At 38.0% G+C, this 72089-nt stretch overlaps 3 protein-coding genes across 3 annotated transcripts; 1 reads left to right on the top strand and 2 right to left on the bottom strand.

Annotated features, from left to right (window-relative positions):
- Nucleotides 1-16245: 16245 nt before the first annotated feature.
- On the bottom strand, nt 16246-25920 carry smn1 (survival of motor neuron 1, telomeric). The gene is made up of 8 exons (XM_038268177.1): nt 25778-25920; nt 25326-25397; nt 25093-25212; nt 23460-23651; nt 22431-22610; nt 21914-21991; nt 19281-19388; nt 16246-16439 (listed from the first exon to the last, which is right to left on the bottom strand). The coding sequence occupies exons 1-8, from the start codon at nt 25823-25825 to the stop codon at nt 16383-16385; spliced, it is 855 nt and encodes a 284-aa protein (XP_038124105.1). The 5' UTR covers nt 25826-25920; the 3' UTR covers nt 16246-16382.
- LOC119771934 (heat shock protein family B (small) member 11) lies at nt 25905-30730 on the top strand. Its single transcript, XM_038268179.1, has 5 exons — nt 25905-26100; nt 26217-26323; nt 28130-28198; nt 28280-28323; nt 28427-30730. The coding sequence occupies exons 1-5, from the start codon at nt 26021-26023 to the stop codon at nt 28514-28516; spliced, it is 390 nt and encodes a 129-aa protein (XP_038124107.1). The 5' UTR covers nt 25905-26020; the 3' UTR covers nt 28517-30730.
- A 3906-nt stretch (nt 30731-34636) lies between these two features.
- lzts1 (leucine zipper, putative tumor suppressor 1) lies at nt 34637-48027 on the bottom strand. The gene is made up of 9 exons (XM_038268180.1): nt 47677-48027; nt 43305-43639; nt 43087-43215; nt 38219-38360; nt 37749-38140; nt 37492-37665; nt 37196-37327; nt 36462-36656; nt 34637-35650 (listed from the first exon to the last, which is right to left on the bottom strand). Exons 2-9 carry the CDS (start codon nt 43533-43535, stop codon nt 35129-35131), a joined length of 1917 nt encoding a protein of 638 aa, XP_038124108.1. The 5' UTR covers nt 43536-43639; nt 47677-48027; the 3' UTR covers nt 34637-35128.
- Nucleotides 48028-72089: the final 24062 nt, after the last annotated feature.

Genomic DNA, 72089 nt, shown 5'->3' with positions numbered 1-72089 from the left:
CCTCACATGGAGAGAAAAGACAAATAGGAGAAATTTATTGATACAATTACTTTGTCTTTGGCGCTCAGACCTCTGCAGGAAACATAGCCCTTAATTTGATAGATATGCATGAACAGGAGCAAAGACCAGGGCTGTGTCCCACCAGGCCTGAAACTGGTGGTGGAGTGGAGATAGATGAAGTTGGTCAGTCTGCAGACTGCTGGTTAGAGAGACAGTCTGCTGAGCTTTAAGGGGAGATCCAGTGGACTGCGTGGGCTGTTACTAGAGCTTCACTCAGGGACCTGGATGTTGGAAGTCCAGTTTGGATAACACAGGTTGAGAGAACCTGTCCATGATGAGCAAGCATGGAGCGACAGTGGAGAGGAAAAACTCCCCGTTGGGAAGAAACCTCTGACAAAACCAGGCTCAACATGGCGGTCTTCTGCCGGACCGGTTAAGATGAGATAGGGAACGCAGTAAGAGTCCGGGAGGAAGGACCCCCTGATGAAGCTTTAGCTACGATGGTGGAGGAGGGGCTGGAGGTGGGTTGAATCGTTGTCATCTGAATTAAGTCACAGCCATCCGCCGCCCGCGCACAGGAGCAGACAGGTGCGTATTGGAGGACGTTTAAGATGAACTTTGGATGCCGATTGGCTTTTGTTAAGGTGTGGTTCAAAGCTGATTGGCTGTGTCGCAGGTGGATGAAGGAAAGCAATGGGTTTCTTCAGTTGAACTTCCGCCTAGGCTCCATTTCAGAATATTAATGCAACTCTCTTTGCAGGAAGCGTTGCAAACCCATGGGCAGAGAGTTTATTACGTTCCCTCTCTCTAAATAAAGGTTTTGGAATTTGTTTCTGTATATACATAACCATTAATGTCTTTTACTGGAATATATGAGAAACTAGTATAAAGTAGCTCATAGCTGTGAAGTATGAAGAAGTATAACACTTCTCAAGCAAATAATTACAATCAAATATCTGAAAATATAGTAGTAGTATTCAGCTCTGACACATCCCCTATAAAACAGTGGAATCTGCACTCAGAGGTTGTCTAATATAGTCCTATATAGTAATATAAAAACATTTTTTTTGTTCATTATTGCTTGTAACTCAACAAACCTGGACTTTTTGGAAAAAAGCCACACTGTAAGCAATTGCTGTAAATTTACAGCAAATTTTCAACACTAAAATACTGTTTTCTTGTTTAACAGTTCAGTACTGTAAAAGGCAATGCATTGTGGGCTTCTTAACTTGGAGCAACAGGACAGAGGCCGTAAACGGTATGCGGCTGTTTTAAATAACGGGATACTACAGTATTTTCTTAAAAAATTTCCAGAAGACGACTAGAGAACACACAACGTGCTACCATCTGTCTTCATCACAACGATTCCAGCCTTGCATCTAAAAAATGTAACGGTACGTAAATCAAAATCTTTTTTTCTTTGCCTCTGTGTTTCCTATTTTATTTATATTGCCAAGAATGTTTGATATAGGCTAACGCTCAGGAGTTTGTCTAGCTAGGCTATATGTAAGCTATCAGTGATGCTTAGATTTGAATAGGGTAGTCAATATTCTACTATATTCTACTCTACTTCTCTACTATTTTGTTTTTGTTAAATCTTGGTTAACTATAATATACAGTAGCCGGACGACAGCTTACACACAGGCATGCACACCCCCCCACACACACACGCACACACACAGGGTATTGGACCTCATTAGAATCCCATTTGCTGTCACTTTACTCCACTCTGATCTTAGACTATTTTTACGATTTTAGGCGCTTCATTGGTATAAATCCAGAGAGAAGGACAAAGGCCAAAAGGGGGAAGGTTGTCTCCAAGAAGAAAAGTGTGATCCTCCAGAAGAAGTTTTCCACAGTCAACACACAGGTCTCCTCCACACATGCTCCTGAAGAAACTCCTTGACTTCGAATAGGACTTCACATAGATCAGTGAGTTTTCCTTAATCTTGCTGTCTGTCCATGTGTTGTTTTGACAATCTGGCATTGCCACATTAAGCCACAACAATTTATTCGTTTTATAAGCATTAGCTTGGAGAGTATATTGCACATTCCTGATTGTATAATATTTGTTTGTTATTGTTTGACAGTGGCTCCACTAGAATAATACTGCAGAAGAACAGTGGCTAACAAACGGAAAATCTTTCCTGGATCCACAAGATTTGAATCAGGGTGGTTCACACCCACCCAGATTCCCGGGAATACTACTACCTCACAGGACTACTTTAAGAAGTAAAGTACAGTTTCTTCCCTAAATGTTCTCTTTTATCCATATTACTGTAATGATGTATAAATCCACATGTTCTAACTGTACTGTAATAGATTTGAAATGGCCTTGATGCACTTTTTCAAAATGTTCTTACGTTTGTTTTCCACATGTTGTCAATTCTGCATACAGTATTCTGCATTTTCACAGACATCAGAAAATACATTGCAGATTACATAATATACATCTTTTAAGTGGAGTTTAGAGGAAAATTGTAATCTATCTCACAGGGCTATTTTAAGAGGAAAAACACATGCTGGTTTGCTGAATGTTTTTACTCATGATAAAAAAGGTCTTAATGTTCCTACTTTGAAGTAGTCTTAATAATGTTTAAACTCTTATTTCCTCTGTATTTGTTGTGTTGGTGTGTAAAAGACAATGTTAAATAATATTGACATTGGCTCAAAGTCAGCTAGTCAGCTGTCTCTGTTTGCTACTCGAAATATCTTCTCAGCATCACCCACCACGGTTTATTTTCTGGGGAGGTTTTTCTCAATTTTTTGAAAGTAGCAATATTCAGTATTATATTGCCTTTTGAAATAAATTATTTTGATTCTTTTTGATTTGATTGCTTATTTTGCACAATATTCATAATAATGCTTGAGCAACTGTCTGTTGAATAATGAAGCTCTTATATTGATTGCATGTATTCAAGGTTGATATTTTAGGAAACTGCTAAACTGAATTGTTGTATTGTGTATCTACTGTGCCTCTACAGTAAACTTAAACAGAATATTATTGTAATTTCCAAATAATATAAATATGATGCATTTATTTTTTTATGTATTAGACAGTGAAATCATTAAACAGTGAGAAAACAGACTACTACTGTAAAGTCAATTTACGGTATGAAAACCCTAAAATTACAGTATATCGCTGGTGTCCTAGCTGCCAGCTCTTTACCGTAACTCATAGAAATACAGAAATATACCGTATTTCTGGTTTACGGTCTACTACTGTAAAATCAATTTACGGATGAATACCTTAAAAATAACGGTATATTGCTGGCGTCTCTGCTGCCAGCTCTTTACTGTTATTTTACAGGACAATTACTTACAGTGCATATTAAATTATTTTTGCAGCGTGCCACACACCATGTAGAAAAACTAGTTGACAAGACTTAGACTTAGACTTCTTTATTTGTCATTTTGTATGCACAGGGTGCATACAGAACGAAATTGCGTTACATACAGCTTATGAACGTTGCATTGATATTTCACAATGGCACGAGTTATAGAAAAATACAAAAAGTGCAGCAGTGGTCAAAGTGTGAACAGTGCAGAGGATAAGAGACAGTGTGCAAGTTGCAGTGGTTCAGTGCAAAATGGCATTTGTGCAAAAAATGCGTTATTGAAAAATACAATGAGATGAACAATTTAAAGGGCTAAAAGTTAAAAGTTCAGCAGCATTTGATGCCCGATAATGTGCAATAGGTGCAGAGTTCGGATTGTGGATCAAAGGTTCAACAGTCTGATGGCAGTGGGGAAGAAGCTGTTGCACAACCTGGTGGATCTGCAGCGGATGCTGCGGAACCTCTTTCCAGAGGGCAGCAGGGAGAACAGTCCATGGTGGGGGTGTGAGGGGTCTTTGATGATATTACGGGCTCGGGACACACAGCGCTGTGATGAAATGTCCTTAATGGAGGGAAGAGGAGCCCCAATGATTCCTTCCGCTGTCCTCACCACCCTCCTCACATTCTTCCAGTCAGAAGCTCTGCAGCCTCCACACCACAGAGAGAGACAGCTGGTCAGAACGCTCTCTATGGTGCTTCTGTAGAAGGTTGTGAGGATGGGCGGGGGCAGGCGGGCTCTCCTCATCCTCCGCAGAAAGTACAAGCGCTTCTGTGCCCTCTTCACTAGAGATGAAGTGTTTACAGTCCAGGTGAGGTTGTCCGTGATGTGCACCCCCAGGAACTTTGTGCTGCTGACCACCTCCACAGCTGAGCTGTTGATGAGCAGTGGAGCATGGTGGGGGCGGTTTTTCCTGAAGTCGACGATGATCTCCTTCGTCTTCTCCACGTTCAGGATCAGACTGTTTTCACTGCACCAGTCCACCAGCTGCTCCACCTCCTCTCTGTAGTCCCGGTCGTTGTCGTCCCTGATGAGGCCCACCACCGTGGTGTCGTCCGCAAACTTCACGATGTGATTGGTGGTGAACCTGGGGACGCAGTCATATGTCATCAGGGTGAACAGCAGGGGGCTCAGGACGCAGCCCTGAGGGGAGCCCGTGCTGAGGGTGATGACATCAGAGGTGTTCTGACCGACCCGGACTGACTGAGGTCTGTTGGTGAGGAAGTCCAGCAGCCAGTTTCGAAGGGGTGTGTTGAAGCCCAGATGTTCCAGCTTTCCCACCAGGTGCTGTGGGATGATGGTGTTAAACGCTGAACTGAAGTCCAGGAACAGCATCCGCACGTGGGTGTTCTTCTCCTCCAGGTGGGCCAGGCTCAGGTGAAGAGCAGAGGAGATGGCGTCCTCAGTGGAGCGGTTTCGCCGGTAGGCAAACTGGAACGGGTCGAGTGTTGGGGGGAGACTGGAGACGATGTGTTCCTTTACCAGCCTTTCAAAGCACTTCATCATGATGGGAGTCAGTGCGACGGGCCGGTAGTCGTTGTAGCAGGTGACTTGAGGTTTCTTTGGCACTGGGATGATGGAGGCAGACTTGAAGCATGCTGGCACTGTGGCTTGCTCCAGCGAGGTGTTAAAAATGTCCGTGAGGACACCAGCTAGCTGACCTGCACACTCCTTGAGCACCCGCCCAGGTATGTTGTCGGGACCTGGGGCCTTCCGCGGGTTGACCCTCCTCAGAGTCTTCCACACGTCGGCTGTGTCAAGGCAGAGAACCTCCTCTTCCTGATGTGGGACAGCCTTCACTGCTGGAGTGCGATTTAGTGCCTCAAACCTCCCAAAGAAGTTATTTAGTCCGTTTAGGAAGTCAGCATCAACTTCATCCACCGGGGCAGGGGGCGTGTTGTAGTCTGTGATCGCCCGTATGCCTTGCCACATGCTCCTGGTGTTGTTGGCGTCGTGGAACAGATGCTGGATTTTCTGGTTATGGTTCCGCTTTGCTAACCTGATGGCACGGTTCAGGGTGGCTCTAGCTGTCCTCAGTGCCTCCTTGTCACCAGACTTGAAGGCTGAGTTCCGTGCTTTTAGCGCGTGGCGGACCTCCTCAGTCATCCAGGGCCGTTGGTTGGCTCGGGTGGTGATGGTCTTTGTTGTGCTGACGTCCTCGATGCAGTGGTTGATGTAGGCTGAAACAGTCATGGCGTACTCATCAACATTGATCTTGTTGTCATATGTTGCTGCTGATTTGAACATGTCCCATTCAGAGCATTCAAAGCAGTCCTGGAGTGCATCCATGGCCCCCTCCGTCCAGACCCTCACCTGCTTCACTGTAGGTTTTGCTCTGATCAGCAGGGGTCTGTATGCAGGAATTAGCATCATCAAGTAGATGACAAATGAGACTGAAAATGAACTTGTTAAAGAAAAATACTGTATGAGGCAAAACTAATAAATATGATCACTATACATCACCCAGAACCTCACAATAACACATAGCAATGGCAGGGTCATGCTGTGGGGGATACTTTAACTTCAGAAGGGATGGATGGTGCAGAATATGTGGGGAAAAAACCTGTTAAGGGTATGAAGAGAGTTGAGACTGGGGTAGATTTTTAACGGTGGGTCATCAACATCAGGCATACTGTCAGGGCTGTAAGTATATTGCATCAAACTTCTATTATGTAAAAAAATAACTTTCTGGTCTCGAAATGTGCATACTTCAAATGACCTCCAACTGCAATGTGGTAAAGGGAGGTTTATATGTAAAATAAATTAGGTTTGAGACGCTCATCATGATTATAATCTGAGATTAATAAATAAAATAAAGATTTTATGTAGTCCATGCTTTGGGACAACATAATATATTTTATTTTAAAATCAATGTGTCCTGTGAATTAAATAATTTTACGAAAAAGCTTTTAAAAGTCTTTTTGAAAACCTCACTCAATTTAAAATAAGTATCTGGAGGATAGTGGCTAATAAACAGGAACATGTGCACTGTGTGGATGTGTTGGCCTGGCTTAGGGGTGAACTTATATTTCATTAAAATATATAGAGATATTACACATATTAGGATACAAATATTTCTGAGAATACAGACATTTTTGGTGGTAAATGCATAGTTCCTATTTCAGATCTATATTTTATAACAATTAAACTGAATAAATACATGAAATGCTCACAATGTGCTCTGAGTACATATTTAAAGGGCTAATGTCTGTTTTATATGAACTTTAATGTGACTAGCTGCAAAGCTTGTTTCTCTGGCTGACTGCCTTTATGTATTGTTTAATTGTTTGCTGGTCGATATGTTTTGGGAGCAAAATGTAGGAATAGAGTGTGCTTGGGCCTGTTTTTGTTTGTCCTTGTTTGTTGATTGTTAGTAGGGTAGCGTGTAGCTGTACTATTTGCCTTGGTGTGAGTCGTGCGGAGTTAGTAAACCATTTATCATACAGTGGTGCAGTCAGTAGTCCTGTTGCCTTGCAGGCAGAAGGCTCTTCGTTTGACACTTGCCAAGGGTCTTTATAAATGGAACTTGCATTTTCTCCATCTGCATGAGTGAGCTCTCTCTGGATATCCCAGCTTCCTCTTAACAGTGCAAAAACACTCAATCCAATCTCTCCAAAGTGTTATATTGAGCACTTCCTTTATTCAAAGATTGTTTGAACAATCCATGGAGTTTAGAAATGACATTATCCAGTGTAATCCAAAAGGTTTTTTTACATCACAAAGTTCTCCCCAAAAAAAAGTTAAAAGGGAATGCAATCAGAAATGTGCTATTGTGACTGCCATCCATTTACAAAAGCAATCATTACGCTTAAAAACTATCATAGGATAAAACATGAAGAATGGATCCAAAAACAACTTGATTTCTGAACTAATGGAAAATATTGTTTACTGGACTGAAGAGAAAAGGTGCAATTTGGTTTGCTGTCAGTGTACTCAAAACAACATTGTCTCTGATTGCCTTGTATTCTGCCGCGACAGATAGATAATATGCACTTGTATGAAGACATCAACAATTCATACAGGCGTTAGAGTGAAAACATCTTTAGCAGTGAGGGACTCATTCCTGCAAGACAATACCAATTGACACCCCACTCGGTAAACTACTCTGCCTGCCATCCAGCTTTGTCATTAGGGATGTTTACTGTTGTAAAACAAAGAATGTGACCAAGAAGGCACTTGGGAAAAGCTATACAAAGCTAAAGTGGGCAAGCATTCTGCTTCCAAATTTCGCCTCTGAGACTAAACTCTGAGTGTTTTATAACTCTGAGGGTTTTTATAAATAAATGGGTGGCAAAAATTTTGCAAAATTTGTCACTTAAAACCCGCTGTTTTCAATTTATTTTTTGGTGATTCTTAAGCACAAAGTGATGCATATTCTGAGATGCAGAAACAGTCAAATGTAACTGACTTTTTAAGTGTAAAAAACTAGAAGTGGTGTGTGCATTAGTACTTATAGTCTGAAAGTGTTTTTTTATGTTTGTATCAAATCTGCTCTGCATAGAAATCTTTGCTCATTCTTCTTTTAAGAATATCTCAGGCTCAGATATAATGGATGGAGAGTATCTGAGGAACTTAAAAGATCCCGCATCTAACTCTCAATTTAATTAAACAACCATAATACATTATTACGCTTTGATTTAAACTATTCCATTGCAGTTCTGTTATATTTTTGCAATGTTGAACCTATGGAAGGTCATCCTCCTCCTTTCATCATTTCGTCAGCCCATTTTTAGCTGCATCAGTCTTTCTATCAGCACAGACCAGCTTTCCGACCTCGGCTTATAGAGCATCCGTACAGCATGATGATGTCATCACTGGGTTTTATCATCAGATAGGTGTGTTTAGGTTTATGTGTAGTATTAGTTTGACATCACAATTTTATTTTCGTCTAATGTCAAAGGAACACCTACTTCCACATCTTTCTTCCCTCTTCCTATTCTCACATGAAGGCCAAGTTTTTGGGCTGCATGGTTAAACTGTCATATCGTTAGATTCCCCTATGAGCTATGGATACACATAGTTCCTCCAGAGTTATCATCATTACTCCTTCTGCATGTCTTAAATTTTAGTTTGGGGACCAAATTCTTGGTATGTTTTAAGGTTTTTTCCACTTATCAATTATGCACTACTTTATGTTGTTCTCATACATAAAATCATGAGAAAATACATTAAAGTTTGAGAATGTGACAAAATGTAAACCTTTCAAAATAAAAAAGGCAAATACTTTTGCGAGGCGCTGGTGTCACAAAGCTGGGGCAAAATAACCGAAAATGATCTTATTTTGTCACTTACTTGTAAATATGTTTCTTTTTTATTTTTCACACATAATTTCCATCATTAAAAAAAAAAAATTGTTTGAGGCTAAGGCTTCCTTCATACCAATGATCTATCCTATTTGTGCTGTTGTAAACCTGGTGGCATTAGCCATATTCTGTTTTAACAGATTTATTTATGAGCATCTGCAGCAGAGCTTAAAGATCCAACAGCAATGTGAATCATAACTAGCAGAGGCACCAGAATGTCTCTGAATCTGCTGTGAATGGGACACACAGCTTAACTAGTGATCACAGATCATTCTTGCTGACCCAGAGGTCAGCCCACAAAGACAGTGGCAAAGATCAGATTCTGTTGCAGGGGTTGACAATGCAAGGCTGATGCAAAGTCCAGAAAGAAGGCACTGATCCTTTCTGATACCATAGCTCACATCCCACAATCCTTTAGAGAAGATGTGCTTTGTATTTTCTTGTACATCTAACAAAACTCTTCCCCTTGTTCTTCTTTTTTTCATACACTGAAACATCCTGTTTGGATATTGCAGCGTCTCACCACAAAAGCGCCTTTAATATCTATGTTATGCTTTAACCTATCCCTGATCAACAACTGCACGTCTATTCAACTCTAGAAAGAGAAATCTGAGATTCCCACAAGGCAGAAATAACAAAGCCTCAGGCATTTTGACCTGTAAGCAGTGAGTTGGAAAATGTTCACTCTTGTGTTTTCACTCTCTGCAAAGTAAATGCTTGAACATGTGCATAGTCAATAAACATGAGACAAATCCATAATGATGTTTGATTTTATTCAGATTTTCAAATGAATACCAGACTGACTTTATTCTACAGTCTGCTTAATGTAGTAAAACATTTCTCTTATCTGCAACAGGCAAAAAAGGCAGCTTTAAAGCCATGTTTCATACACTTAACTCAGCAGACTGTTTTGAATAATATTCCCATCAAACACTTCAAACTTAGCAGCAGCATACTTGATAACAATTATTTTTAATTGTGCAAATTTGTTCTTTCCTTTGTCAACAAGCAGTGTATTTTCTCAGATTGACAAGGTTATATTTTCAAAGACAATGTGGCACTTTGCTGCAGAGGGAAGAGACAGAATAGGCTTTCCTAACCTTGTTGACACCGTTGCTCATGACATTTTAATTAATAAAAGACAGAGGGCAAACTTGTCTGGTACCATGCTAAATTGGTTCAGATCTTCATTGCTGGACAGGGACTATAATAAGAATAATTTGGCAACTGTAAATAGAAAGGACCAAGATCAACTCTACTGCTCCTCAAGACTCGATTCTAAAAGTAGTTATATTTAATACCTATATGTTCATCTAAGGGGGCTGCACGGTGAGTTATTGGGTAGTGCTGCAGCCTCGCAGCAAGAAGGTTCTAGGTTCGATTCCTGACCCAGGGTCTTTCAGCATGGAGTTTGCATGTTCTCCCAGTGAATGCGTGGGCTTTCTCTCATGATTGTTAGGTTAATTGGATTCTCTAAATTGTCTTTAGCTGTGAGTGTGTGCATGGTGTGTTGCCTCGCGAAAGTGTGGCGACATGTTCAGGGTGTACCCCGCCTCTCGCCAGTAGACTGCCGGAGATAGGCACAGGCCCCACTATGACCTTGACAAGGATTAAGCAGGAGAAAATGGATGGATGGATGTTCATCTAATCTGAAAATGCAGGGTAAAATAACTATTCTTAACGTATGTTGTCCGATTCATTTATCTGCCAAATTAGGACCATGGTCTCTTATAGTCATGGAAAAACACATCCACCAGATGAGCAGGTATGGCCAGAATTTATGTTTTAATTTTCAGTTACCTCAATTTTTGGTCCCCTAAGAAATAAAAATGCCAGTTTTGACCAAGATCAAGAAAAATGATCATACTGTACCAATCCTTAAATCTTCGTAGTAGAGTCTTCTTCATAAAATGAGAAACTTTAAACTTGGTCTTGGAAAAGAATACATACATAAAAGACTTAATTTCTAAGGTCTTCCAGAAAAATGAAAGGTAGCATTTTAAGTGCTATCAAAAGCACTTTTACAGGTTTTCTTTTGTTTTTAGCCAAATTTCTATGGTTTAAATCAACATAATAATTCAAACATTGGATAAAGTACAGACTTAATTTTCAAATGTTGATTTTCCTTTTTTTTTCTCAACAAAAAAGACTTTCAATCAAACTTGACATTATAGTCATTAACTGTGGGATAAACTTGCTGGTCAATGTTTGTGAAACCTGCCAGTAACTGTCTGTCATTAGTAATGATCACTTATCTTAGTTCTAATATTCAACTTAAGTCCTTATATACAGTATATATACACTCACCGGCCACTTTATTAGGTACCTCATGCTAGTAACGGGTTGGACCCCCTTTTGCCTTCAGAACTGCCTCAATTCTTCGTGGCATAGATTCAGCAAGGTGCTGGAAGCATTCCTCAGGGAGTTTGGTCCATATTGACATGATGGCATCACACAGTTGCCGCAGATTTGTCGGCTGCACATCCATGATGCGAATCTCCCGTTCCACCACATCCCAAAGATGCTCTATTGGATTGAGATCTGGTGACTGTGGAGGCCATTTGAGTACAGTGAACTCATTGTCATGTTCAAGAAACCAATCTGAGATGATTCCAGCTTTATGACATGGCGCATTATCCTGCTGAAAGTAGCCATCAGAAGTTGGGTACATTGTGGTCATAAAGGGATGGACATGGTCAACAACAATACTCAGGTAGGCTTTGGCGTTGCAACGATGCTCAATTGGTACCAAGGGGCCCAAAGAGTGCCAAGAAAATATTCCCCACACCATGACACCACCACCACCAGCCTGAACCATTGATACAAGGCAGGATGGATCCATAGTTTCATGTTGTAGACGCCAAATTCTGACCCTACCATCCAAATGTCGCAGCAGAAATCGAGACTCATCAGACCAGGCAACATTTTTCCCATCTTCTATTGTCCAATTTTGATGAGCTTGTGCAAATTGTAACCTCAGTTTCCTGTTCTTAGCTGAAAGGAGTGGCACCCGGTGTGGTCTTCTGCTGCTGTAGCCCATCTGCCTCAAAGTTCGACGTACTGTGCATTCAGAGATGTTCTTTTGCCCACCTTGGTTGTAACGGGTGGTTATTTGAGTCACTGTTGCCCTTCTATCAGCTTGAACCAGTCTGGCCATTCTCCTCTGACCTCTGGCATCAACAAGGCATTTCCGCCCACAGAACTGCCGCTCACTGGATGTTTTTTCTTTTTCGGACCATTCTCTGTAAACCCTAGAGATGGTTGTGCGTGAAAATCCAAGTACATCAGCAGTTTCTGAAATACTCAGACCAGCCCTTCTGGCACCAACAATCATGCCACGTTCAAAGTCACTCAAATCACCTTTCTTCCCCATACTGATGCTCGGTTTGAACTGCAGGAGATTGTCTTGACCATGTCTACATGCCTAAATGCACTGAGTTGCCGCCATGTGATTGGCTGCTTAGAAATTAAGTGTTAACGACCAGTTGGACAGATGTACCTAATAAAGTGGCCGGTGAGTGTATATATAATTTTGAAACTTATGGCAAAAAAAAAAAAAACCTTAATGGGAGCAAATACTTGTCCATTTTAATGCACTCAAGCTCTGGTACAAACTGCCTAAAAGCCTGAGATGTACAGAAACTGCTGCCTCTTTCAGAGCAAGACTGTAAACATTACTTAATACTGCTGCTGGATAAAAAAAAAAAACATTATCATCTCATTTATTCATGTTTGAGCTACTGTATTTCCATCCCCCTTTTTTGAATGAATAGGAATTAATTTCAGACAATTTCAGACAATAAATGAATCAACCAAATACACACACAAAAAGACTAGTTAACATCAACCAAACCAAACATTCATTTTACATTTCCTTTCTTTTCTGTAAACCACTGAACTAATTTGTCTTTAATCAAAACAATAAAACAAATGACTTGTCTGGCCCAATAACCTCCAAAATATCTAAAGTAATTGCAGAATATCTGTTTGTCTGATGCTTGAGTAAATAGCTAAAGGCCTTGAAGCACATGCAGCAATGTGATCTTATTTGGATGCCTGTATGTTTCCTAGAAGCGACTATGCAAAATGCAGATTATGTTTACACGCTTCATGCCTCATTGGTCAGTAGGGGTTAGACAGGCACAGAAAGGGAGTGATGCCTTCCCTAGCAAGGTCGGACCCTCTTTTAACTCCTTTCTGGGTTTCTCCTGGGCCCTTTGGGCAGCTTAGTTTGCTGCAGAGTCAGGCAGGCAATCGGTTTATGTGTAGGCTTTTGCTGTGGAAGATTTGAACCCCGTCTGTGGGGAAAAGATAACTCTGGCTTATCACTCTCCGTGTACGGTGCATATTCAAGTTGTAAATACCACAAACTACAATTTTTTCTTGTTGGCATCCTTTCTTCTCTAGTTTCTGCACATAACAGCAAAAACAAGAGTGGGCTTCAGCAAAAGGCAAATACAGTCATAAATATGGGCAATCACAGTGGGCTATAAAGCGCAGACGGCAGTCTGTACACAAACAAAGGGGCCGCTTTTCAACCAGAAAGCAATGGCTTTGGAGCAGCTGGAGGAAGATCACATGGGTAAAAAATAAAGACAATCATGCTGTTACATCCAAACACAAAGACCCATTATGTCTCTTTCTTGTGCACACACAAACTCGTACAAGACATGATCGACTGCTCGCCAGCTCTGAACCAGGGCGGCGGGTGTAAGTGGGCAGCAAATTACGTGTGCAGGAAATCTGGAAGGCCTTTCTTTAAGGGAACGACAGCATTTCAGGCGAGTGTTTCTATTCCAGCTGTAATTACATGTGGTTTACTGGATTCTAAATATAATCACAGACTGGATATCTGCACCCGTGCCATTTCCCCCTCTGTTCTTACATTGCTAAAGCTCAAACAATCCAGATTTGAAAGAAGAAGAAAATAAGTGGTTACCCTACATATCAGAGCTTGGAATTTCATTACTTAACCTCAACACCACAAGTAAAAAGAGAAATTCCTCTAGATTTTTTCTTTTTCTACAAACAGGATAAAGCCATCAGGTGTCAACAATAAAGACTGAGATTTCTTTAAAATCCCAATATTCCAAAGATTGCAGAATTATATTTCAAACATAAAGCTGGCTTGTTATGGCATATGAAGCAGTGCTTACCAACACCCTGAGTTACAGACCTATCCAATGTGAGCTGAAAAACATTATGATGGATGTGTTGCTATATGAGGCTGGAAGATGAGGGGACACCTCAGGGAATAAAGGAGATGCTCTGATGCAAGGCGTAAACTGGAACGATTCCCTGAATTTGACTCTGCGGGAAACATAAGAGGAAATAAAGCTGTAGTCGAGTCTGGCTTGCAATCACAAATCAGAGCGGCACGCCAAAAAGAGATGAGTGCATATAGACACGCTCACAGGCAAGTCTTTTCTTTAGTGCACGGATACAAGTTTGCACAAGCATTATTTATTCACAAAGCATATTCATCAACGGACGTTCATTACACTAGTCTGACTTCTGCTGGACAATACTTGCCATTGCAACCAGAACTCATACAGTCTTTTTTTTAAAGCAAATTGAAAAAAAAAAATACAGACAGTGAAAGAAGCGGCTCTGGATTCACACACTACTGTCATGATTTTCTTTTGACCCTTTGGATTTCAGCAGCAGTTTCCTTCTTTCTGTGCAAATATTGGGTTAATAAGGCTCATCCGGATTAAACTTTAACCAAATATATTCTAGTTTGAGCCTAGCAATCAAAGAATGTCGTTAATTTTAAGCTATTGTTAAGATTTTAAAAAAAGTATCCTATTCTTAGCAGATGGTATCGAGCTAAAGCCTGGCACCGATCACTTTTGATAGATGAGCGGGTAGCAGTAGTGGACTGTCGATTGCATTGAGTTATTAAATTTACAAGGATACTCATTCTAAATACTAAAGCGGTGTTTCGGTTAACGCAGACTAATAACTAGAAATTATTCCCAGGAAAGGTCTCCCTAAAAATCTAGAAGTGGTCAGCCAGGGTAGAATGAAAAAAATCAGAAAAAATTAAAAAAATGTATATAGCACCAATTCACAACACGTTACAAAAAGCACTTTGCAGAGACAATTTCATCAGATCCCACAGTAATAAAGGTAGCTTTATATCTAAGGAAAAACAGCTGATTGACTTTTCAGGATACGCTCCTAAATGAACATGCGGTGACAGAATATATTTATTTGCATTTTGTCGATGACTCTAAAGTAATCCTCACAAAGCATGCATGCAGCGATAGTAGAGAGGAAAAACTCCTTTTAGCAGGGAGAAACTTCTAGCACTACCAGGCTCAGTGTTATCAGACCTCTGCAGAGGCCGTCTGAGTTTCAACAAGAGAAGATATACAAGAGGGACATAGAAGCACTGATCTATAAATACTCTCCGTGTTAGAATAGGTAAAGTAAGATATAAGCAGAAATGTGTTAATGATTTACTTTTACCTTAAAGGAAAGCAATATTTTTCAAAGACCTATTTTCTATTGACTTAGATATAAATGGCCTCCAGCAATTAAAAAACAAAACAAAAAAAAGCTAAATTTTTTTGGGGGGGGAATGTTAACAATACATAAGGCTGATTACAAAAAAGGGTGTTTTTAATGAAGAAACCTTCTTTGTCTTGCACTTTAAAAGACTACAACTAAAAGTCGAATCGCTTGACAAGTATAAGCCACAAACAGGTCATAGCTTTTGGGAAAGGGCCATTCTCCACCATATTGCGAGAAAATTGAGTGGAAGGATGAACTGTGCTAGAAAAACGATAGAGGCAGCCTTTTAAGGACTGTCAAGTTTGAGCTGTGACTTGTGTCTAGATTCAGTTCTTCCCTTGTTTGCTGCCTACTTGTGAGGCTTAAACCAAAGATGTCAGAACCCCAACCCAACAATAACTACAAGCCAATTTCAATTATTTATTTGTACTACATTGATAGAATAATCCTGATGACAAATACAGTCAAGGGCATGAACAGCTTTACAGTAAGCTGTAATTTCTGTAAAAATTAGAGTTTAAATTGGTCTTGGATATTCTTGGTGACATAAATATTGCAATAACATGAAGTGCTGTTTTTCCACTGTCTAGGTCTCGTCTGTGTGTGTGTGTGTATCACTGTGACTGTTGGCATTTCAGGCAATGTTATTTGTATCACAGCAGAATGTGCTGCTGTGAGAGTGTCAGATTAAAACTTTACATCGGAAATGCAAGTTCAAATTACTTGTAATTTATTAGCCAATAATTATTGCACTCCAAGCAGTCCTTTGAGATGAAAATATTCCCCCAGACTAGTATCTTGATGAAAATATTGTGCAGCTCTGTGTAAAAAAATCAAATAAAAAGGGTACAGGATTTGTTAGACTTAAACACCTAAAAGAAAAATGTATGATATTTACAATTTCCAGATATTTAAATTGAATGTTGTTCACCTGCAGAATATTTCTTAATCTCATATAAGCTTAACTTTTTTTTAGGATTAAATGTATATAATAAGTCCTAAAATAACAGGCCATTTTCAAAGGAGTTTAAAAATGTTGTCAATACTGTAAACCATCAAATCTTTTAGAAAAAAAGAACAAAACTGGTTTATTCTGACAGCCTTTATTTGATATATTTACAAAGAATACAAAACTTCATCCTCAGACTTCATGAGGAAACGATATAAATCAAAATTGATCTTTCATGGTCCATGGAGGCCCATATCCAGTCACAGAACATTTGTTCATTTGTGGTGCAGTTTTGTCCACTTGTTTGCTTCTTTCCGTCCTTGTTTCAAGCCCTGTTTAAATGAAAGAAAAAAAAAAATGTGTTCAAGGTTTTAAGACACATCTAATGACTGAAGGGATATTTTTTAGTTCCTTGGTGAGGTTATGAGCAGTCAAATAACCTCAATGTTTTGAAATAAGTATACGTACATTTTGATTAAATAAACCCAATGATTACAATTTAACTGAATATATTTTTACTCAAATAGGAATTTGAAACTGCTTTCTTCAAAGTAACATGTCCCTGCTCTAAAAATATCCAAATTCAATTAGTTTTAACTAGGGATGCACGATATTGGGATTTTGGCCGATATCAAATATGGCGATATTTTAAAACTCATGTAGCCGATAACCGATATCGATACCGATGTTAAAGCTGGACAAAAATAAGTAGTCATTGAAAATAGCAGTTTTGTTGTCCATGTCTGACACTTTGAAAAATAATATACTCAAATATATTTTCATATGCTGATATCAAATTGATTTTTAAAAACGCGGTATTGATCTATTTTACTTTAAAAATCTTGTGAAATTTCATCGTTCTGTTACAAACTCTCGTGATATTTTGCAAATTCTTGTGAGATTTTGTTAGTAAAATAGATCGATACCGCGTCAATATATCAACATATAAAAATATGGCAACATTTTGTGAATTTTCGGGGGATTTCGTAGCATAACGATGACATATAGCAATATTTCATTAGTAAAAGAGATTGATCTGGTGTTTTTAAATGGCAATATATCAGCATATGAGGATATTATGATTTTTTAATGTATCAATATTTTTCCCCTTGTCTTTAGAAGTTTTTAAGTCTGTAAAAAAGAAGTTTTTGAGGAAGAAGTAGTATTTTTTTTTATTTTTTATTTTATAGACTTTAGAAACTCAGAAGCTGATCAAATATCGGGTTAAATATCGGTGGGGTGGCCGATTATATCGTGCATCCCTAGTTTTAACCCTTGCTTGGACCTTAGGACCCCAAAAGTATGCTGTTCTCATCTTTTGGTGACATCAAATCAACTAATAACATGAATGCATACCTGAACCAGAGATGCCAAAAACATGCAAATCAGGTCTAAATTCATTGAACTGAATGATTTTAGGAGACGACATGGGGGACAGAAACTTGAATTGCCGTCTGGATTTTATACATTATTTGGAACTGATCAGCTCCAAACTCTTGGCTTGTATATTAGTTTTTATCTATAAAGAACAATGTTATGAAATAACCTTAGTTGATAAGGTTTGGACTGCAAAGATAATCTTGTGGGAAGTGGAAGGAAGTCTAAAGCATACTTCTGTCATTTCAAAACGCCTCCAAAAGGTCAAACTCTTTATTTCCTTAACCTTTAACATTTCACTAGGTAATTACCCACCGCAAGTATCAAGGTATTCCAAAGGTTTGAAATGTTAAGGTTTGAAAAGTAGCTAAAGTTGTCCTTCTTACCTACTCCTATTAATTTTATATCTTTACAGGCACGACAAAGAGCCAAGGTGACATGAATTTTAAGCACCCGTAATTAGGAAAGAAGTGCTCATCGTTATCCAGATGTTGCAGCAAACTGCCTATAAACTGACAGATAGGAGGACCACACTCTTAAATTTACAAATATTAAAAAATCCAGCACACAGAAAAAAAACATGATATTAACAGTGTTGAACTTAAAGGTGTTCCATCAGTATTACTTGTATGCAAGAGGAGAACAATGAGATACACATTAACTGGAACCTTAAACACACATTGGACACATTATGCTGGTGTGCACCATGACAGAATAGACTAACAGACTTCCACTGTAGATGGCTTTATCCGAAGCTTTAATTTAATACATATAAAAGAAGATTTAAATGGTTCTAATAATGTGATCCTATAGAACCTGTCCCTTCCGCTGTGAGACTTTTATTTCATAATAATGGAGGATGTTTTTTAATAAACTTCTGACAACTTACTTTAACTAACACTTGACAAACTACAACCAGCATGCCTGCAGCAAAAAGGTACTTGCTTAAAGTCCCAGCCTGGTTTTTCTGCATGGAGTTTGCATGTCCTACCCGTACATGCATAGTTGTTCAATGGATTCAATCTGTAAATTGCCCTCCACTGAGTGTGTGCATGGTTGTAAGTATTTGTGCTGCAATTTGATGGACTGGTGATTAGGGAGTACCCTGCCTTTGGCCAAAAAACCCAAAGAGCTAAGCAGGACTCAGCCCCCTGTGATTCTCACCCATAAGTGGCTGAATACAGGGGATGGTATCAGCTTGTACACTTGTCTTACTATAAAGTCAAGACCTATAAAAAGAGATGGTTTCCAGTGAAGTACCTACAAGCTACCAGTGAACTTATCAATCATCAATTCTTAATTGCTAATTTGCTAAACAATTCTTTTAACTGTTAAAATTATTTTAACTGTTTGATCTGAGGACAGTTTTCCATCCTTGCAACAATACTAGCAGCAGTAGTGGAGTTTGGAGATGCAATCCACTATCCATCCATCTATCTTTGCGATCCTCTAATTTATCCAGAAGTTCTGCGATCGCGCTTTTTCTCTCCCTCTCAACTTGGTGGTCGGCTGCATATTTAGCCTTCCCTGGAAATACCTTTCCAAATTTTTATTTTTATTTTATTTTACTGACAATCTCTCATTACAAAGCAAAAATGCAGGCAATCCGTCCGCATTGATAAAAAGCAAATGATTCGGTCCATTCTTTGAGCTTGCAACCCCCAGCTCTGGAGCCGTGGGTTGCCGACCCCCGAACTAGACCTTTCACATACAGAAATTAAGCAACATAACTATGTTATTAAATATTTAGAAAAACTGAATTCTAGTGACTGAAGAGTTAACTCTTGAACACATACCAGGTAGTATCCAGTGTGATATCCGCTCATGTACCAGGATATGAGCACACTACCCAAGGCTTCGTCATCCACCATGTCAGGACTCATTGGTGGAGGTGGAGGAATCATCTGAAGAACAAAAAGGATTCAGACAGCAGACACTGCAGCAGGATATATAAGATGACTAATTGTTTATATTTATAGGAGTTTCCAGGGTATGATGCTTAGGCACAATTTAATTTGGGAGATTGTTTCACTGTCTGCATCTTTCCTTCATTTGCATCTTGGCTCTTTAGTTACTTCTCCCATAATAATAATCCTGATCTACATATGAGGAAAAAAATGTATCCCTTGATTCGGAAAGAAAAACCCACAATGGTCACATAAATAACTTGAATTTGGCAAAATAAATAATCACTTAAGATTTAATAAAAATGATTCAATAAAAGTCAGACACTAAACTCATAAAACAGACCTGGACAAAACTGACTGTACCCTTAACTTAATATTTTGTTGCACAACCATTAGATGCAATCACTACAATCAAACGATTCCTGTAACTTTCAGTGAGACATCTGCTCCTCTCAGCAGGTGTTTTGGTGCACTCCTCATGAGCAAACTGCTCCAGTTGTCTCAGGTTTGAAGGTTGCCTTTTCCAGACTGCATGCCTGAGCTCGTTTTAAAGATGCTCAGCAGAAGTTAGGTCAGGGCTCATAGAAGGCCACTTCAGGATAATCCAATGTTTCCTCTTTGACATTCTTGGGTGTTTATATCCAACATTTTAAGGTCATTATCCTTTGCAAGACCCATGACCTGTGGCTGAGACCAATCTCTCCGACACTGGGCAGCATATTTCTCTCTAGAATGCCTTACTTGTATTTTAATTTCTTTGACACCTACAGAGATATAGGACACCCTGTGCCAGATGAAGCTAAACATCCCCAGAGCATAACAGAGCCTCCTCCATGTTTCATAGCGTGGACAGTGTTCTTTTCTTAATATGGTTGAATTTTCCATCTGTCAACATCGAGCTCATGCATCTTGGTAAAAACTTCCATTTTTGAAAATCTCAGTCTGGCCTTTTTATGATTCTTCTTCAAAAATGGTGTCCTCTTTGGTTGTCTCACATTAAATCCAGTTTGACTCAGAAAATGATGGATGGTGCGATCTGATGTTCCTTGAGCTTAAAGTTCAACTTTAAGCTCTTAAGACGTTTTTCTGGGTTCTTTTTGCCATTCATATTTCAGGTCCAGAAATAAATAATATGTTTAACTATTCACAAGATCATCAAGCTGCTTGAATAAGTTGTATTGTCTGTACCTTTAACATGCTTTTCTATATTTTTTCCTTTCTAATCTTTTGCTTCCTCTGGTCCATGTTGAGTGTGGTAAACACCATATCACCAAACAGCACAGTAAATACATGTAGACTGACTAATTACAAGACTGTAGACACCTGTGATGCTAATTAGTGGACACAACTTGATTTAACAAGTCCCTTTGGACACATTTTTATTTTTTTCTAGGTTGTGCCATTGTTTTATTCTTAGGGATATTTTATTTTTCCATTAGTTTATTTTTTAAACACTTCTGTTGAAGATGGTTGAAAAGTAAAGTCTGACTTTCATTAGGCTCAAGTCATTTCTGTGACTACTGTGAGTTTTTTCTTTCGTTAAAAAAGGGGTACCAAAATATTGTTCAAATTGGATCCCTGCTGTACTTTATAGAATGGAAATGTTCCGAAAGCTGTACAAAACAATTTCATTTTATAAACACTCCGTGTATACAAAATAACAATAAAAGTCGCCTAAGTCTAAGTCTAATCTAAGTTTAATTCTTGAAACAGCACCAATTTATTTTCAAGTGGAGCTCCCCCTACAGTACCTATTGAAAATAGCACTGATGTAAAAACTGACTGCCCTCCCTGCACCAAACATCAAACCTTGTCACTGCAAGTTGCTATTTTTGTACGTCAGTGGAGCATTAAGCCTCATGTAAACAACTTTTCAAATTGCTCTCATAAGATGAATTACCATCTCCATGTTTTATAGGGGCGTGCTAAAAATCAATCACTTGGTTAGCACATACGGTAACACAAGTTCATTAGAAAACTACCAGATTGGTGTAATTTTTGCATTTTGTTATTGTTTTTCGAGGCCTTGTCACATAATAAACATGTTCCCCAAATTCAATATTGCACAAGTCCCTGCGAATTCAAGTTTTGTCCTTCTACCCTCATCAGACAAAGGTTTTCTTTGTCTTTTTTATTGGGTCCATCGTTTCATAAATGTCCAAGACCCAAAATTGTTTTCTGATTGTCTGCGAGTAGTGCAGCCAAGGGCATGTGGCTATTGATGCCAATGGCCATATAATGGGCTGGCGTAAAGCTGTTCGTTTTACCACAAGACTGAGAACAGAGCCGCGAGACTCCCAACACATTGGTGACAGAAAGTTTTAAGTATGGTTTTCCAGCTAGAGACAGTAGGGGGAGAAAACAGACCTCTCAATCGTCTCAAAAGCAGAAACCATTGCAAGGACTTGGAAGAGGATTAATTTAGACAAAAATGCTACTTGGGGCTGCTATATACATTGTTTATCGAGTGCATTGTTAAGTGTTAGTGAAACCTAAACTGTTTAATTAAGCTTAAACCTTACAGGGGGACCAAAAGGCATCATAGGAGGCCAGGAGGGAGGTACAGGTCCATGACCAGCAGGTCCATGTCTGTTTTCCCTCTAGAAAAAAAATACATAGACATGCAGTTGTGAAATTTAAAGGGAGTACAGCCATTTAAAAATGCTTCAACATCTATTTAAATTAACATAATCTAAACTAAAATAAGGGCAGACAGGTAGTTCAGTCCTTGTAATCTTAATATACCACATGCAGCTGAAAGAGTTCGATACTAAACATCCAATCAAGGGCTAAGTAAATTTACTGCAATCCAATGCAATACAATAAATGTCAACAGTGTGTTTTATTTATGATCCCTTTTCATTTCCCCTATTGTAAATGATTTAGAGTTTAGCTTTTGTTTTACTTACTCAGCAAAGAGCAAGCTTTCTCTCTGATTTAAAAGTAAATAAACCGATAAAATGAAACAATCTAGAATAAGATAGATTTTGTTGACAGTAAAATAAAGACAACGGTTCTTTAATGAGTGTTAGTCCTTACTTGTCCAAAACCATGCATAGGAGGAGGTCCTGGGGGAAACCCAGGGAAACCTGGAGGCCACATGGAGGGTGGGTGTTTGTGAGGTTTGGACCTCTGGGCTCTACCGGGTGGATGCTGTTTGTGTTGGTTAGGTGTGGTGGACCTATCACTCTCTTCTGTGGAGGATTCTTCCACCTTTTCCTATAAATAAACAATGGATGTTATGACTCTTTTTCTAAATAAATAAAATAAAAAGGAGCTGAATAAAAGTTCATCAAGGTACATATCAAAACACAAACAGTTTCCTGCAGGGCATCAATAGAAAGCTGTGCTTCATACCCTTAATCCTTTGTTATAATAAACCACAGTGTAGCCATTTTTTTCATGTTTGGCCAACAGTAAGCTGCCAGTTATTCTATTAATCACATGATGTCAAATAAAAAAAGACTGATGATGTATTTGTAAAAATAGCTGTGCACATTTTTAAAAGCTGGAAGATATGAGTCAATGAAAATCATCTCAGGAAATATTGTTGGTGTTATTGGGTCAAAATAAACTCAACAATAGCACTGGTCAAAATGATAAATGTACTGTCAAAATAGGAGGCGGGAAAAAAAGGGAGAAAAATCAATTTATCACATCATTAAATTTCAACGTCCAACAACTGTGGGACTCGGGGCCTTGAGCCGATCTGCTCCTCGTCTCTGGGAGGCCCTCCCTCCTGACACCAGAAACACTACAAGTCTCTCTCTTTTCAAAACCTGTTTATAAACAAGTCGGCGCAGACAAGCCTTTTGACTTTGATTGAACTAAATGCATCTATAATCTCAGTTTTTTTCTTTAAGTTTTCTGACCTTGGGTGCCATAAAATGAACCTTTATGTATTACAATTATTATTACCAACAAATTTCACAAAATTAAATGTTTTTTCATACACTATGAGGGAGTGTAGATAAAAAGACAATCAAAGATGTTATAAAACATAATTATCAATTAAATGAACTGATTCAGAATAATAAATCTACACATACAACATTTACAGCAGTTTACCTGAGGTTTTGCCGTCTCATCAGCTTCTGAAATCTCTGACAGCAGGTCGTCCAGATTCTGCTCCTCCTCATTGCCATAACCAGTAAAAACAACTATACAGGTTCCTCTCTGGTGGTTTATGGATGAGATGGTGGCTGCATAGAGCTGGCCGTCCTCTGACCAATAAGCACTGCAAGAGTCCCCAACCTGCCACTGCAAACAGACAGTGCAATTAAAAACAAAGCATGGCAGTAGTTGTAAATAAAAACTTATCACAACTTTGACAAAAGGCTAAACTTGAATTTCTAACAGTGTATTTTACATTTGCAGTGTAGAACTGTAGTAACTTTTTGCCTTATATCAATTTTAAAAACATGTCTTTATTAGGAAAGGAATTAATGTAACGTAGATCTATATGCTTACTTATTTTTATGCCTTGTGTACAATAGACTAAAGCATACAAACATATACCGGACGCATACATAAGAGCAGCAAAGTGTCATAGCCACGTATGTTTGAAAACTGAAATTTGTAAAAGCTGCTGAAGAAAACGCTCCACATCAATGGGTTCAGCAACAGGGCTTGGAGCAAAGATGAGCTTTTGTGACATGGGTAAGTAAATTAAATAGTACTATGTGTGAAAGATATAAACTTATAAGTAATATATGACCATCTGTTTTCTCCCTGGCTCAAACTGGAGCGTATAAGCTTCTGAAATTAGACTCTCATCCTAAATTAGGAATAGCGTTGCCTATCAATGCACTTATTACCCCTTCAATGTAAATCATTAGCTGTTTAAAATGGAAAACTGCCAGACGTGTAACCTACATGTAGCACGTACGTTTTCCGTTCTGCTACCCTTATGCGCCTGGGTTATATCCCCTATATACAGAAAATTTTACCTATTTTTTCCAGCGACTAACTTTCTGTCAACAAATGTTATTCAAAATTCAAGTAGCTCAGTTAAACCTCCAAATCTGTCATATTACGATTTATCCTGATATAGTAACAGAGGCAATATGTTGCGGTTTTTACAACTGTATAGCTCTGTAAAACCTCTGTACACCAACACACCTTCTACACTGGGAATACTGTATGAAATACATTTTATTCATTTATAAAAGCAATTTCACTGCTAGTGTGACTTTCAAGTTTTTTTTAAAACAGTATTTTGTGCTTTGGTGGGTTTTTTAAAGATAAAAATACTAAAATACTTTGTAACAACCTAAGATATACCAATCTAAAATAAATACAATATATGTTCAAAAATAATTAGATGTCAATAAAAATATGGGGATATTTGGCAATTGTGTTTTCTTCCCCACATCCCATGTATGAAATAAACACATAATATATCATTAGCTTCCATGTTCAACAACAGTGGGCTGAATATCCTCCTTAGGTCAACTTATTACCCTACCAGGGTTTCTGATTACTGGCATAGCTGTTGATTGTCTGGACCTTGTTTTTGACATTAAGCTGACCTCTCAGGACTAGCTTTACTTGCTGCAGATATTCGGCTGTTGTTGCTTTTCTTGTGGCTTCCTTTTGGTTGCCATTTGCCCATGTTATTCCAAATTACTCCCTTCTGGGAGTGCACTAACACACACATATACATGGTACCACTTCATTTAGCCATCTACCCAGTCTTTACCTCTTTATCAGGCGGTGCATTAGTACGTTTTCTGCCCTGGTTCTTTTTGTTGTTCTTGCGTTTCTTTCCTGGTTGGTTTTTCTTAGAAACCTGTGGCTCATCATCACCTTTAAGAGCAGTCTAGATCACAGTAAGGGGAGAGGACACAAGCAATGTAACAACAGTCTGTTTACATTTTTTTATTATTATATTATGTTAGCATTGAAGTTCAACCAAATATGCAGTTATTTTACCTTAAAAGATGCCACTGCTTTATCATAAGCTTTTATAAGTGCAGTGTCATCCCAGATGTCTGAATCATCACTCTGAAAAAGAACAATACAATTAAAACTTACGCATAAATGAAGCTAAAGACATTTTATCCTCTCCGGGATTTCAAGATTATTATGTTATTTCATCTTCTGGTGTCAATTCTCACACCTGAAAATAGTGCATTAGTAATCTCTACTGCCTAACTAAACGTTATAAGCGTAATTATATGCAGAAATACATTAAAATTAACTTCAGACTTATCAGAATTGAGTTTTTCTGGTTTACAATTCATTACACTCAGTTTTTCTTTCCTCTTTGTTAAGCTAAACTAAACGTTAGTTTTATATCTCGTCGTCTAAAGTTCCAAATTTACAGCCTCGTGGAAATAATTAATTCGTGCTATAATGTTAAGTTTTAAAATGTTTAAGCTGACCTGCCCAGTTCCTCGGCTAAATAACACATCATTGCACCCATTCGCCATGTCCAGACGCTGGTTTGAAGATGTTAGCTCATGCTAATTTAGCAACGTGCGTCGGAAACTGTTACGTCCAGAATGACGCAGATTGCGTGTATAAAGAGCGACGGGGTGGTTGGCGTGGCAACGGTGAAAGCTTGAGCTGTGTCTTAAATCAAAAAGGAAAACACTAGTGGAACTGCGATTGTTTAGATCATCGCCATGATTGATTCTCCAGGTGCACAAATTGTTTTAGCTTCATCCAGCGACGAGAATCACCCTCCAGGAAACATCACTGACGGGTGAGAGCTATAAATATGTCTTATCAGTGCTTTTAATGTGCACATTTAAGCAGCTAATATATATTTCTTAAGTCGGTGTGTTCTTTACTGTGGCTGCGTTTCGTCTTTTCGTCCAGAAACATTAAAACCTTTTGGATGACCACTGGGATGTTCCCTCAGGAGTTCATCTTTCGTTTTGCTGAAACAACAAACATCTCTGCAGTGACAGTGGATAGCTACAACGGTATGGTCAATGGCGTAACGACACAACAATAGGCCCCTGAGCAACATTATCTGGGTGGGCCCCATATGAAGTACGTCTGCTCTGGATTACCCATAATCCCAAGGCGTAGTGTAAAAAAATAAAATACTCAAATACATCGTTCTTTTAAGATCGTTATTGCGGTTTGTGACATGTTACATGATTGTATTTGTTACCAACCGTCTAATGAACTATATACAGTTAACATAGTAATTGAAAATACCACTGTCTGCTTTCCTACTGGTGTCCTGTTTAAAAAGGTCACCTTCATGTTGAAATCTGGTATCTGTTGGGGTATAGATGAGGTTCAGGCATCAATTTAAGGATTTTGTTTTGGAGGAACAAACACCACTACATCTGCAAAGAGCAGTCCGAATCTAATTGAGTAGGGGGCCCATTGGGTATGGTTATATATAGGCTTATCACCTTATCCAAAAACATGTTTTACCCTCTTTTAACATTTAGTGTGGCCTGTTTTCAACTGAAAGCATGTATTTAAAGTGAATTTTAAAAGTATTCTAACCCCTTGGACTTGCTCCACAGTTTTTTTGCAGTGAGGCACACAAATTGTGACAGAGGCACCTGCCAAGATGGTGACTCTCCAAACATTATTTTATATTTCAGGGATTTTTTTTTTTTAATGATAGACCTGTACAAAGTGATGCATAACTGCGAAGTAGCTACCAACGATATATGGTTTCTGTACAAATATGGTTTGTTATCAACCCCTCTACTATAATTATTTGCAAGTAGTTACCTTCAGAGGCCGCATAATTGCTGTTTGCAATGTAATCTCATTATAAATTGGGTTTTTTGTGGAGGCCTCAGAGGTTTTTTGGAGAATATTAGTGAAAAAAAACAGGAATTGCCGTTTGTACACTTAGTGATCAAGGAAAATAGCCGACACATTTAGGGATTACATAGTTGGGAGCTTAAAACATGTTTAATTTTGTGGGAGCTGGTTACTCTGAGGAGCCACTGGTACTGCTTGAACATTGTGCTCAGGGACCATAAGGGTCACAGAAAAGGTAAACAGAGAGGGTAAAATAAAAAGAAAATGCGAGTTCTAAAGGATTTTAAAATCTTAGGTGAGAAGGAAAATGGAATAAGGAATTCATTTTTTTTTATGTGAAATTAGAAAAGGTATTTATGATCAGATTGACAAATAGTGTTTTTAAAATCTCCAATTAGAAATAGGATTTGAAAATATATTATTAAGTACAAATTACACAATTTCATAGATTAATAAATCCGATTTACATTTCATTATTAATAATTCAAGTCAAAATGAATGATTATAAAAAGTTTTGAAATTTGATTTCTAATTTTATGGTTTAAACGTCAAATTTAACAGTACTGTTTTTCCTTTTCAGTGACTCTTTAGTTCTTCCATACCACGGCCAGGTTGGAATATCTGTAATGAGGGCAGCTTTTAGGTGCCCTCATTAAAGATACTGGACTTTTTATACCCATTAATGAGTTTTTTTCCCCCCAACACAATATTGTGTATTTGTTATTGTATGTCTGCAGTACATAGAATTAATGAAAATATATATATATATATTAATGAAAAAAAAAAAAAAAAAAAAAAAAAATATATATATATATATATATATATATACACATATATATATATATATATATATATATATATATATATATATATCTTGTATGCATTGTTTACTAGCTCAGTTGAGTTGACAAAATGCAAATGCATAATATATCAATTTAACTCACATCATTCTCCATCTTTATTTAATCATTTTTCTTTAATTTGTTCTGTCACAGTCAAGCATCTAAAGATAGAAAAGAATACGTCACCAAGTGCTGCTCAGTTTGAGCCTGTCGTAGAGAAAGGTAAGGTAATATTAATCCTACTTACTGTCTTTTTATATTCAAGTAATTAAATACAAAGTTAGTTTCTTATTTTCTTTGCAGAGTTGGAGCGCACAGAGGGACATCTTCAGTCCAATATTATTTCAGTAAGTAGTTCAGAGAATAGTCTTTTCAAAAGCCTCTAATTGTGTTAAATTATGAATCCCGGAGCTTATTCATCTGTGCGTTTTTTTTTTCTTCTTCTTTTAGCTAAATGGAAGTGCAACCCACCTTCGCTTTATCATCACTGAAGGATATGACCACTTTATAGCAGTTCACAGAGTCAGTGTAAAAAATTAAAAATCTGTTATTTTTATAACCCTTTAAGTTAACATGTATATAATAAATGTATATGTGTAACACCATTGTGCATACATTTAAATGTGAATAGTAATCACCCTAATCTTATTGCATCTTTCGACAAATAATTTAATGTGATGAAATTAGTTTAGTTTGGTCTCTATTTCAAAACTTTTTTACATTTTCTTGTTATGTAACATTATGGACTCACTTGTAAAGCATTCTGTCCTGCATTCCAGTGTCCCTGATAATTTCACAAGCTGATAGTTGGCAAAGCTTTAGATTAAAAGGTTTGGATTGTGTTGAATGGCAGACTTCCTTACAAAAGAATGTCTTTCTCTCTGAGTGAGAGATAGAGCTAATTAACTTATTTTCAGCAGCAGGGCTTTGAATTTGCTTTAGCACTGTCCCCCCCCCCCCACCAACCTGCCTGCCCACCAGCCAGGAGCGATATCCTCCAACGTAAGGTTTATCCTCCCTATGGACCGCAGGAATCATTGGATATGCTGCTGGTGGTGGGCTTGGGAAACCAAATGACTTCATAGAAGCTGAAGCTTTATTTATGCCAACTAATGTACCTAAGTCTTGCTCCTACATCCCTCACACACACACACACACACACACACACACACAAACACACATTATTGCACAGAAACACCTCTCTCTCCTCAGTATCAAACCCCATTGCCGTTTCAACACGTCAGGAGCCAAAGGCTTCGGCGGCATGCGAGGCCCCTTTGGGACTCATCCTCCAATTACTTGCTGACTGCAGAGGAGCTTGGGAAATTTGCAAACCCTGTGTTTGCTAAAGCCCGGTCTGCATACAAGCCTCTGTGTAAACTAATAAAATATGAAATACGTGCCTGAATAACTAGCCCCCTGATATTTTGGAGCAACTAATTGCTCAGGGATACGGCAGGGTTATAGCACATTTGAGTATCTGAGTGTGCAGTGAGTAATGAGGGCAAGGTAGAAACTGATACAGTGTTATTGACTCATTCATTATTTAAGTATAGAGTATTTACTATAATCCTAAAAGTGACTGTTTGGTGTGAAATAGATCAAACTTGTCCTTGGTCCATTATTTGTTTGATGTTTAAGATTATGAATGTTTTATGTTTGCTGTCAGTGAAATGAAAAAAGAAACAAACAAAAAAATAAACCCAACAGAGATCTTTAATTTAAATGCGAAGCAGGTCTGCAGCAGCACCACTCTGTAACTAATGAATTCAGACCTTTTTTGTGCTTAACTGTCAGCCGATCAGGAGAATCACAGCAGGATATGAGAGCATCATTATCATGTCACAGCAGGGCAGGCAGGGCCAAGTTACCACCGAGTGTCCTCTGACGGCTGCCTGTCCCAATCATCCAGGGACATCTGCTAGGCAGAATTTCTGTGAAAAGTGATGCTGATCGTGACCTTATGAAGAAAAAAAAAACACCTCAGCTGAACTGCTTCTAATTTGGGTTTTGAAACATGAAACAAAGAAAAGTGCAAAAATTCAAGTAAGGATCAGCGTGCAGCAAATGGGTCCGTGGAAATTCTGTTGGCTACTTTGAGGGAAAATATCCGCATCCTCACGACTCCTATTTTCTTTCATGCCAAACCAATTTGTGTTATCTCTTCAGTGTATACCCCCCCACCCAACCTCATTCAGTCGTTCGCCCCCCCTCCCTTCTTGTCACAAGCACCAACAATGGGCCTTAATTTGATTTCGGCGTTGATTTGGTCCCATCAGCTCATTTATGACAGAAGCAGAGACGCAGCGAGTTGTTGTGTGAGGAAGGAAACGCTGCCAAAACGCATTTACTACATAATTAGACAGCGAGGGAAACAATATTCTTACTTAAGTTCCAAGAGCAATAGAGAATGTAATGAGGGACAAAGAGTCTTGTCAGAGAGAGGTTTGAGTAAGATGACTTTTAGCATTTGCTTGAAAAGTAGCATTTTTTTTAAACCATAAAACAATTTCCTATATAGAAATGGTCTAGGTCTAGAGGCACTATTTGGTGACTCTCAACCATTGGGACACGGACGACTCCTTGAGATGCGGTTGCAGACAGCATATTTGGAATATTTAGGCCTCCAAACCCCAAAAACACCAAACCATCAGCAAAGGTTAGAGGTGGGTGCATCAATGCACCATACTGGCAGACATTATATAACAACAAAAGAAAAAAAAAATATGGAAAAATTTAAAGCAACATTCTTGATAAGACGATGAAAGGAGGGATTTCTCTGGCTGACAGTGATCCCAAACACACAGCCAAGGAAAGTGTTGATTTCCGTGAAAGAAAATAAAGCCGCTAGGATGTCTCAGTCATGCTGACTGGAATCCAAATGAAAGAGATCAGGGAGCATAGAGAAGATCTCCAGAAACAAAGAGTTGCAGAGAGTTTGTCTGGTACAAAAGGTCAAATCAAGCTTAAGCAATGGATGTTGCTAATGTCTACAAACAAATGTTTTTTTTTTTGTTAATCTCCATTTATTTCTAAAATTAGACTTTACATATTTTATGTTTTTTACTGTGACATTTACCTTCATTATATATAATTTCCTTAATAAACATAAAAGAAATTATATATATATATGCACATCACATTGATTTGCCCTTATTTTCTTCATCAGTACCACTTGGTCCTTTTTTCTTTGTTAAATTATTTTTTAGTCTTTCTTTTTTGCTCACCTAATGTGGTTCTGTTTTTCAATGCTTGTCTTCACATTTCTGCTTTTATGTTTCTGGAACTACTGCCTGTGCAGCTCCTTTGTTTTCATTAAAATGAAATGTATTTTTTTGCTTTTAGCTGTCTTACCCTGGAGTTGGGGATTGCTTTAGGGTTTGCCTCCACATATGCCTTGACAGAAGCTTATAATAAAGTGATGTGAAGGTCTTATCAGTCACTCGAGTTTCTCAGCCCGTGGTCACAGCACCTCAGTTTCAATAGATTTGTCTGACTCTTAATCTCCCAGGACTTGCAGAGGTAATGTAAGACTCTGGTGGGTAGCAAGGCAATCTAAACTATCCTTTTTTTTTTTTTTTAACAGATTACTATTCATCTCTCAGTGTTCTCCCTGAGTGTTAAGTGAATGGAGAGGGAACATTTTATTCATTCTTGATATAAACCTTGATAGCTTAGTGAAAGATTGTTTTCCTTTAAAACTATAATCCACATAAGCATGTGCATAAAAAAGGCAGTAAATTGGTTATAAATATTTTGGTTCTTTGCATTTAATTGATTTGTACTGCAGACTTGCAGTGCATGAAAAAACTATTCAGACTCCTTTAAACATTTTCCAGTGTTTTCATGTTAAAACAATAGATCTTGTATTAGTTTAAACGGATTCTATTAGACCAAAAAAACAGTGCATAACTATTATTTTTCATGTAGACAGATTCTCCGTAACTTTCTGTCGATCACTGTGAATCCTCCAGTTACCATGTGCATGGCAATTTTGACTATTGTGCTGATAAATGCTCCAATCAATACCTTCAAATTACTCACAGATTACAAACAATGGGTTCTATTTCCTGACGATGTCACCTTTGAAGTAATAGGTGGGATAAAATTTAGGAATTAGAAAAGCACTCAGAGAGCACAGACTTCTGCCAAGTAGCTAATTTCCCCTGACATATTTTGACTTCCACCTTAAAGGTATAGTGGAGGATGTTCTTTTTCCAGGTGGATCATCAAAATAAGTTGTCCTCCTAATTGTCAGTCATTCTGGTGATATGTTTATGTAAGGCCATTATACGTGCTCGTCCCCATTTTCACTTACTGTTGATGAGTCTGACATAGTGGAAAAATTACAAATCTTCTTTTGAAATGTAAGGTTGTAAGAGCAATGCAAATAGCAACTTTTAAACAGAGCATGCACGAGATGAAATGGGCTTGTGCACGCTCATGCAGGTGTTTAAAAGGGGTTCCCTCTTGGGAGCGGGTACAGGGTTGTGCATCTGCATTTATTTTAAAAGTGTTGATGGCGGGTCTTTTAAAAAATTCGTGAAAATCCTCCACTATACCTTTAAGTTAATGACTGTACTCACAGAGTGTTTCAAAAAAATAAAATAAACCTGGTTCCAGATGGCGATTGGGATCATCACCAAAATTAAATAGATTGCTCCTTGGACTGTGGTGCACCTTTGGTAAAATTTTTTTATTAAAATCCATTGATAACTTTTCAAGTTATCCTGTAACAGACAGAAAACCCAAAGATTTGTAATTGGAAAATGTTGAAATACCATGCACCATTACCATTCCTTAATTATATATTAATTTGTGTTTATTTATTACGTAAAGTCCTTATAAAATGCAAGGAAAAACTTTGGAAAACTTCAAGGGGTTTGAATATCTCAGCATTCCTCTTTCTTTAAGCTCATTTTAAGTGATATTGTGGCATTCCCCAAATGACTGAGAATAAATCCCACCAGGAAGGTGATTTCCCCATGGGCCTCGTCAAAGGCACGTCACTAAGAAACCGCCATCTAAGCATCTTTACTAGATCCATGAAAGAGCTAAATTTACTCCTCCTGGTGAGGAGGATTATATAGTCTACCTTAAAACAAAGGATGAGCCCCACATCACAACACATCATCAGTCCAGCTTCTTCTTGTTTAAACAAAACAACGCCGCTAAGATAACAGCACATAGATCAAAAATCACTGTTGATTTTGTGCTAATTTGTTCCAATCTCAATTAGCAACAAGGTCAACATAGAAATCTCTGGATTTTGACGTAAACCTCTCATTTGGGAGTACAAGTTTTCACCTGGCTTTCTCACAGTTTCCTAAAAATGACACCAGTCCCATAGAGGTCTGCTTGATGAGACAGAACGCCCATCACCTGGAGGTCAGCAGCAAAGGGTGATTTTTTATGGACAGCCTGTCTAACATCTCAACATTCTCTCTTACAAGTCCTACTGTTACAAAATTGTTCTAATAATGCTTACAAAATCACAGAAATCTGGTCAAGTTACTGTCAGAGGAAAAAAAGTTTTATTGTGTTTCTAAATGGTGTAAGTAGATATTTGGGGGGTGCAGGTGGCGCAGTGGTTAGCGCATACGACCCATGTACGGAGGTCTTAGTCCTCGACGCAGACGACCCGGGTTTGAATCTAACCAGTGGTCATTTGCAGAGGCATAGCCAGAAAATGCTAATGGGGTGGCTAACCAATGTACGTCGAGGGGTGGCTGAAAGGCACCAGAACCTCAGGGTCAATCTACACTGTTCCAACAGGAACAAGCACAACATCCATATTTTCTAAATAAAGACAAACGATACTTTCCAGCAGCCTTTGCTAACAAATGGATGGATATATTTAAACATGTATGCTGTGTAAATAAAAGGTATAGTGGACAAAATTCTTTCAGGTTTAAGTTCTGGGGTGAACATATTTTTCATTGTAATTACTTTTATCAATAATCATTATGCCAATAAATGATATTTAAATCTACTAACATCCACATTAAATTTATTTTTAAGTTATTATTAAAGTAGTTATTTATCTATGATTTCACTGAAGACTTGCAGAGGCACATCATTTTATCTTTACCCCAAATAATTCAAAATTTAGTTCTGAAAATATCTGTAACTATCATCTTTAATGTTTGTATTTTGATGTGCATAATTAACCACAGTGTTTCTGTTGTCAAGTAGTTGTTAATATCTGAAAAATTTAAATGTTTAATAAGTTTGAACATTCCCCTTCAGAGTGTTACTGCTGCCACCATCTGTATTTCAGGGAAACAAATAGTAGGGTGGCCACAGGGGTGGCCAATGATTGGCTAAGGGTGGCCATGGCCACCCCTGGCCCCCCTTTTTAGCTCCGCCCCTGGTCCTTTGCCGCATGTCTCTCCCCCTCTCTCATACCCACTTTCCTGTCAGCCTACTGACAAAAAAACGAGGAACTAGTGCTGTAAATATTCAAATAAATAAATAGGATATTTGGAGAAATTGTCTATATTCACATGCAATAAAACTTTCATAAAGATCAACATTTCCATTGACTAAAGACTGAAAATGCTGGAATAAAGGTTACATTTGAGGAGATCTAAAGAGTGAGAATAATACACTAAGACTGTATAAAAGCTTTGCATTTTTAGGAAAACATTTGAAACAAGATTTTGCTGTTTGAAATTTGAATTGTTCAAACTCTTTGCTTTAATAACAGTAAGAGTAAACACTGTGGAAGCATACAGTGGCATGACAACAGTGGTTAGAGTTCCCCAGTGTTCATAACACTATATGTTGTTGTCTTGTTGTCATGCTGGAAAGACAAATGTAAAAGAGATTATAAGGAAACCCTGGTTCTATACGACATCAACCTTACAAAAAACATTTTTCTAATTTCAGACAAAATCAAAACTTGTTCCTGTTATAGACAATAATAAAAAATAAACCTATTATGCCATAGAAAATCTATCTTTTACTCTTAAACAAGTAAAAACAATATCAACATCAATAACAATTTTAATAGTATTGATTATTCTATTATATCACAGTTTTAAATAAATAAACTAAGCTTAAAAAAAAGAATCAGTGCTTTAAGTGAGTAATTGACAAAACATAGAACTGCAATGGCGTTTTTAAAATAGAAACAAGTGACGGCTCTGATCAAATCTCTGTGGCAATGACGTCCTCATAAGTTTGTAACCCTGCGCTGTATCTGAGGTCGAGGCTTGGCTGTGTTCGGCTCTCGAGCTCAGCTGTCAGCTCCTTCAGGATCCTCTCCAGGTCTTGGTTCCTCTTGTGCATTTGTAGGTAATTGATCTGGAGCTGCTTCTGGTATCTGATCACCCTGTCCTTCTCCTTGTTCCATGTTTGCCTTTCCTGCTCAAAGCTGCTGACCAGCCTCTCCTGAGCATTCTTCTCCTCCCTGAGCTCCTCCTTCAGTCTGTCCACTTCCCTTTGGAGCGATACAGTGAAAATGTGCTTTTGGCTCTCTGTCTCTTGGACCTGGTCAGGGATGTCCAACTCCTGATCTGGTCTCTCAATTTCTAAACCTTTCTGCAGCTTCTGCTCTCCAGCTGTGAGAAGATCCTGTTTGACTTGCTGAATGTCTTGCTCCAGTTTGCCGACATTGACTCTAAGAAAATCAGCCTCAATCTTTTTGCGCTGAAGTTCATTGTGGCACACCTGAGCAAAAGGGAGGGAAAAAAATAACCAGATTTTTTTTTTTATCTTTAAGTTGTTTCATGAGTGAATGCACTAAAATGTTTAGCTGTGAAAAATGTGTTTGTGTTTGTAAGATGAAGATCCTTGTATTTTTTTTTTTCTTTGTCAGGCATCAGGAATATACGACGGAGTATTAGGGCCACACATGAAGAGAAAAAATATTTTTGCCATGACGAGATTAAACTCGACATGTCAACTTTAAAGTCGACATGTCGACATTAAACTCAACATTTCGAGAATAAAGTTGAAATGTCATGTTGAGTTTAATCTCTACGTGTCGACTTTAAACTCGCCCTGTCGACTTTAAACTCGCCATTTCGAGAATAAAGTTGATATATCGTGGCGACTTCAATCTCGACATTCCAAAGTTTGGAGAAAAGAGCAACCGCGCTCCACAGCTGCAGTCTGCTTTTTATGAGTGAAGGTAGTCTTTGACGTGCTGCAACTGTATAATCATCACAGGAAGCGGTGGCCTACCAATAATAACGTAACGTCTTTCCCTATGCTTACCCAGGCTCGCAGTTCTGAATTTGAGAACATGTCAGTCATTTCAACTTTATTCTCGAAATGGCGAGTTTAAAGTCGACAGGGCGAGTTTAAAGTCGACATGTCGAGTTTAATCTCGTCATGGCAAAAATATTTTTTCTCTTCATGTGTGGCCCTAATACTCCGTCGTAGGAATAGAACAGTGGACATCTTTCCTTGAAGTTATAAAAAAATGTAGGCAGTCTCTTCTGGACATTTGTGTTTACAAGGAAACAACAATACCAACCTCAGCCTCTCTGGTGCATGAGTACAGTTTCTCTTCGTAGTCCTTGTTCTGTTGCTCAAGCCTCTCCACTCTGGCTGAATTTTCCTTTAGTGATGCTCTGAGACTGACTATCTCATTCAGCTTGTGGCTCACGTCTGCTTGGCAGTCCCGCAGTTGCTGCTTCAGTAAAGATATTTCTCCTGTTTTCTGACACACCTAAATTAAATCAGAAATAATAATGATCAAAACAATTTTAAGTGTAATTTGAACATTGAGATAAAGATAATGCAGAATATTTAAACATTCTCGTTAAACTAAAACATATATATATATATATATATATATATATATATATATATATATATATATATATATATATATATATATATATATATATATATATATATATATATATATATATATATATATATATGTATATATATGTATATATATATATTTCCACACAAATACATGTTGAAGGACCTAAGAGAAATTGCACCACTAGACCGTAGCAGACTTGCTAACTTGCCAACTGTAGTTTCAAAATAGCTTTCATAAAATACGAGTGATGGTTTGTGTCCATCTCCTGAATAATCCACCTCCGCCTAATTTCTTTTCTAGTGGGCAAAACTCTGATCCTCAAAATTAGTAATCCTCCCAATTCTTCTCTTCATTTTTTCTTTTTCAAACCTTTATATACAGTATCTGCGTTCTGGTATCCAGCTCAGGCCTGATATAGTTGATATGCTACTGACCTCCCACTGTATTTCCTCAAGTGTTGGCACAAGCTGAGTGCTCTCTTTCTCATATGACCTCAGTCTGAGTTCAGCGAGGTCTTTCTCTCGAGTCAGCTTTGAGACATCTTCTTGAAGCTTCCCATTCTCTATCTGCAGAAAAAACAAATTTTCATTTAACATTTTCCTGCAATATATACACCATTTAATGCTTTGGTTTCTATATGAATAAATGCAAAAGTATTAAATCAAAGCAAAAAACAAGAATATAGATGAACTACTGTGAGAGATCTGCATGGATAGAGGTAGGAGTTGACCTGGAGGTAGCAAACTTGCTGCTGAAGAGCCTGATGGGTTTTTGCATTAACGTGGGAGACTTCCCGAAGCTGTGCCTTACATCGATCCTTCAGTCCATCAATCTCCTCTGCACAGAACCTTTGTCTCTCCTCAAACAAAACGCATGTCTCAGCCTCCTTCTCCTCTAAACTCACCTGTTGTAAAGTTAAGAAACATGAAATTAACAGCATACAGATATTTTGATCATGGTGTGTGTTTTCCTCACTATGTTCAGTACCTGCAGCTCTTGAAGTTCGGTTTCCCTCTCCAGAAGTCTCTGTTCTAGATGCTCAATCTGAAACTCATCTGTGGTTATGGGGGACCGGATCCCCCCTGCCATTTCAGAAGGAATTCTTAGTTCGTCCGCAGACAGAGGGGAACCAGCACCCTCATTAGCCTTAGAAGCCGACACACTGCTGTTTAAACAAGCCCTGTAAGTGCAGTCGAGGTTTGTGTTATTTCCGTTGACCCATAGAGGGAAACTGGGTTGTTGTCCTTTGCTGAGGCTGTTTATAAGAGCTGTGCTACCATCATTCTGGCTGACAAGGCCTGTTGAGGCTCTTAGACTGCCACTGGTGCTGTGTGTTGGAAGGCTAGACATTGAGTTACGCCCAGAGTCTGAGAGCGTTCCTGAAAGGCAGAAATTACATCTCAGTTATGATTTCATTTAAATTTAGGGCATTTATTTACCAGTATGCAGACAAACACCTAAGGGGTCTTGTTTGTGTCCAACATTTGGAGTGCTTGCTTTCTTCGTGGGACCAATGATGTTGCCAAAATCCGTCGTTGAAGCTGTTGTGTTCACAGATTTGAAGGCTGTGGTGTGGATGAGTGATTTCTCAGCAGGAGGCTGGAAGAGTCAAAGGATTCCTCTTAGCTGACAGCACAGCATAAAATCAAAACATTTTATAGAAAGTTTAAGAAATTAAATTCAAATTCTTTGAAATTAGGAGTTTTTAAACCTATGAAATATTTTTTCCCCCTCAAAAAGTAAGTCCTGTGTCCTGTGTCTAATCCAGTAAATAATGTTTTTTTTCCCTTATGCTTCTCTCCTTATATTTTTTTTTCTTCCTTTATGTCATCTCATATCAGAAATTGAACCAGTGAAGCATGGACTGCACGCTGCTCTACCACTGGCTGAGCAGCACAGCTGTAACTGCAAGTAAATGTCCATCCACTGACTAAAGAAAATAGAACAGTCGTTTTTTAAGTACCTATTGTCAGTGTGCCCCATCTGTGCCGTCATATGCTGTACCACAGCACCATACCTCCCCTCCTGCTCTTTCTGTACTCCTATCTTCACCTCCGCAGTCTACATTTCCCCTCCATGTTCTGTCTGAGGGAAGATGAATAGCCTCTCACCATGATATTAATAATATGAGCCATTGCTGAAGTGTAAGAGGCAAGGCTTGTGAGCTCAGCACTCCTTCTCACTGACTTCATGCCTGGGATCCCTTTTTTGGGTTTTTCCTTCAAACTGTCAAATTCTCTCCGGCTCTCGATCTCTCTTTCTCTCTTCTCCCCTTTGTCTGTACTGTCCGTCCCCAGAGGAATAAAGACCTACTAAAGAAAATGCTTTTTATCGTGTTCCTGGCACAGAAATTGCCTCTCTGAGAAGATCAAGGCATTCCTCAGTCATTAATCTAGAGTTGGGGGTAGGTGATTAAAACGTTATGGAGATCTGACATAATTTATGAGAGATGTCTGTAACTTATTAAACTACACTGCAAAAAATATAAATCTCAATAAGTTATTTTTTCTTAAAATAAGTGTGTTTTTTCTTGATTTGAGGAGGTAAGTAAGACACTTTGCCAATGGAACAAGACAATTTCCTTTTAAAATAAGAAAAAACTATTTTATCGTCTTATTTCAAGTAAATATTATCTAACTATCTTATTTTAAGAGTGAAAATACTCATTCCATTGGCAAATCATCTTATTTACCTGCTCAAATTAAGGCTAAATATACTTAATTTAAGCCATTTTTTACTTATTTCTGGATTGTTTTTGCAGTGTACAAAGCCTACAGTTTATTTTTTTTTTCATCTTCCACATCACTGCTTGATTTGTTAATTAGTTTAATTTCTACGAATCCAACGTTTGAGTATTGAGTGAGATGATTTACACCATGTTTAATTTGCAGGCTAACTATGATGGCTAATAATGGCGACATCTGGGGGAAACAGCATTAACTTGATGGACTGAAAGCAAAACACTGACTTGCTAGCAAGGCAAACAGGTCAAAGTTTTGTTTTTATTAAATTATATACATATTTTAACAAACATAACACAAAATTCCTAAAATGTTGTTTGGTTAAAGTCAACTTGAACTATATAATGTGAAAAAGACAGTTTGTGAGGCTTATAAAGGGAACTAATCATCTTAACACCAAATGTATATGTATGTCTTTAATTTCAGTAGGCTTTAATTACTTTTATAAATCCACAGTAATGGTTTAGTCAGTTATGGCTTTCCTGTTTTAATTACTGTTTTTATTCATTCTATTTTACAAAAATGTTTTCTCAATTTTGGTTCTACTTTTTTTGTTTTGTTAGTTTTAGTTAACTAATAACCATTGCTTAAAGAGATGTAGCCCTCAAATTAAACCTGTGAACTTTTTGCCAACACAACAGAGAGAAAAACAAGCCAGAAGCACATAATTAATAGACCCTTAGGTTTTAGCATATTTTATTCTCATTTAAACTACAACTGAAAGAATATTTTTTATGTCCTGTCTGTAAAGATATTATTTAGACAAAACTTCTTAGTTTCTTTCACTTTCTTTAAATTCAGGACTTTGCACACCCCTCTTTGGAATTTTATAGATTGCTTTTTAAACTGTACATATTGCACAGATGTTGTTGGTAGGAATCCAAAGGTATTTTACAGTATTTCCTTTAATATTGACCTACAGTATTCCTCCTAAAAGAAATGGTGTAACTACGGTAGTTTGTAGGGCGGTTTGGTTCAGATCACATATTTTCTTAAACATAATCAAAGTTAGGGCTTGTAATGGCCAGCCCTAAACTACGATTTTGTTCTGATAAAACCACTTGTCCAAACTTTGACTACCTGTCTGCTCTTTTTAGATGTTGCTATTTATTTCGTGTAACTTTTTTCTTGCAGCAAAACACTTAGATATGATACGGTTTTTGTTTGTTTTTTCTAATGGGTGATACTTACATTTTACACTAAAGCACATCAATCTCTTGGATACAGAGCCATTGTTCACTAAATTGGCAAAATAATAAATGCATTCTTTTAAATCGTTGAAATATTACAACCACCATTATTTCCCCTGGTGTATTAAATCCAAACCCGAGCAAGCATTCCTCTCAAATTACTTTTCTGAAAGAAAACGTTCACTGTTAATAATACAGTTAACTTGAGCGCAGTTAACTTGGGTTGTCATCTGTGAATAAATGTTTCAATAAAATTTTCTCTCTAATGCTCAATGGTCAGCTGTGTTTTGTATTGAAATAAAAGAAAATAGTAAGAACAACACCTAATTCAGAGTGAAACCTCAGAGAGAGGGACACTGCATGCTGAGCTGCACAGAGTGCAGCAGTCAGTAACTGTCCAATATCCTACAGTAACTTCATCTGATGTTCAGATTGGCATGTCTTCCATGAACTGCATTGGATGCATAGTTATAAAGCATGCAGCCTCTGGACATGTTCTACAAACGTAGGACCAAATCATGCTTTTGGTAATCGAATCGATGAGTCTAGGTTTGGCAGTAACCATATTTACTGTATATTTGGAACAGCATATTGTCACACTAAAGTGATCTGCATTAATCCCTGGCCTTAATCTGACAGAAATACCTCAGCATGAATAGATTTAAAGATGTGGTCAACAGGGAACAATTAAACAATTAAAAGTAATCACACCCTTTTAATGAATTCTGGGTGTTTAACTCAACCTTGTAGGTTTCCCATCAAAACTGACAGCCATATAAAAAGAATGGGAGTCCAGGTTATTCATCCATCAGATGAGAAAGGGAGCCCCACTAACACACACTCAAACACACACAACAAAACAATGTGTTCTCAGTTTAACCACATTCCTGATGTAACATTGCTTCATATCTTCAAACAGACCCCGAATATATACATTTCTTTTGTGTGCAGCACTAGTACAGTAACTGACTGACCACATGGTCAGATATAGAAGAGGATGACTGAAGCAGAAAACAACTCCTAATTTGTCTGATTTTGAGATGACTGACAACCCTAAAGAAGACAGTCCAAAGTGGAGACTGGATCTCAGCCCCAAAGGACACAGAAAGTAGTTCAAGAGTGGAAAATTTACAGATCATTCAGAAACAACATGCAATTCAACATATCTGGTGGATGAGATCAAGTCAAGGTTCCAGCTTCTTTTAATTTATTTATTTATATATTTTTATCTAAGTCAATCACAGGTAAAACTGGAGATGACAAACCTAGAGGGGAAGCCTGTATTCACTGACACCTAGAGAGAATGGGAACTGGTTGATTTTGCAGGTGTACCTCTATCAATCAAAGAAGGAGGCCATAGAAAGTATTTGGGGTGCAGGCAGTAATTTTTACAGGCAAATATTTCTTTACAGAAGTTTTTAGAATTTATTTTTTATTTTTTTTATTTAGAGATTTTAAAGTAACATTTAGCTTCCTTTAGGGATGTGTGGATCAAGTGGGTGGGACTCCTGCCACTGATGTACAAACTAGGCCTGCTTTCCGATATTCCTGTTACGTCAAGGTTCACCTTCCTAGCAAACCAGGGAAGTATGAAATAATGACTTGGGAGGTATGTGAAGAAGGGATCAGCTATGTCTAGACTATGCAGGTTTACATGGGGAACCTTGTTACTGGAAGGGCCAAAAAATCCTTCCCAAAAAATAATTTCAAAAAGCATTGTCTATTCCTAGCTATAATTTAGATTGCTTAAGCTTACATTTGTGGTGTGTTTAAAGATTTTTTGCTGAAATTTGAGAGCATTTAAAGCAAGTAAATTTGACAGGAAGCACTATTGTAGGAAGTGGGAAATAAAAACGAGGGTTAAGACTGAGATGATAATGTTCAGATAGTGACCTATATACACACTCACATAGAGACACACGTATACTTATGAAACCTCTTTTCCCTCCCACTCCCCGTCCCCTGGGTGTGGTGAGGGGCTTTCGCCTCAAGCTTGGATAATATACCTGAGAGCTTGAGAGTCCTTTGCAGTCTATCTGTTGTTCTTAGGAGTGAACCTCTCTGGACTGACATCTCAGATGTTTCTCTAGGTATCTGTTACATCCACATTCTCAGTGTAGGGTTCATCTAATGTCATTGGCCTTAGTGTTGCCTCCACCTATAGGTTCTCTCCGCTAGCCAGACGTACTTGTGGTCCTTTAATATAAATGTATTTAGCTGGCAGATAATATTATTGCAAATAGCATTTGAAGAAATAGTTTTCTCAAAATTTCAATGGTCAGCTGTTTATTGTATTATAAACAAGGAAAATAGGAAGTACAGCATCTAATCCAGGGTGAAAGCACAGAGTGGGGGGCACTACAAGCTGAACATGAAGGATGGTTATAAACTCACCTTTTCTAAAATCTTTCCAGGCATGAACAGCAGTTTGGTTTGCTGTCGTCCGTCTGATTCCTTGTTTCTACTCACAGCCTTCTCCAACGATCTTTCCCTGTGGTACGCTGACCTCTGCTTATGGTTCACCTTGAGTTGTACAAAAACATTTTACTCCAAAACTGTTGTATGCATACCAAACAGTAAAATTAGATTCTTACTCACTCATTTAATCGTACCTTAATGTAAAAGAAGTCCTCACTTCTTCCTGACCTGGAGTGGGAGAGTCCTCTAGGGAGATGAGTGGCTGATGAGGAGCTTTGAGCAAAGCCACACTTCAGTAAACCATCCAGATTGCACCCTCCACTCTTCCTTTGGGAGCTTGTTCCTTCCTTTAGCGGATAGTCAGAAGCCTTGACATGCTTGCTGTTGAGGCTGTTTCCAGCAACAAGGCTGCTGACGCTACCCATGGTCCTGCAAACACAGGCGGGAACTGGTCCTGATGGAAAACTCACAAAATATTGAAGGAGGGACCCGTCTCATGCCATTGGGAAACTTCTGACGTTAGCCTCATCTGTGAGACAAAAAAACAAAACATGTTTATGGTATATTATTATTTTAAACTGGTTCATAGTTTTTAATAATTTCTTTGGAGCTTTTCTTTGGACTTTGGCTGATTTTCTTCACAGATTTTCTGTGCAGATATTGTACCTAAATAACACATCTGTAGTACAGTATGGCTTTTAAAAGTGATGCATTTTAGGGAAAGCTTATAAATAACCCTTTTATAAGTTACCTGAAAGTAACTTATAAAAGACATTGTACAAAAATTCATTATAATCTAAAAGTGGACCTGACAACTCTTTTAGATAATAAAAGAGATTTAAAGGGTGTTCGAAGTTTAAATGGAATTACTCATATTGCTGCTTCAGGTGCTGTACCTTGTATTTATATGTTGCCATCTTTATCTTTTTAAATGTTTTAATAGGTCGATAATTAGGCCATGAATAAAGGTCTGAATCTACATTATCCACCCTTTTATTTTATTTATATATCAGTTATCTTCTGCAGAGTCTATTGTTCTGCAGACTTAAAGAGGAGATTCTTTTTTGTGTGTCTGGAGTTCATAAAAATTATTTTTTTATGTCTAGTTGAAGTTATCAGTTATGTCTGCCATTACCAGACACTAAATTGGTAAATCTATTCAATTTAGGTGTAATTTGAATTCTGATTGTTTTAATCGACAGGGATGCATTTGTGGTCAAAAGATAAACTTAACAGTTTTATATTAAATGATTTGAAATGGTAAATGGCCTGTACTTTTTTTCAAGTCAGGAGACTGGACCAAAGCCCTTTACGCTACAGTCACCCACGCACACACTCATGTACTGATGGTGGCAAGCTACATTGTAGCCACAGCTGCCCTGGGGCTCACTCACAGAAGCGAGTCTGCTGTCATCGCCACAGGTCCCTTTGACCACCATCAGTAGGCAATGCGGGTGAAGTGTCCCGCCCAAGGACACAACAATGTTGAAAGCCTGCATCTGACCCCACTGTCGCCCCATTTTAAGGATTGTATCATTTCACAAGGAAGAATGAATTTACAATTTCAATCTATAATAAATAACACCAACTGAGAGGCTTAGTTTAAATTCATACACTAACTGTTCTTATGGACCAACATTTAATAAATGTGTTTACACGCCCAAATATATATGCAACTCAAGTCATATTTGGTAAAATGTTATTCATTAAGTTTCAATTAAATCAGATTTTTCTGTATCGAGGATTATTCTCAGTAAAGATAACTTTATACCATGATTTAGAGCAAGGGGCTCCAGCTCTAGTCCTTAATGGTTGGTCTCAGTATCAGGCCTCTACAGAGCTCAATGACATGCTGAGGAGGTAATTCAGCCATTCAATAGGGGTGTGTCAGAGGGAGGATGCAATTCAAACTTGCTTAAAAGTGTCTCTTAACTGTAGTTGAAAACCATCGACTTTAGAAGGTGATGATGAATAAAAAAAAAAGATCCAAAATGAACACCAAATCAACAGCTAATGAATGCAATTGCCCATAAGGTCATTCCAAACCTTAAAAAAAAAAAAAAATCTAAAAGATAACGATTGAGCTCCTTTGTCATTATAACAAAAACATGTCTGTTTAGTGAAGGGCCTAATCCCAACACTCTGTTGGCGCAGTTCAAGGCAGAGGGTCACCACATTAAAGGCTGTCCCAAACCATGTAGTGGGTAGGGCGTTAAATAGCCCTTAAATAGCATTTGGATTTTGACAGTGGGTGAAACGACTAACTAATGGTGGAGGAAACACATGCATTCAAACGTAAGTTCTGCTAGTTTGTTGCATCTTCCTCACACTGACAGAAAATCACTAGTCAGGAAAAGAAACACAGACGCCATTAATTCCAAAAGGGAAGGTTCTCTTTGAAATATTTGACTGTATATGTTTATTTCTAAGAAACGGGCAAATGATGTCATATCAACCTGTGCCACAGAGCTACAGCCATGCACATGATGCATCAGTAGATGTAGCAACTTTTTCCTTTCCGTTGGAGGGAAAAGGCGCCCTCTACAGCTGTAAGTGTGACTTCGTTAAGAGGTAGTGCTTAGGAGCAGTTGATATTGTGCCAAGGTGTCAAATATAAAGCAGTATGGTGTCACAATAAAGCTTCTAAAAAGGCCTGACCTTAACACACTGAAAGTATAGAGTATCGTTTAAAGAAAAACACTTGAAAGGAAGCAAAATAGTTCAAGTTATGGATTTTATAAATTCAGGCCACCATGGAAAACAACAACAACAAAAAACATCTCTATTTCAAAAGCCCCCAAAAAAAATCCAAAATGACAACACAAAAACATCTTCCTATGAAAATGTTCAGATAGCAGATTTAAGAGCAGGTGAAAAATCAACTAGTACAAACAACCCCCCCACCCCCCAACAAAAACAAGGGAGGTAACACATTGTTAAAGAGAATGACTGTATAATGCACCAGATCTGTCAACAGGTGATGTTCTTCATGAATGATCCAAGCACAATTTCTCTCTTCAGGTTTTTTAGTTTCATAACATTTGCTGCTCAATCTAGCCCTTTAATGAGGAAGCAGATGTGCTCACATTTGCAAAACAAACTGGCTGAAAATAGTCTACACTGGCACTGTGCCTGGGTTTCTGTATCTAGATTTGAGCTGCTGCAGTAGAATTTGACAAATAACATTTTGGAAAACCTTCCTTAAAACAAGCACACAACCAAGCAAATCACTACTGACTTAAATCTTGCTCTGAATTAACTCTATTGGTTGGGCCCTTTTTGTATGAATCACTAAACCAGTGCAGTAGCTTTAAGAGGCTCTCAATTTACTTGGATTATGTGCACCTTCACTCCTTTTCCAAACTATTATTAGACAAAATTCCAAATTTCCTTCTGTCTGAAAAGGGGGCTTTGACACACTTAGCACAAGTCCAATCCCTTTTCTCATTAGCCTAGATAACATTCTTCAGACATTATCTTAATACTGCTCTTTTTCTTTCACACAAGTGTTTGTCAATAAGCACAGACACAGCACTTTGTGTTTAGCCAGCTTTTTTAGCAATGACCTTTTGAGACTTACCCTGCTTTTGGTCTATCTGTGGACTACTGTCAAGTCAGCAGTCTTCCCCATGTTCATGTAGGCCATGCAGTAAGTTAACAGTCCTTTTTTATCAGTCACATGTACTAAAATTTCCATTAAAGCAAAATTGGATGTGAATAAGCTCCAAGGAATAAAATCAATACAAAAATAACCAAACGCCCAAATATATCACTGTCTGGGAAAAACTATATGTTAAAAATTTTGAAATAGAGATACTGAATAAAGATTTTTTTTAACTTAATTTACATCTAAGCTTTTGTTGGGGGAAATGGAACATCTATCTACCAAATTGCTATCATTACTATTCATGCTGGCTCACTGTCTCCACCTACTTTGAAAAGCAAACACATCACAGATGTTACTATCAGGGTTTCTAACCCACAGGGGAAAAGTCAGCTCTGTGGTTGAATTCTCGTGGCAAAGGGCATCACACTGGATGATCTCTGATCCTTGAACCACCTGGTCCTCAAGCTTTAAGTCTTTTATAATAGTCCCAACAACAAAGCATGGAACATATTTTTCTACACTTTGACACATAGATTACCAACTTTCACTGTCCACTTTTACGGAGTATTGTCAGAGATGGGAACTCTGGTGAAGCAAAGGAGAGAGGATGAAGATGTTTATCACTTCAAACATAAGAGAGGAAAAAGATTGAAAGACAAACCCAATGTGAAACGATGAGGAGAATCAAAGCACCAATAGTGAGACTGTATATAAAAAATGGCAGGACTTTCTAGAAGAATAGAGAAAGAGTATGTTCAGTCACTGTGGATGTCATTCAAAATTGAGACCTGAACAAACCATCAGTTTTCTTTGTCAGCCTGGTGAGCAGTCTCTGACATGGCTGTGTTTTACTGAGCTGTCTGTCTGCTACTTAATCTACAGACCCCACTATCACTCTCAGATATCAGCATCCACCTCTGACAATGGAGCAGTGTAATGAAACAATAGATTTTACTTACTGCCAGGCCAAACTAAGCACCCATCTCTTGCCGAGCCCCCATAGAGTCATCCATCCGGTCCTGAAGGAGGCAAACAGCCAGGCGCGTGTGTGTATGCATGAAAGGACAAGGAGCAAATACAAACACTCTCACCCCGGCCAGGAGGGTTTGCTAACCGTCCTGTTAAAAGGGGGTGGGTCTTCCTGCTTGTCTAGTAAGCTTGTGCCAAGTTTTGCATCATAACTGATATGGAAATTCAGTTGTGTATCTGTGTGCACCAAAAGTGAGTGTGTGTGAGAGAGACCTCCCACTCCTCCCAGGGGAGCTGGTGTATAACATGTGCTCCCATAGAACTGGCGTGTGCCGCTCAAGTGATTAAGTCCCAGCTTTCACAAAAGATCTTTTACACCTTCGGTGCGACCCCCTTTTCTCTCTGCATACCCCTCCTCTTTTTTTGCATCGACTAACTGTGTAATAACCATTCATCCTTCCCTCTCTCCCTCCTCCTGTTAGTCCCTCCTTCTACCCATCCATCCCACTGGCCGCCCTGCACCCACTCTCAAAAAACAGTTCATCTGCAAGAGGAAAAAAGGCGCTTGCCCTCTATCTTTTAGCTCTTTGTCTGATGAAGTGTGCCCTCTTTGTGCAAACTCTTCTGTGGTATTTGATGCATCCCCCCCAACTGCCCAGAATCGTATTTGCGTGTTAAGTAAATGACTGCTCCTGAAAATTAGAGGGCCACCATTCTGAATTTATGACCACAAGCTGTTAGAACTCCTGGTTTTGAGATAATTTTCATGTTCACACATGTTCAACACAGTTTCACAGAAGCAGTAGAGTGTTAATAATGTATTCTGACAAATTGCACAATGACTGCAATAAAAAGCAGAAAACAAAACCACTGGACCTAAAAAAAAAATGAAACCTCCACCTTTCACCCTTTTGTGTTACAATTAGGATCATTTATCAGACACTTTTTTTGTATTTAGACTATATATTACAATGCTCTTTTAAACTGCCTATAGATAACAGCACAAACATTTACATCATTTTACATCAGACAATCTGAAACCTTAAATTGTTTGCAGAATCTTTTGACCCACTTATCCAGCACTTTCTAGCATCTCTGCCGATCTGCTTTAATCTCAGCTGTAGTCTTCATTCCCCCTTTCAGATGACTGCACTCCTTGGATCAGTTTTATTCAGACTCTGAAGCCTCTTAGCCGGAACAATTACACTATCACCCGCTTGCTTTTCCAAAGTAACCATTTTCACATCTATTTGATGCAATATATTTTTATGTTTTTCAAGCAATTAAAATTTTAGCAGGTGATCCTGATAGTCTGACCTATCAGATTTTTGGGGAATTGTTTGATTTAAGACCCTGCTTAGCTGGGAAAAGTGTGTCTGTGTGTATGTGCATGCATATATCTAATCTCATATCTGACTGGCTCCAGGTTTGTCTTTGTCTGGACAAAAGAGGGTTGTGCACAATGAATATGTGTGTGCAAGTGTGTGTTTGTGAGCAGAGGAGGGGTTATGTGTATTAAAGTGTGTGTGCCGGGGTAGCATGGGAGGGGCAGTCGACCTTGCTATTTGAGCCCCAGCTGATCTGGCTGACACAAAACGCTGTCCCCCCAGTGTAAGACTTGCTGACAATAGACCATCTACTAGGCGACCAAAAATACACTCACTTTCATGCAGCATTGCCAATTGATTAGCACAGAGCGATAGGCTACAGTGTGTAAGAAAGTTCCTGGATTTATACCTGTCTAACAATGACCATAAAATTTAGCTTTCACTGTACTTCTGTACACTGCTGCTACGCCAGATGGCATCTCTTTAATTCACATTGTCTATATGGTAATTTCCAACAGATGCATTTGTAATCTATTATCTAGTTCAATGTCTGTTTTTTTAGGTCAATCTCAGTTTATGGTTTTTTTGTGTATGTCTGCAGTCTTAAGCATGTCTAGAACCTTATACAGCATTTTATTTTAATTAAAGTCAAAGCCTGAAGGTTTTTATTCTTCTCGTTAAACATGATTCTATTCATTTTGTTTTTTTTTATTGAGCTGTTCATTTTGAAAACCTCAAGCAAATTCAGAAAAAATTGGCTTACACAGACTAAATCATGGCAAGTATGGGATCAGGATCCAAATCAAAGCATTTTCAAATAGTTGCAGGCCTCCTGACTAAATTAATCTCCTCATACCCGTAGTTGGTATACTGTCCAGGACTTTCTGTTTACAACAATTGTACAGTACTTCTTTGGTAAAAAAAAAAAAATAAACGAACAAAAACACAGCCTTGAAATGCATGACTTGAACTGTAGAATCGGCCATGCTTATTATTTTAATGATCTGGTAAAACTGGGTTGTGAAGACCTTTTTTCCTTACCAGATCACTTGCCTTTACTCTTACATTAACGTTAATAAAATATATTATTTAATACTGCCTTGACTCAATGATTTCAGCTACAACCGCTTTAACTATTTAAGTTAGGGTTTCTTAAAGGATTAGAAATGTGTTTACAGTCATATTTGACCATTGCTTACGAGGCCAGAAATCAATATTAGAGAAGAGAAGCCTTGCATGCAGTCTTTGCTCTAGGTCATCCCAAAGGCCTTCTACGGGTTAAAGTCAGGGCACTCTGCTGACTATGTTCCCCACGCAAAATTTCTCTTATATATTGCTCTTTTTCCAGAGGCTCTTTTAAGGCTCCATCTCAGTTAGCTAGTTGTGTGAACCGTTCCGTCCTTGTTTTTTCTAGCAAGGTTTTTTTTTGTAGCTGCTCCAGATCAGAGCCGAACAAGGAAACAATGTGACGTGAACAGCAGCTGTTCACTAATTGGCAATGGGAGTGATAACCCATTTGTTTGCACCAGCTTTAAGGCAAAAAAAAAAAAAAAATCCATATTGAGGTGTATGACAATAATTACGACGGAGTATTAGGGCCACACATGAAGAGAAAAAATATTTTTGCCATGACGAGATTAAACTCGACATGTCAACTTTAAAGTCGACATGTCGACTTTAAACTCGCCATTTCGAGAATAAAGTTGAAATGTCTTGTTGAGTTTAATCTCGACGTGTCGACTTTAAACTCGTCATTTCGAGAATAAAGTTGAAATGTCTTGTTGAGTTTAATCTCGACGTGTCGACTTTAAACTCGCCATTTCGAGAATAAAGTTGAAATGTCTTGTTGAGTTTAATCTCGACGTGTCGACTTTAAACTCGCCATTTCGAGAATAAAGTTGAAATGTCTTGTTGAGTTTAATCTCGACGTGTCGACTTTAAACTCGCCATTTCGAGAATAAAGTTGAAATGTCTTGTTGAGTTTAATCTCGACGTGTCGACTTTAAACTCGCCATTTCGAGAATAAAGTTGATATATCGTGGCGACTTTAATCTCGACATTCCAAAGTTTGGAGAAAAGAGCAACCGCGCTCCACAGCTGCAGTCTGCGTTTTAAGAGTGAAGGTAGTCTTTGACGTGCTGCAACTGTATAACTGTATAATCATCACAGAAAGTACAATTTGACCAAATCATCTACACAAGGCACGTCTGATTCTGGAATCTGTGCATGTAACCTGTGCAGCGGTTGGCTCTCTTGAACCAATTTCTACTTTATTGTCGACACGTCGAGATTAAACTCAACAAGACATTTCAACTTTATTCTCGAAATGGCGAGTTTAAAGTCGACATGTCGACTTTAAAGTTGACATGTCGAGTTTAATCTCGTCATGACAAAAATGTTTTTTCTCCTCATGTGTGGCCCTAATACTCCGTCGTACAATAATGGATTTTATAAGCCAGCATTATGGGAAAAAAAAAGTAAAAACAAAAACTCAAGAGTGACTACAAAAATAATCACAATAGATGGAGTGGGTTAAATTAAAAGACAAGTGCGACGATTCTTAAAGGAATACTACACCCAAAACATGATTAGCCTTCATTTTCTACTCACCCCCATGCTGAACAACACTCTGGAGTACTTTTTTGATATCTCAAATGCATCTGGAGATCTGGGAGGCTTCTTGCTGTCTGCTGACATTCAAATAATAGAGGTCTATGGTGCCCGAGGCAGAAAGGTCCATAAAAGTCCACAAAAAACGTGTCAATATTCCTCCATACTGCTCGTCCAATGTAATCCAAGTGTCCTGAGTGGGTAGCGTCCATAATTTACTCGAAACGAAGTCATTTAGAATGTTTTTAGACCATAAACAGTAGTGTATAGGATTTCCTAAAAGCGCGTTCACGAGTCTACGGAAACCGCGGCAGACCAAACCAGACGAAAGTGCGCATTCAGTGTCTGCTCTGCCGATAATGCAAGCGTAGAAGAAGACATGTGCTGTTTACCTGTGCAAAGAAAGAAACAACGAAAGAAAAATGTCTGAGGACTTCAGTGTTGAGGAAGAGCATGAGTTCTTTGCCGAGCTGAATGCGCACTTTCGTCTGGTTTGGTCTGCCGCGGTTTCCGTAGGCTCGTGAACGCGCTTTTAGGAAATCCTATACACTACTGTTTATGCTCTAAAAACATTCTAAATGACTTTGTTTCGAGTAAATTATGGACGCTACCCACTCAGGACACTTGGAATACATTGGACGAGCAGTATGGAGAAATATTGACACGTTTTTTGTGGACTTTTATGGACCTTTCTGCCTTGGGCACCATAGACCTCCATTATTTGAATGTCAGCAGACAGCAAGAAGCCTCCCAGATCTCCAGATGCATTTGAGATATCAAAAAAGTACTCCAGGGTGTTGTTCAGCATGGGGGTGAGTAGAAAATGAAGGCTAATCATGTTTTGGGTGTACTATTCCTTTAACATCTGTATGGTTTCTTAAAGAGTGGCATGGCTGTGGGCTGAAAGAAGAAGAAAAGAACATGCTAGCCTAAATCAGCTGTTCAGACGCACATATATTTCTCCAGAAAAACACAAAACCAAACTGCAATGCCCATACAAAGCAAATGTCTCTGCAGGTAGCTTCATTCAAGCAATAATTCAGTGAGTCAGATGAAACACAATAAAGCAGAGTGAGGGGGACCAGAGCAAAACAAACTGGATCAGAAAAGGAGCATATGTCTCTTCTGATGTGCTAAATTATCATCAGGTCCTTTCCCTGAAGCAGCAAGGCCAAGCCCAACACCTTAAAAACTGTTTAAAACCCTGCGTCATCTCTCCACCAAAGCTTCCGCCATCCGAGATGAAATAAAAGAAATATTGTTTTCCTGGAAACCAACAAATCTAAACTAATCCATTGGATTACAAGGTAGGCTGATTTGGCACTCCAGAAAACAGATCTACACTGCTCTAATGCCAAGGGGAGTCATCTATAAACCATTGCCTTCAACACATTAGGTTGCATGTGATGCAGCTGGATGCAGCTACTTGAACATGGAACCATATTCCTTCAATCTCTAAGCACAGTTACTCTTGTTTCTGTGTGCTCACTTTATTGGATTATTCACCGCTGACAAAATCAAATTGTACATATTGGGTTAATCCTTTCATGATACAACAGAAAGAGACTTATTCTTTTACCACTGTTGTCTGAGTGCTCAAATTATTTTACATGTGCTAATGGAGTTTATTGGGATGCCTGAGTTCAGGTTTTGGATGCGTAAGGAAATAATCTTGCTTTATAAGTGTGGGTTTGAAAATAAGGTTTTCTTGAACAAACACCTGCTGTAAAACAATAGAAATCTCCTTTTGTCAAGAAAATTAAGATGGACACTTTAATCACATTATGAAATGTGATTTGTTATTTTACTGCAGTTTAATATGACTACATTTTCAAGCAAATGCCATATGTTTTAAGTTTTCCTGTAATCATCTATTAACAACTCTAGCAGTGCTTGTTACCTTATATGAAACAAAAGTTACTTTGAAAGACCTTCAATCTAGTTTCAGCTATTTTGAAGGAAGGAAACTTTTTTACAATAATAAATTCACTAAAAATTCAAGACACAAACTGTATCATTTATTTAATTTCAAGTGTGTTGCTATCTTTAGCTTCCTGAAAGGATAGAATAGAAAAATATATATGAAAATATTTTTGAATATAACTTTGAAAATATACTAGTTTTTTAAAAACAAATTTGGTTGTGTGACTGAAGAATAGCTCTAATTTTAAAGAGAAGCTGTTCAATGACATAAAAGCAAAATGTTGCACATATTCCTCCAAAAGCTATGTCACATTATTAGATGACTATAATGATCTGTTGCTCATAAAAACTAACTAATGATTTACAGGTAACGGTAAATCCCGCCCCCAGCTATGACAGTACAAATTTCATCATAACATCTAGGAGAGGAAAACAGATCATGCTTGACAACAGAAAGTATATAACACTGGAGACTAAAAGGGCTGCTAGGCTGAATTATTGAGAGGTAATACTCTCTTTTTCTCTATCACCCTCAACATCTTGTCAAGGTCCGACTCTCTCTCTTGTATACGCACACACAGCCACAACCAAAACCATGACTGATATGTGTGGATGAGTAATATGGCCTCCAGCAGAAAATCAACTAAGGATGATGTGTGGGTTAGGGACAGTCATTTATCTTTCACTTTCACTGATAACATGTCTATCTGGTGACAAACTTCATCCACACTCTCATACTTAGACACATACACACACAATGGCATCCAATATCAGCTAATTGGGTAATCCTTTTAGTGCATTGTAAAGGAGATTGAGCATGAATGGAGCTTCAGTGGTGAAGTGCAGAATACCAGACACTCATTACAGCCCCAGAGTGAAGGAGATGAAGTACCAGGCACAGAATGAGGGGCACGAGCAGAGAGAGTAAGAGACAGAGATGGAGAGACAGGGAGTCCGAGAGGTATTTGTATTCTGTGCTGCTAAACTTGTATTATATATTGATAACTGCCGCCAAGCATACAGTTGATGTTTCCTCTGTTCAGAGTGCACAGAAAGACTCATTCCTAAGCCAGTGAGTAAACATTTATAACTCATTATTTTGATCTCAGCGTGTTCTGCTGCAGGCGCATGGCTGAATCTTTGATAAGGGGCCAGCTTTCAGTGAAGGACCCCCCTGTTGAAATTAGATTGCATTCAAACACTGTTATGTGCATCCAGATGAGACATTAGGTCGTCTAAATGATCGACCTCCTTGGGTGTTAATAGATAAGGAGGTTCTGTGAATCACTGGCCGGATTTGTGTGGCTGGCAAAGTAGCGTTTCTGAAGTACATGCATTTGCATAACCCTGTCAGTTAGGGTAAAGCTGAAAATGTATTTTTAATGGAGTCTAAATGAGAGCATTTAGTCCTATAAGAATGGGAAGGAAGGCAGAGGAGTTTCGGAAGTCCTGAAGTAACGAAATCACAAAGTTTATCTTTAGCTTGTTGAGGGTAATTCGCAGTTATACAATGGAATAAATGTCCTAAATTTTAATGGAGATATGTAAGCCTTCTCTGGTTTGATTCAGCAATCCAAGGTCAGTGCTGTTGTCATAAAATATTTACTTATTCCATCAGAGAGAAGTTGTTGAGGGTGCAGTGTACCAAGCAACATTATTTTTAGGTGCTCCAAAGTATTGTTCATGCATTAACCATGAATATATACTTTCCCCATATTTTCCATTAAAAACTAGTTATGTGTGCAAGCTATAAAATCAACATTTTATTCATTTTATTGTATTTTCTATTAGCACTATTGAACAATTGACTATAGGTTTACAAAAAATTAACTTTGAAGGATTTTAAATGTTAGCAAATAAATACATTGCAAATGTAATCAAGATTATGTTTGTATATATAGTGTTCATCAATAGCAGCATTACCTGCTGTATTTTAGTAACATCAGATTTCAATTTAACTAAGATGATAGTTATTCAACATTATTCTCATTCCTTGGTTATCATTTCTACTATGGAGCAAAAAGGCTGACAGACTCAGACAACTTTTATTTTCATTCTGTATACACTTTGTGTATACAAAATGAAATTTCATTTTGTACAGCTTTGCAGACAATAAATGAACATTTCCATTTCATAAAGTGCAGCAGTGATCAAATGTAAACAGTGTGGAAGAAAAAACATGGTGCAAAAAAAAGCATTGATATGGAAGATCAGAGCATTAATATATATAGTGCAGTGTTTTGGTTTGGTGTTAACAATGTGATGCTGAGTCTGTGACATGATTTAGACTTTTTCAACATAATAACAAGCTTCACTAACTTATTTTCATTGAAGGAAAAATCTTTGCTTTTTTAGGGAAATGGTTTACAAGCCACATTATATGGCCTATTACTATTTAAGTAATGCTTAAAGTTTCAAGTCTTTTAGCTTTGATAATGATACTAATTCCAAACATACTAGATAAGCTAATCATACTAGATAAAATAAGCTTCTTTCTCACACTGAGGCAGTTGTTATAAGTAGGACAAACTAGAGGAGCAAATCAAGTTAATACGGTAATCTAAATTATCCTGAGCAAGTGCAAGTTTGAGTTTAGTTGGAATTTATTTGACTTATTAAAATCAAACTGTCTAATCTATTGCTATTAAACACACATAGCTTCTACTCCAAAATAATGAGCTAAATAGACTCACATTAAGTATTTTTAAATTGTAAAAACAACTTTTATTTGGGTTAAATATCAAACCCTTTATCATGAATGTTTTGAGGCACTTAGTTATACTTTAATTTGAAAATTAACTTTTGCTTTCTATATGTATCAGATTTCCGTTTCATATTTTTTATCCAGATATGAGTAAATACAGTAAAAAAAAAAAATCCCTTTCATTATCTCATCAGCAAAATATACCTCCTTACAGTAGTGTCACAGAGAGAGGATATTCACACATTGGTGGAAAAGAAGAAAAGATGACTTTCCTGGCACCAGGACCCTCTGACCTGCAAGCTGAATACTCTGATAAGGTTGTCATTCTTGAGCATAACCATCCTCCTATCCTCCTTAGCTTCTTAGCCTGTGGCTGTGCGTGTATGTGTGTCTGAGGGTGGTGTAATGTGGGAGTACAATGAACTCATATTCAATGGTCTGTATCATTCTGAAACCAGCTGGAAATATGTACTGCAGAAGATACCTGTGCTCAGCTATAAAATAACCCCCCCACCCCATGACCTCTGTGATTCCAATTGTTAACTGAACTAAAACTCCACATGTTATTTAGGCATTTTAGGCTCTCCATTATTACAGAAGCAACTGCTGTTTAAGATATAAGTATGCAAACCATAGCAGAAACATTTCTACTATAAAAAGTTTAGCCTCATAGATATCAGGGGATGCTGTGCTTCCCTGACGGAGCCTTCATTCATTAGAAGAAGATGCTAGGTTTGATATCTGGGACAGTTATTTCCAGCACTGTCTTCTTTAGAAGGTCAGCAGCTTACACTAATTGTCATGTTGTACATTAATGGAGCAAAGAGCTAAACTCATAGAGGGATAGACTACTCTGAAAAAGGAAACTTGCCACACATTCCTAAAGTCCACAGCTAAAGAACTAATATTCATTAAGATAACAAAAGCACCACCTCTGCCCTTGTGATCTACTTACCGGTACTCCCACTATAATGATATTACAGAACAAACTGTGGAAAGACAAGACTGAACAAGTGGGCTTTACTTACCAGGTTACTTTGTCACCAGCACAATGTGGAGCAATTCCTAAATCCTACATGCCTGAACGTATTCCTAGCTGTACACAGGTGCGACACTGCTGTAGTATTGCAACAGATCTCTTATTTTACTTGCGTTTTACAAGACCAAGCAGGAATATTTAAGATCTAGCAAATGCTGGACAAATCAACTTCATGGTTAAAACTGTTTCTTTTTTACTTGTAGATAAATGAAAGATTGGTTAAAAGTTATATGAATGAATGCTCACATTTTTTATATAAAAACTAGGAAAGAGTTTGGAGTGCTCTAATGTTAGAGAAATTTGAGCAACTCTCAAGCTGTGTCCATAACTATTTATTCCATTTAAAATCCAGTCAATCAATCCTACCTTCCAGTCCCCGCAGAGCAGACTTACCTCCATTAAGGTCTGTGTGCCCTCACAGTAGCAATCATTGCCGCTGCCATTCTAGACAAACAGCCATTAGCTGAATACAGACTTGCAGAATTAATGTAGGATAAAAAAAAAAAAGAAAAAAGAAAGAGATCTCTGCTTTTATTGCTGAGGTTCTTTCTAGCTAAACTCGTCACACTGTTTCAGCAGTCAGTATGGCACTATGAGACTGGCCTAGCTCCCATATACTGAACACTGTCACATTCCTCCATAAACACTGCTTCCCTTTCTCTCCTTTCTGTATCCTCGTTGCCTCCCCTCCTGAACTCCCTCCCACTTCAGTCTGAACATCCACCACCCTGCTCCGTCCTCCTTCCCATTGTTTCTTTTTATTTAGTCTTGGTCAGCTCATCTATACATTTCTCATTCACTTTGGATTCTTTCAGTGTTATTTTCACGTTTAAATGTTTAACTTCTTGAATATTTGCATCCCTGTAACTCCCTCTCTTTGAACCAGTCTTCTTTGTTTTCACATTGGTTTTTACCTTCTGTTTCTCTTTTCCTGCCAATAAATTACCTCACTGTCTCTGTATGCATATAGACGGTAACACCTCACCCCTGGCAACACTACAGAGCCCCACACTCTTTATCATTGATAAATATATATATATATATAAAACAAAAAGAAGGTTTAAGGCTGTGAAAACCATACATTTTTTTACATCGAGTCACTCTGGAAGCACGGACACCAACCTCTTTCACTGGAATAATTTTTTTAAGTAGTAAAGAAACGGAAAATTCCAAATATTCCAAATATTTTACACATGAAAATCAGAAGTGCGTGTGTTATATTTTCTTTTCTCTTTAACAAAACCTTTATATAAAATCCAGTTTAACCACTGCCTGCTGAGGTAACCACAATAGAACAAAGACTCCAACAGCTTGTAATCCAATCTTAGTATAAAAAAAGTCTAATGACCACATCAGACAGGATAGGGACAAAAACGTTAAAACAAATGAAATCAAAGAGACATCATAATATGAATTCCATCATAAAAATGAAAAGACTATCATAGAATTCACACTTACCGAGGCAGATTTATCCATCCAGACTGGCAGCTCCTGAAATGTTCCGGTGAAGCATTCTAAACTCATGGTACCTCTGGACAGGCTGCAGAGATTTTAAACTCATCTGGGAAGATCCTTTGTGGTGAAATCCACACATCTGAGCTTTACAAAAAAGTAGTTATTGGAAAACTCTGTTTAAAGAATGTCCATTTGTAGGTTGCAACAAGCAATGAAGGGAAGGCTGTTGGGGTCAGATTATTTTTAGTCCCATAATTTGACCCATTTCAAATGCTTTTTGTGGTAAAAATTACACACCTCAACCTGAACACACCATCCCCATTGAGAAATTAGGTGGTGGAGGTATCATGATGTGGGGATTCTTTTCTTCAATGGGGAGAGGTAAACAGGTCAAAGATGCGTAAAGATGAATAACTTTAAATGCATGACAAACTTGAGATTGCTGTATAAATTGAAATAATGCAAGTGTGAGTTCACGCCTTTGCCCTGGCAATCATTTGAAGAACATGTTTTTCAATTAAGTTTATATTTCACACATTTTGGTTACATGTAACTAGTGTAACTGTTGTGCTTTGTTATATTCATGCATTAGAAGAGTCCACCAAAGCGTTATCTTAGCAGTGTGTAGGTTATAACCCTCAGAGAGAATACCCATTTCGACTCTCGAGCACATCCTGCTATTTCTCTGCCTCAGCTCTTGTTTTATCTGTCTGTATCTATTATGTTCCCGCGTGCCTCTCTGCATGTCTTTCTCACGCTTGTTATTTTCATCCCTCTTCTCTCGGTCCTCTTTTACAGTCTAGCCTTGTTTCTCATTTCTAATCTTTTGCCCCAAAAGTCTCAACAAGTTCTGCATCAAAATTCGAAACATCAAAAGTTCCCATCTCCCTGAATAAATATCAGAAAAGAAAATAAGGTTTGAAGTTTTGTTGCTGGCTGTGAGTAAAAATACACTATTGCTCATTACTATCCGAGCATGTTTTCTGAAGATATAAAGACTTCCTTTGGTGTTCCTGGTGTGCCAATTTGTTTCGAAAAGATATCCTGCCCTTTAGACTGGATAATGATATGTAATCAGCAGCCAGGGACACAGTCAGTTGTTTGTGCCTGTGTTTAGCGGTGTTTCTAAGCTCGGTACTAGCCTGTAATTTCAGGTGAAGTCAAAGAGTATTTAAATTATGTCACATCAGTACTATGTAGAGTTATCTACCCCTTTTTATGTTGCAGTTTAGCCCAGTAATCCTTTCTACAGAAAGAGATCATATAAAAACACAGGAATTTGTTAGCAGAGGTGTCTGGTAATTGATATGCATTTACATTAGAGCATAGTTTCAGTGTTTTCTCTTTTCAAATATTTGTGTACAGCACTTTCACCACTAAAGTTGTATAAAAAGATTTTATATTGGTACTAAATATAGTTCCTGTAAAGATTTCTTTTGTCAGTTTGCCTTTGAAGATGATTCACAATCTCTTTGCCTAAGCACATTCCATGGCTTTTCTGTAAGTTTTACATCTTGAACTGATATGGCCATAAAAGGTATATAATTTATTAAATGGTTTCGTGTTAGTTTGTCTATATGTTAATGATGATACCCAAAATGTTAACTAGATTTAAGGCTATACTCATTTCATTCTTTTTTGCCCATTTTATAATATGGGCAAGTTGATTTTCTTTTCATAATACCCTGAGTTATGAAGAACAACCTTACTTAAATTACATCTTTTCTTGTTTTCCTATTGTGAAATCCTGGAAAGAAAAAGAACTCTTCACATATTAAAGTGCTTGGCAATTGGTTGCATTGTTAAAATGTTTCAAGACACTGTGCAGTAAAATATGAAAACAAAAATGATTCAGTTTTATATTTGCAGGATTTGTTTGGAGTGCTGATAGGAAAATAAAAAAAAATTAAATACATTTTTTTCTTTATGAATACTTAATTTAAAGGTTTTTTGAACATGTTCCACATATCATGCTCCTGGGGTTCCAAAAATTAGCAGTGCAATGTAATTACAAGTCTTGTTGCAACAATAATTTTGATTCAGAAAGTAAATGAGGAAGATTTGTAGTTTTATAGGCTCAAGCTGTAACATTGGGCTGCAGAAAACCATCGAACTTTCATTTCAAATTCGCTCATCCAGAACAAGATTTCTTTACTTGGCCTTTCATTATTTTCCTGCTCATCTTTAGTCACTCCGGCAAGTGAACTCTCATATATAAAGATGGGGATGCAAATCAATACCTTGTTGAATAAAAGCCTCAGACCTTGATTATGCTGAAAATACATCGATCTTTGTTTGCCCCATAGCTAGAGGCAGAATACAGTCAAGGTCCCAACGTGTGCTGTTACACATATACTAGTAGATGAGTATCTTTATTAGCTTTACACACATAAATAACACAAAGCCAGTGTGGTTTTAAAAGGCAGCGGAAGGTAAGCACAGCCATCCATACTGCAGATTTTAAAATCCAATTTTTTTTTTGCTGTGTATAGCTGCATAAATATATGTAATCCATCCATTATATGGAGTTAATATATTTATATTAAATGTAATTTAAAACATTTTCAAATCATGATAGCTGCCACCCACACATGTATCAGACAGACAAAGAAAACAATCTCCTTGGGAGTTGTTTTAAGATATTCTAAAATAATTTCAGTTTTTCCTCACTGGATGTGAAATATAATGTGGTAAACATTTGTGAAAGATGGTTTGCTCATTGCATAAACACAATCCATATTGAACAGAATATTAACAGTTAGTTTGGCATTTTAGGCCTGTACATATACACTTGTTAATATGAACAAAAAAACTAGTTTTTCTTCTGAAACAAACCCAATCTACCAATTTTACTTGAAATATCTCACTGCAGAAATCCACTCTGGGATGATTGCTAATACTTAGAATCAGATTAAAGCTGGGAAATATACAGATGAGTCTGAGAGGTTGCCAGCTTGAAATTATTACACTTAGCAGATTAACAGTTTGCTTTCAGAAGCTCCTATAATCAGTATGGAGTGGTGCTCAGAAGAAAAGGCCTAGAGAAATGAGCTGTCAAGTACTTCTGACTTAAGTAATTCTCAGGGGAACACAGCATTTGTAGAGATCCCAAATGGGAACAGTTCCGACTCAAAGCTGAACTCAGAAATTGGCATCCACACAGCCCTTTTTTTTTTTTTTTTTTTTTGACTGAATAATGTATTGGCAGTGAAACTATCCAAAACACTCTACTTAAATAAACTGAGTAAAGCAAACCATTAAAAATGCAAAGGGCTTTTAAACAGCATAAAGAAAGAAAAACAGTATAAAGAAAAAGTTTAATTTTAGATTTTAAGTTAAATAATAGGCTCCACTGAAATCTGGATGGTTTAGTACGCACTAAGAATATCTTACCAGGTAATTTTGAAAAGGTTGGCGTGTCCAATCTTTTTGACCGCTACTGTTTTTTTAAGATATCTGTCACACGGTGTAAAAAAAAAAATACTTAGCAGAAACATGCACACTGACCTTTAAATTCTGTAACATTAAAAAGATAAAAAAAAAAAATGTCTCTCTTTGTCTCTGTATTCATATTATGTTGAGAAAAGAATCTGCTCACCCATCGTTTCATTGAGTTTCAATCTCTTCCATGACCACAGACTGAATACCAGGCTACCACCTTTACAACATGTCTATCTGGAAGTTTTCTGTTTGCTGAATATTCCATAGTCAACTGAAAGTTAACTAAAGGTCAGATGGTCACCATTTATTTCTTGATGACATAATTAGATTGGAGATTTTCAAACATACAAAATCATACATACAAAAATAAGTTATCTGAAATTGCCGTTTTACTTTCTTTGCTGGAATAAATCAATAAATAATTTACAGTGCTGCTGTGTCCTATCTAAAAATCCTTACGTGACTGGATAATCTACACAATTAAATCAGAGAAATCCCTCTTTTACCAGTAGTTTTATCCCTGCTCATTTTGAATAGTAAGGCTGCTGCTTAAATAGATTTCAGCCACGATTCCCGTGTGAACGTGGATCAGACTTACCTGAGAGTAACACCATTCCATAGGGAGCCAAAAAACAGCACAGCCATTAATGGTGACTACACTCAAAATGTTATTTATCAAACTCTAAAGTTTGTTACAGCCATTGCAGACTAGGTCCTGCAAGAGCCTGCAGGTGACAATGTGTAGGAGAGGAAGCAAAGGTAGACTTTATCTGTGGTGGGAGCTGTGTTCCTTACAGTAGGTGACAGTGATGGTACTGTTTCTTTTGTCAAGGTGATGAAGTGGTTGGCTTACCCACAGCAGAGGAACAGATTGAAGCTGTGTGTTTTCCTGTCTATACCTGTGGCTCACCGAGAGCTTTATACCTTACAGGAGCACAAAATCACCCGTAAGTTTTCATGGTACACAGTTCACACTTTAAAGGGTTTTATTGGCTTTTAATTACTATTGATGGTGTTGATTGTGCTTTGCTATTGCTTTAAAACACAATTGGTTTTTACTTATGCTGTCACATTTAGTGCACTGTGCCCAAAATTAGTTTTTCTGGTCTTCTCTTTGAGACAGGTGGTTTTCTTTTCAAACTCTTGGCATACTCTTCGCCCTTCACTTGAGGTGTCCTTGTGACTTAAAACCTGAATCCTTTTTCTTTTTCCATTACCTCATCCCACCAGGAAAAATACTTGTGAGGATGATGCTCTTTTCATTACTTTGTTGATGAAACTCCAATATTTATTTCTTAAATACAATATCTCTATCCAGATGCATTAAAGACATGAAGATATGAACAGATTTTAACTTTTTATACTGCGTTTTAAAAAAGCATTTCTAAATACACAAGTAAGCTACGTGTCCCCACAAACTGCTAAGATAAGATCTCATAAAAATGGGAGAAATAATATAATTCCCTGCTGTGTATTATCTCATATGTCTGAACTTAAACCTGACTTCTATACAGGCAATATTAATGTAAATGTACAATTTTAATACTCTGATCATGTGGGATCCAACTAGGTCCTTCTAAAAATGTCTAAATAGAACATTTACAGGTCCTTAATTTATTTTTTGAGGTCGGTACCAACTCTTATACACTACGGCATTGTTATTTTAGATGGTTTTACCATTTAATACATAAACCTTGAAATAATTGTAAGAAAATCTAATTTTATCAAACTAAAGTGGTCACTAAACATTCTGACTACAGATTTTCTACTCACTACAGAAAATGTCAGGTTTTAAATAATAATAATGATAATGCATTTTATTTAAAAGGTGCCTTTCTGGACAGTCATAATAAAAAGATAAAAACAAAATAGCAGAAACAAAGTCAAAACACAGAATAAAAAACATTAAAAAAAGAATAAATAGATAAATTGAAAATACCACACTGATCATGTAGAATTCTCAAAAACTCTTGTATCAGATATATTACACCTGCTGTTTAAGGGTTAATAATCAAAGGAAAGATAGCAGCGCTTGAAATGCAGCGCAGACGGAAAAGGTATTTCCTTACATTTGAATTGGCATTGGACAAATCTTCTGAGAGAAAAATAAACAGATTACAGAGAAGGAAAGAAGCATTGGGTTTGAGCTAATCCATGCTGCCAGGTATTTTTGGACATGCTGAGAAAAATCTTGGCATGGCTGTCACAAATGCAGAGATGCTATAGTTTATATGCTTAATACCCAATTAATTTGGTGCAGCAGTTCAATTACTTGCAAGGTACTGCAAGGAGCCAGCTGAGGTATCTCCTTACACTTGATTTCACTGTAGCCATCTTCTGATGTAAAAATGAATATAATAAACTTTAAAAAGAAATGAAAACTTAGGAATACAAATAGGTATTTTCCAATAGATGTTTAAAAAAAAAAAAAAAGGATTTATCATCTAAAACCAAAAAAACATAAGAAACTATTACAGAAATAGGTAGTCCAAACCATATCACAAAAATGGAGGTGAGGAGTTGCTGAGGGTGTTGGGATCTGGAGGTTTGCCCACCAGAGGGCGCCAAGGATCCCTTCCTGAGGGCTTGTGCTCACCTGCCACCACCTGTTGCTCATTTGCTCATCAGGAGACCAGTATATAAGGAGGCAGAGGACATCACTCCAGTGCCAGAGTGTTTTGCCAGTTATGGTTATCAAGCCTGAGCCAACCTGCCAGTCTGAATTTTTGACTCCCTGAAAACCTGAACCAGAACCTGATCTGTTTTGTCTTCTCTGCTTCCCAGTAGTGATGGGCAAGTGAAGCCTCATGAAGCAATGAAGCTTTCCAACGCAAAGTGTTGAAAAAAGTTCATTACTCGATGCTTCATTCATCACTCACTAGTGACATCTGCTGGTGAAACTGTAACAGCCTTGTTACTCAGTTGGATCATACTTCCAAATATTAGGAAATGCAATATTGTCACAAAGTTTTCATCAAACTCATGTTTAGTAAGAGGAGAATCCTATTTAATTGTCATGTTTTAATTATTAAAATTATTTGTAGCCAATCTAATCCTTGACCATCAGTGGTGGTGTTAGGTTTTCTTTTATGTCATGGACTTATTAGACAATGAAGATGTGTTACTTTAATGTATTGAGAACTGAGTGACTGTTGCTGCAGACTCTGTGTACTTTGAGCTTGAAACTTGCTTCCTTAAAGACAGAATTTGTTTAAAATCATCTCTTCCTAGGAGTTCTAGTTCTGATTCTTAATATCAAGTTACACATAGAGTTTGCCTCTTCTAATGGCTTTTAGTCTGGTTTTGATGTGTGATTCTGATGCATCTCCTGATTAAACAAAAGAAAATATAGAAATTTCTGGATTTTAGGTTTAATTGTTTTTATTTAGGAATAGGACTTTTTTCACTGTTTCAGGTTGTGATTGTGATCTGTCATCTCATAATACTCCCACATATGAGAGGTTTTTCTCTTTTTTGACGGCTGCATTTCAACCACTGCTGATGAAAACTGTTCTGCTGATACCAAACCACCTACTACAACCCACGAAGCAACAGGATTCATCGCGCTTTTATTTTGAAAACCGACACGCAAAATGAAACAGTCACGTGACCAATGCAATGCTAGGCCTCGTTTGTTGCTAGTCACGTGGTTTTCAACAAGACAACACAGGCCTCGAAGCGGGGCTTCATTGACACGCCCCCTTATTACTCGGTACAAGCCTCGAAGCCTGGCTTCAGATAGCCCATCACTACTTCCCAGGTTGAACCTGTCTCAAACCAGAAACCCTGAAGAGTTTCTCTGTTGGAGATCTGTCTGTCTGATCTCTGAAGAACCCTGGAGAATCAAACCTGTCAAGGACCTCCCTGCCTGCTCTCTGAAGAATCTGGAAGGGAAACTCAAACCTGTGATCTGCTAGCACTCAAACCAAGCTCTGCCTCCACCAAGTCCTCAGCCTGTCGACAGCCTCTGGACCCTCCTGGTTCCCCCCCTCTGCCGCTCTGCTCAAACTCCAGAACAGGTACAGACCTGCACCTTCACACCCTGCAAATTACCTGGACATCTGCTAACTCCTCTGTTCCCCTCTGCAGTGAACCCAGTCGTGACCAGTCTGGGGTCTGTAACCCCCCTGACCTGTTTATTGTACAAACTTTTTAATAAACCTTTGAACTTTTTCCAGGTCTCTTGAGTGTTCTGCGTTTGGGTTAGGAACCTGAAACCAAACATGACAGAGGGTCATACAAAGTGGTACCAAGGGGTGGGTATTAGATGTTCAAAACATTAGTCTGCTGGATTTTTTTATTGATAGCCATCTCTTGGGTTTAAAGAGTAAAGACATAAAATTAAAAAATAAACATTGAGCAGGAGTTGTGTGTAGGAGGTTTGTGGATATCAGAGGTAAGAGGGAAATAGACAAATTCTTTAAGATCACAGAACTGCAACAATAGCTTTAATTTCCACTTCTGATCCTCTTTGAGTCTTCAGTGGGATAGAATGCCAATTCTGTTGGCCGGGATCAAGACATTTAGGATAGATTCTCAAAGGAACAGTGGAGGATTTTCATGAACCTTTGAAAAGACTCGCCCTCTCCACTTAAAAAAAAATGCACATGCACAACCCTGTACTTACTTCCGAGAGGAAATACCTATTAAATGCTTGCGAGAGCATGCAGGAGCCGATGTCTCCTCATGCATACTCTGTTTTAAAGTTGCTGTTTGCATTGCTCATACAAGCTTACTTGCAATTTTTCCACTATGTGAGACTCACCACCTGTAAGTGAAAATGGGGGATGAGTGCATAGGATGGCCTTATGTACAGGTGCTGGTCATAAAATTAGAATATCATGAAAAAGTAGATTGATTTCAGTAATTCCATTTAAAAAGTGAAACTTGTATATTATATTCATACATTACATACAAACTCATATATTTCAGATATTTATTTTGTTTAATTTTGATGATTACAAATGACAACAAATGAAAATCCCAAATTCATCATATCAGAAAATTAGAATATTACTGAAGACCAATAAAAACAAAGGATTTATAGAAATGTTGGCCAACTGAAAAGTATGAACATGAAAAGTATGAGCATGTACAGCACTCAGTATTTAGTTGGGCCTCCTTTGGCCTGTATTACTGCAGCAATGCGGCGTGGCATGGAGTCGATCAGTCTGTGGCACTGCTCAGGTGTTATGATAGCCCAGGTTGCTCTAATAGTGGCTTTTAGCTCTTCTGAATTGTTGGGTCTGGTGTATTGCATCTTCTTCTTCACAATACCCCATAGATTTTCTATGGGGTTAAGGTCAGGAGAGTTTGCTGGCCAATTAAGAACAGGGATACCATGGTCCTTCAACCAGGTACTGGTAGCTTTGGCACTGTGTGCAGGTGCCAAGTCCTGTTGGAAAATGAAATCTGCATCTCCAAAAAGTTGGTCAGCTGCAGGAAGCATGAAGTGCTCTAAAACTTCCTGGTATGTGGCTGCGTTGACCCTGGACCTCAGAAAACACAATGGACCAACACCAGCAGATGACATGGCACCCCAAACCATCACTGACTGTGGAAACTTTACACTGGACTTCAAGCAACGTGGATGAAGTGCCTCTCTTCTTTTCCTCCAGACTCTGGGACCTTGATTTCCAAAGGAAATGCAAAATTTACTTTCATCAGAGAACATGACTTTGGACCACTCACCAGCAGTCCAGTCCTGTTTCTCTTTAGCCCAGGCAAGACGCTTCTGACGCTGTCTGTGGTTCAAGAGTGGCTTGACACAAGGAATGCGACAGCAGAAACCCATGTCTTTCATACGTCTGTGTGTGGTGGTTCTTGAAGCACTCACTCCAGCTGCAGTCCACTCTTTGTGAATCTCCCCCACATTTTTGAATGGGTTTTGTTTCACAATCCTCTCCAGGGTGCGGTTATCTCTCTTGCTTGTACACTTTTTTCGACCACATCTTTTCCTTCCCTTCGCCTCTCTATTAATGTGCTTGGACACTGAGCTCTGTGAACAGCCAGCCTCTTTAGCGATGACCTTTTGTGTCTTGCCCTCCTTGTGCAAGGTGTTGATGGTCGTCTTTTGGACAACTGTCAAGTCAGCAGTCTTCCCCATGATTGTGTAGCCTATAGAACTAGACTGAAAGACCATTTAAAGGCTTTTGCAGGTGGTTTGAGTTAATTAGCTGATTAGAGTGTGGCACCAGGGGCCATCAATTTTGAACCTTTTCACAATATTCTAATTTTCTGATATGATGAATTTGAGATTTTCATTTGTTGTCATTTGTAATCATCAAAATTAAACAAAATAAACATCTGAAATATATGAGTTTGTATGTAATGTATGAATATAATATACAAGTTTCACTTTTTAAATGGAATTACTGAAATCAATCTACTTTTTCATGATATTCTAATTTTATGACCAGCACCTGTAAACCTATCACCAAAATGATTGACAATTAGGAGGACCACTTAGTTTGATCCACCCAGAAAAAGAGCATCCTATACCTTTAATAGACGGAATAAAATAAGGCATTAATAGCTCATAAATGTGCTTTTGTGTAATGAATTCAACTTTTAGCATGATCATTATATGTACAGGTAATGCATCCTTGCAGTGTGAGAGATGCTTTCTCAGCACTGTTTGGGCCCCTTAGTACTGAAACCTGAACCACTGTTGCTGACCATGTGATCCAATGACCACAGTGTGCACATATTTATTCTTATTTCTTAGATAAGATGCAGTTAACTTAGCTATTCCCCCTTACTAATATTGCCTAGTTCCGTACTACGCTGTGTAGACACTTTGTCTGCAATTAAAAATTGTGTCATTAACCTAAGCACCACTTTATAAATTTGTTTAATTGCTTAAGCCCCTGTCACACCTTGATGATTTAGACTGATGTACAAAAAATCTGGCAAAATGCTTCCCTACATTGGATAAGTTATAAGTACATTTTTGATAAGTTATGAGCATGCTGAAGTACACTGAAGCCCATAGAAGCACGCTGGCACACGTCGACATACGGCAAGTATTTTTGAGCATACCAGCATATGCCATATGTGGGGCTTAAGTTACAGGTAAGTTATTTGATCGGTGACATGTCTCGATCATACACGTCTGTCTCCTCCAGACTCATTGTAGGGTGAGCGATAAGGTAAGTGTGATGAATCCTCCCTACGTTCACGCCCATGGCCATGACCAACAAATTTCCTAGCAGACATGATGCTGAATCTGCTGCGACTGCAAACCTTCTGTCGTTCTTTTTCTTTTGGCAGGCGGTTAATAGCAGCTAAGTTAATACCGTGATCAAAGAAATCTTTTTATGCAGGCCAGGCGCCTCCGGGTGAGTGGCTGCCCACCTCAGGACACTGGTTTCTGCATAATTTTCATAGGAATTACGCTGCCGAGCATTATGCATAAGTTACGCTGTTGTTGGACACATGTCGTGGACTTGTAATGAATACTCTATGTATACGCCCAAAATTGAAAAAATACATAGAAAGTTCAGCATATGCCTGTGTTTTAGAAGATTCTGGCACGTCAGGCATACACTGGCTAAATCGTCAAGGTGTGACAGGGTCTTTAAGACCACTCATGCAAACCAATTTGATAGAGAATTTAGCTACTATTCCCAGATTGTTTCTTTTAACTTTTTATAAGTTAGTGTTGTCACTACCATCAATATTGTAAGTATTTTTTTTCCTGAGATAAAGGTAGGCCCAATTGGAAAACACCCTAACCATAATCAACATTTGTCAATGAAACCTAAACCTGTTTGCCTCAAAACAATGCATTCACCTTTGCTGTAAACAAACAGTGCTAACGTTGATGCTCCTGTTTAATTACAGCAAACTACTCCCTTGTGTTCCCCATATTTCTCTAAGAGCATTTCCATTGCTGTATAAAATGGTTTGTGGGTTGTTACAAAGGTCTTCATCATTTAAATTGTCAATTTGGGGAACTTTCACCCCTACACAACTTGAAACACTCAGCCCTAGTGAAACAACACAGTGTACATTTGTCTGATGTGGGTGTCTGGGCACTAACAAGCTAAATGGCCTTTGGTAATCTGCAGACCTTGGGTTTTTCTTTCTTTCTGAAGTGCTCCTTTCTCTTGTTTTTTCATCTCCTGTCAAGGCTGCCAGCTACACTATGTTATAGCATATTTGCTGAGGACTGTGTGAAGGGTAGATGTTATAATATTGACATTAGTTGAGGTAAAAAAAAAAAAAAAAAGATAAATTAAGTCATCTGAACAACGATCTAAGAAATGAGAAAATTGGACATGAAATTTAGGTGGTGAAGGGAATACTTAACAAGATTTCTGAAAAGGAAAGACAGTAAAGGTTTTCTGAGTACACAAAGTAGGGCTTGAGCTAAGGCTTTATTGATTCTGTTGGCTTTGTCCGTCACTACCTCAGAGGACACGGTTGGCCATATGATGTATGGCTGTTTCATTCCCTGCTACTGTAGCAGGGGACTCGAGTCAGGGAGTCAGGCACCGTAGGGGCCTTGAGTTACACTGCCGGTACAGTGAGGGCATGGCTGTACATCATTACTCCACTGAGACCTGTTGTATACAACATAAGTCAACAGACAGATATACTGTACAATGCATGTTGACCTGTTTGAGCAGTTCCTCATGTGAAGCTTATTTAATGATTCCTTGGTATAAAAAGAAAACAGACCCTAAAGTTTGTTTCCCCCCCATTTTAGTCCAAAACCTGTTGGACTAAATACTGTCCAATTTGGATGATTTTACCAGCCTAGTCCTGGGTTGATTCACACAGCAGGCTTCGGGTTATACAGCAAGTTCAAATCATTAAACAGGTGTTTTTTATATGTATATGTATTTTTTTAATCTGTCGGATCCAACCCACCTTATAGGCCTCCATGGTTTATAATAAAGTTTAATCTGATATATTTATTCATTTGGCTAATTAATTTTAGCTAAAAACTACATTGGATACAGCTTTTTATTCAATATGTCTGTTTTCTACATGGGGCTGCACAGTGGCGCAGTGAGCAGCACTGCTGCCTTGCAGCAAGAAGTTTCTGGGTTTGATTCCTGGGTCGGTGGTCTTTCTGCATGGAGTTTGCATGTTGTCCCTGTACATGAGTGGGTCTCGCTGGGTACTCTGGCTTCTTTCCAAAAACATGACTGTTAGGTTAATTTACTTTTCTATATTCTCCTTAGGTGTGAGTGTGTGCTTGAATTGTTGTTTGTCCAGTTTGTATCTGTGTTGCCCTTCGATGGACTGGCGACCTGTACAGGGTGTACCCCGCTTCTCACCCATTGACAGCTGGAGATAGGCACCAGCACCCCTCGCAACCCCAACAGGGATAAACGTGACCGAAAATGGATAGAGGGTGGACAACAATGACGACAACAAAGTAATCCAACTGACCTGGAGTCCTCATATCTCCATATGTCCGATAGGATTCAGCAACATTGCAGGTACATTCTGAGGAGACTTTGGGTCCATATAATTGGGATGAAGTCTCACAGATGTTGTAGACCTTCTAACTTTACATCCCTGATTAGAAACCCCCTTTTCAACTACATTGTCGTTTTCAAAAATCCAGTTTTAGATAATTTAAGATTTTATTACATGCCACATTATTCTGCTAGAAGTATTTATCAGATGAGGGTCCACAGTGGTCATAAAAGAAAGGAAAAGGTCAGTATAAATGCTCAGGTAGGCTGAAGTGTTTAAATAATATTGATTTGGTACTAATGGAAACAAAGTTTGCCCCACTTTATGTCTTTGAAAGTGTTTCTGTCTGAACTGTTAATTTAAGGTACAATGGATCCAGGTTTTCATGTTGTATTTATCAAATTCTGACTGTTGCACCTTTAATCCGGCCGACCAGGCAACATTTTTCTCATGTATTTATCTTTATAT

Source organism: Cyprinodon tularosa, unplaced genomic scaffold (assembly GCF_016077235.1).
Source record: "Cyprinodon tularosa strain WSP-4 unplaced genomic scaffold, ASM1607723v1 ctg696, whole genome shotgun sequence".
Classification (NCBI taxonomy): Eukaryota; Metazoa; Chordata; class Actinopteri; order Cyprinodontiformes; family Cyprinodontidae; genus Cyprinodon; species Cyprinodon tularosa.
The sequence above is the reverse complement of the archived record's forward strand: the minus strand, read 5'-3'. Positions and strand labels throughout refer to the sequence as shown.

What these genes read in the sequence shown, in the direction of transcription:
- smn1 (XM_038268177.1), bottom strand. Translation starts at nt 25,825, where the DNA reads ATGGCGAATGGGTGCAATGATGTGTTATTTAGCCGAGGAACTGGGCAG. An exon ending in ATGCACCGCCTGATAAAGAG is followed by an intron (nt 23,652 to 25,092) that starts GTAAAGACTGGG and finishes GTCTGTTTGCAG; the next exon opens with TGGCAGGTTGGGGACTCTTG. An exon ending in ATCACACTGGATACTACCTG is followed by an intron (nt 16,440 to 19,280) that starts GTATGTGTTCAA and finishes TCATTTAAACAG; the next exon opens with GGCTTGAAACAAGGACGGAA.
- LOC119771934 (XM_038268179.1), top strand. Translation starts at nt 26,021, where the DNA reads ATGATTGATTCTCCAGGTGCACAAATTGTTTTAGCTTCATCCAGCGAC. An exon ending in CCAGGAAACATCACTGACGG is followed by an intron (nt 26,101 to 26,216) that starts GTGAGAGCTATA and finishes CTTTTCGTCCAG; the next exon opens with AAACATTAAAACCTTTTGGA. An exon ending in TTCAGTCCAATATTATTTCA is followed by an intron (nt 28,324 to 28,426) that starts GTAAGTAGTTCA and finishes TTCTTCTTTTAG; the next exon opens with CTAAATGGAAGTGCAACCCA.
- lzts1 (XM_038268180.1), bottom strand. Translation starts at nt 43,535, where the DNA reads ATGGGTAGCGTCAGCAGCCTTGTTGCTGGAAACAGCCTCAACAGCAAG. An exon ending in CCGAACTTCAAGAGCTGCAG is followed by an intron (nt 37,666 to 37,748) that starts GTACTGAACATA and finishes ACTTTACAACAG; the next exon opens with GTGAGTTTAGAGGAGAAGGA. An exon ending in CATGCACCAGAGAGGCTGAG is followed by an intron (nt 35,651 to 36,461) that starts GTTGGTATTGTT and finishes CCTTTTGCTCAG; the next exon opens with GTGTGCCACAATGAACTTCA.